The following is a 72,089-nucleotide window of genomic DNA, read 5'->3' as shown; positions in this document are numbered from 1 at the left end:
CTAAAAATTTATGGAGTCGCATGCCATTTATCTATAAAAACTTAGATTTTTATATTGCCCCCTGCTCGTGACTTATTTGATGACTAAGAACCATACCTAAGAATTACTGGTCTACAAGCTGTGCAATTTCTCTAGGTCCCCTCTGTTCTGTCCTTTGATGCAATGAGGACACCAGACAACCCCACAGTTGGATCACCTTAGCTGTGGGTCCTGTTGGCCATCTTCACTGAGTTGTGCTAATGGCATGCTCTTGGCTAGAGCTGTTTCACAAAACAACTAAATGGAATCCACCTCTGCATTTGCCACAAGTCACTGTGACTATTATCAATGTTTATTGGTACATGTAATGTGTATAAAATTTTTATATAATCATAATGATGATAGTTAATATTTGATTTTACCATGTGCCACTCACAATTCTAAGGGCTTTGCATGTTTGCCTTCATTTAATCTTTGCCTATCCTTAAGGAGGAAGGGACTATTATTAATGCACAGTGTCACACCATTCTCTTTAATCTCGGCATGAGAATTTATTTTGGACTTTACTGCCAGGAAAATTTCAACTCTTTTGGGAAACTGGTATACTTCCTCCTTCCTGATCATGAGTATTGAAATATTTATTGCTTGCCTTTTATCCCTGCATTCCAGGAAACGAGCAGTCGAATTTGGGTCTCACACACAGGCTGATGCTGTCTTATCATTAGTGTGCTAGTTTCCACTTATTTGTCTTTGTTCTGATTTTCCATTTCCATTTTATTTGCTTTGTTGCAAGTGTTCTTGCTACTCATTGCCTCATAACTCTTTGGAAAAAGGAAACATAGAAATAAATTTAACTAAACAAAGAAAAAATAGCTTGAGTGTATTCTGAGAGCATCATGTCTGAAGAATCAGTGACTGGAGTTTGAGAACAATAACCTCGCCACTTGGGATAAGTTTGAAACCATCTGGAAGCCAAATATATTTTCCTGGACCTTACAGGACATGGTGGCTTTTCATATATTTTTGAGGAGAATGGAGTTATTGGATCTTATCCATGGGGAGCCCTGAGAACTACAAAAACAAACAAACTTTTGACCAGAGCATCAGAAATCTTTAAAGAGACTGGAAACATCGTACAATGAAAGAAACATTCCAGAAGCAGGTATCTTTGTACATAAGCATCTGTTATGTGCCTGTCGCTGTAATGCAAATTCATTATTTAAAAGAAAATAATTTATTTATAAAATAATGACCATAAGCATGCATGTGTTTCTAGGACTCAAGGTAACTGTGGTACTCCTTTGCCCCTGACAAAAGACCACAGCTGTCCATAAGAGTCAGCATATGAGAAAAATCTTTAGAAGAAATCATGCATTCAGAATAAGCAAGGCATACCACAACCCTCTGCTTTTATCTGAAAGGGGTTCAGTATTGCCATTTTGCCTCAAGAGATGGGTCTAGCAATGCCAAGGTATTTCATCCTGGCAACTAAGATAACCATAGAAATATGTCCTTCTCGCCCTTTAAGACTCTTAAATTTCCTCAGGAGGGATGGTTTAAAGTTTAATAAGAAATGGCACTTACTATCCAAATTTCAGCAGAAAAAAACATTTGAAGCACAAACTGAGAGAGAAAGACATTGAAACCTGTCAACATTGAAAGATTTTAAAGAGAGAAACATGGTATGATCACATTTCCATTTTAGAAAGATCCTTTGGCAACAGCGGACAACTTTTTGGAGGAAGACAGATTAAAGGCAATGAAAGTAAATAGGAATGTTTTTCAGAAATCCAGACGATAGATGATAATGGTCTAAGTTAGGATACTAGTTCTGTGGTTGGAAAAAAAGAAAGTGGGGAGGATTTTATCGATATGTGTTGGTGATAGACTACAGATAGAGAAAGGGGGTAAGGGAAGAACCCAGGAGAATGCCTGGGTGTATCGGGCAGGGCTCCAAGAGGAAACAGACAGCACACTCAAGTCAGGATAACTTGAGGAGGTTAATATATGTATTGTTGCCCTAGCTGGTTTGGCTGAGTGGATAGAGCGTCAGCCCTCAGACTGGAGTCCCGGTTCGATTCTGGTCAAGGGCACATACCTCGGTTTCAGGCTTGATCCCCAGTGTGGGAGGCAACCAATCAATGTGTCTCTCTCACATCAGTGTTTCTCTCTGTTTGTCTCTCCCCGTCCCTTCCACTCTCTAAAAATCAATGGAAAAATATCCTTGGGTGAGGAGTAACAACAACAATATATATAAAGTGTAGGCAGGGTGCAGTTCCCCAGCAGTAGAGCTAATACCAACCCTAGACCAAAGGGCACAAAAGAAGGGGGCAGTCATTGGACCCAGAAGGAGAGGGATGTATGATAAGGCTGCCAAGACAGGAGCTGACCTCGATGCAACAGCATAGCCAGGCAGAGGCCAACCAGTAGGCTGGATGGAAAGTTCTGTGTATTTCAAATTTCTGTAGAAATTGCCAAGTTGCTGTTTCATTTGTTCCCAGAAGGCTGTTCTATATGCTTTTTCACCAACAATGTAAAAGAGTATCCATTTCTTATGAACAATGTATATTATGAATCTTTTTAAAAATATTTATTTAATTTTATGTGTTAACTTGGGTAAGTCGTCCTTATATATTTGATCAAATACCAGTGTAGATGTCACTATGAAGGTATTTTTAGATGAAATTGACATTTCAATCAGTAAAGTTTGAGTAAAGCAGATTACCCTCCAGGAGGTGGGCAGGCCTCGGCCAGTAAATTGGAGACCTTGCAAGAAAAGCATGGAGACTCCTGGGCAAAGGGAATTCTGCCTCGAGATTGCCTTTGACCTGTAGCTGCAACAGCACTTCTTCCCTGGGTCTCCCGCCTGCCAGCTGCCCTGTCAGCCCCCAGGCCATCACATAAGCCTTTAAAATAAATCTGTTACACACACACACTCTCTCTCTCTCTCTCTCTCTCTCTCTCTCTCTCTCTCTCTCGGTTCTGTTTCTCTGGAAACCTTCACTAATACACCTATTTAGTGAGAAATTATGTCTCAGCTTAGTTCCAGTTTGCAATTTCCTGATCATTAGTGAAGTTCAAAGGTGTTTCATAGGGTGTTTTTTTAAGTATTTTTATTTCTTTTTTGTTTTCAACCCTTGCCCATTTTTCTACTGAGCATTTTGACTTTTTCCTTGCAGAAGCTCTTTCTATATTTGTCTGTGGATTTGTATCTTTCTTTTGTAAGTTGTAAATATTTCTCCCAACCTGCCCTCCCTCTGTCACTGACAATGTGAACCTTGTGGCTTCTGAGCTTAGAAGTGTTCAGAGTCCCCAAGAAAAATGTCTGTTACCTGTCTACACACCCACACCCAAGCCTGGCCGGAGTTACCGTTCTTCTAGGCTGGTTTCTCCAGCATGTGACTATGTCTACCTTCTATCTTTTAGGAATTTTCCATTTTACAGTGCTTTTGTGGATGCATTCTTTTTCTTGTCTTTTTTCTGCTATTTCAACAAGATTTGGAGATGGTAGGGATGGAAATGTGGGTGCCTTGTTGACAATATTGAACAAAAAACTGAGAGAATCACTTAACAGTGAAAGCAGGATGAGAGTTTTCAAGGTCTCTAAGACTCAGCTGATTATACTTTTTACACGCATTCAAATATAACAATAGAACCCCAAACCATGCAATAATAGAACCCCAAGCCATATCATTAACTTTCCATCTAGCCTGGCCCTGCTGGTTTGCCTCTGTCTGACTGTGTTATTCCGCCCAAACACAACAGTAGCATGCTCTTTTAAAAGTGCATAGTAAGTGCGATATTGGACAAAGAAACCAGCAAGAATATGCTTTTGGAAATTGAAAAGTTTATCATAGAGAAGCGGTGAGCAATCTCTGGGGGAGTTAAAATAATACACAGTTAAGACCAATTTTTTCCTTGTTTGTATGAGGTTCTGTTATGGCTTTTGCATGAAACAGAAAGAGCTATATTTGATTGTTGATATTATATATAATTTACAAACAAGAACTAGACATACATGAACTCAGAGACACAACACTACTCTCTGAACATAGAACAATGGGAAAACTCTTCACAGATACAAAGGGACACACAGCAGGTTTCCAAACAGTGCCTGTCGTGGGGAAAACCGCATTTATGGGCGAGATTGGAAATAGGCCTGAGATTTGCCTCCTGAGTTAGAAAAACATAGCCGGTTCCACTCCCTTCATCTCCTAACAAAGCAATACATGGCAGAATTCTAGGATGACTGCTACGTGTGCCTGTCACCCAGCCCAATCCAGCTAGCTCCTCTCCATTTTCCTTTGGGAAAATCTCGAGGGAACTCTTAGGCATATTTCCCACTCTCCTCTGACCAAGGGGGGTAGGTACATGATGCAAGATGGCCAAAGGAATGGCCAGAGAATTTCCAGTGCAAAATGAAAAAGCACTGAAACAGGATAATATACACAGGTTAGTCACTTTCCTATATACCAGAATTGAACAGTGGAATTTGAACTTGAAAACACAGCAATGAATCAGGCAGCATCCCAGCTAGTGACTAAACAAATGGAGGATTTTATAGGAAGAAAGATAGGGCCAGTGAGCTATTAACAAAAGAAAAGAAAAGATTATTTTTTAAACCCAGGACAGCTTCTTTGGGGAGAAGTGTGGGGGACGAGGGGGAAGACAAGGGTATTTATCCTGCAGATTGCCTCTTCTTCCTGTGAGGGGTGGATTGGGCCCATGTGACAGATTAATCTTACAGGTGCTTGACCAGAAAATTCCAGACTGGTTGGTTAAGGTTACATTTCTGAGAAAGGTTGAAACTACAATTAGATCAGGTATTAGATCTAGGTTTGGTATCATGGGCTTTTAATATGAATGATGCCACTTGGGGCCTATGATTTTTTCTTTAATCGCATAAAAACTAACAAATATATATAAGATCTATGTGGAAATATATATGAGGAAAACTATAAAACTCTGATTATCAAAATATAAGAATGACTAAATAGATGGAGAGGTACTCCATGTTCATGGATAGGAAGACCCAATATTGTCAAGATGTCAGTTGTTCCCAACTTGATCTCTAGATTCTCAATGCAATCCCAATTAAAATTTCAGCAAATTATTTTGTGGATAACAACAACATAATTCTAAAATTTATATAGAGACAAAAAAAAACCACAAGAATAGCCATCATAATGCTGAAGGAGCACCAAATTGGAGACTGACACCCAATTTCAAGAATTAGTATAAAGCTATAGTAATCAAGACAGTATGGTATTGGCAAACAGATAAACAAATGAATCAATGGAACAGAATTGAGAGCCCAGATATAAACTGCCTTGAAGAAAACTAAAGTTTTAATAAAATGAAAACATAGGGTTCCTTGGTCAACAATTATTAAGAATATCAAAATGGCAAATGCAGAACATTCAACCAAGCAAGGGGCTCTTCAAAGCAGTTACATGCCTGTGAAGCCAGCCCCACTGCCCACTGGATTCCTGGGAGGAAAGTCACAGGGAGAGGAACAGAGCTGAGTCATGCCCTCGGCAGAGCTCCATGGGGACGCCCATTCATTCCCGCCACCAGAACACAAGGACTGCCAGGTTGCTGTCCGGTGCTTTCCAAGGCCTTGGTGTCCTGTTCTCCAGCTTCACCCACAATTCTGTGAGGTCTCACCGCCTTCCAATAAATTCCTCTTTGGCTTTGCTTTGCTTTGTTTTTCAAAGCACTAAGAGAACCTAACTTACCAAAAAGTTAACAAGTCATTCCCACTTATTGGGCTTTTTTTTAATTATCAGGTTCAATTCTAGGCCTGGGGGAGAATGCAGTGACAATCAGTGAGCTCCCTGTTTTCACAGAGCCTCCTTAGCATAATATAAACTACTAGTGACCTGGTGCATGGGTTCATGCACATTGAAAGGAAATTAATTAGAAGGTGGCCAGCGGGGTGGGACTGAACGAGAAGGGCCAGACACACCCTAGAGCCAATCTCCCTCAGTCCCTCCCCGGTGTCTGCTTGGGGTGACAGTACCCCAGCAATAACATAACCCACGGCCAAAGGTGCAATCACACGGCCCCGTGAGGAATCAGGCTCCCTCCTCTCTGGTTTCGGGGTGTGTCACCCAAGAACCACCACTGCCAAGTCACTGCAGTTCAGCAGCTCCTGCGTTGAGTGTCTTCCCCTGGTGGTCAATGCGCATCATAGCAGCTGGTCAGATGGTCAGACACTTAGCGTATTAGACTTTTATATATATAGATAAGTAAGCCCTGCCAGTGTGACTCAGTGGTTGAGCGTTGACCCATGCACCAAGAGGTTGCTGGTTCAGTTCCCATCAGAGCACATGCCCCAGTTGCAGGCTTTGGTTTTGTGATTTGGGGGAGGGTTTAAGGAAGCAGAGATTCATTCAATTCAGAGACAGTCAGAAAGTATAGGCAATTCTGTGGTTGTGTATCTCAACATATCTGATCTACAAGGAAGGCAGACTAGGGCAGGGACAAAGCTGGGAAGGAAGCAACAGTCATTCCTATGAGTGAGGATGAGGGAGTGTTTGGAATTACATGGGTGGCCCAATGGCCCTGCTCTTGTCTGAGTTTACATAAAATTAGGAAGTGGCCTTGTTCTGTCTCACATCATCCCATTCACAGAGTGGTCCAGTCTGATGTTGGTGTTCTGTGGATTGCTTATGTCCAACAGGTAAACATGACTCAGCCATGAGTGTCCCGCAACTTCCTAACAACACCAAAGCTAACTGGGTCAGGCCAGTGTCAGAAACTAATTTTCCTTTCTCAGATATGATGAGCATTTAAAAAATAATAATAAAATAAAAACCTCAAATTCTACAACTGCAGAGTCTCTGGTCTTTGAAGTATCAAAAGTCTGAGCTCAATAGAGATGAATTTACACAATGTGAAGGGAGCCGAGGGTGGGCTCCACTGTCTCTAAGGTAAATAAACACACACCCTGTGAGCACACTGTTGGTGCAGAAGCGGCATCCTGCCTGGGATACACACAATAAAAAACTTTTTTTTTTTGCTGATTTTAAATGGTGTCATTTTGTCATTGTTGCCTAAGACTGATCACCCCACAGAAAGGGAAGTTCTGCAGAACAAATATCCACTATCACTCTTCAGGGCCAAATCCCTGCACACGAGACATTCAGTTCAATAAAGATGCCTAGAATGGTCATCATTTGGATGACAATATTCTTCCACAGAGAGAATGCTGAGAAGTGTGGCTATTGTGCGGTAGCAGGTGTACAGCACGTGTTACATCAATAAGGTAAGATGAACAAAGAGAAAGGGGAAAGGCAGCAAGAAACAGTTTAAAGAGAGAAAAACAGTGAACGGAAAGAGAGCAAATAGGAAATGTCTCTTCCCAGTGGTGCCAGGTCTCTCCAGGCCAGTGGCAACTTGGTGCTGCCCTATCCTGGGTGCCAAGACCTCACTCCCTTCAATTCTCAACCCTCTGCTCAAAGCTGTCAGACCGTGGGCTCCCAAATGCCATAATTATTCCTGAGCAAGTCCCCCAGATTCAGATGGAATAAACACTACATTTTTAAAATGTATTTGCTGGTCTTAAAGTTAAATTTGTTGAATTTTTTAAACTGTTCTCTATTCTGAGATTATACCTATTGTTTTTATATTAATGTTTTAAGTAAAAGTTCAGTTTGGGATTCTGGAGTTTTGGGGAATTTACTTGAAAAGAATAAAAAGTTGACCACTGTGGATTATTTCTTGAATTATTTGGGGGAATGAGGAGGAGATCTATGAAATTCAAAAGGATAAAATCACTAACTTAAGGAACAGAATTCTATTTCTTAAAGTCTCAGAACATTTATAGATGGTAGTATCAGAAGAAATACACAAGAATGTAAAAGAACTGCAATAAAGTGATCAAATAGCTTATTTGTTTCCAATCCATATTTTTATTTTTAAAATAATTTTGTTTTAGTATAAAATTATATATATTCATTATAGAAACATGTAAAATAAAAAAACTAAAAAGAAAATGTTAAGCATTCATTATCCCAATAAATAATGTTATTATTATTTAGCAATAATCCCTACTTACATTTCATTATTGTTCTATTGTGTATTTTTCATTAACACTGAAGTTAATATGCACTTTTATATGTTTCTTAGGCATTTATAATTCCTTCTTTCCAAATTCCCTACCTTCATATTCTTTGTTCATTTTTCAATGGAAGACTTGGAATGTGTTAAATCACTCTTATAAGTACTGAAATGATTAAAAGTCACAATCCTCATTGGTTGTTTTCATTTTTACATGGTTTTGAAAAGTGGAATATTTTTAAATTTTATGTATGCAAATCTATGTTTTATCCTTTGTAATTCCTTCCATTGTTTTCTATTGGAAATCTCTTACCTATTCAGTGATTAAATACAGATCCGCCTGTTTTCTTCAAGTTTTTTGAGGCTTTATATATACTTTACAGTGAGATCCTAAGTATATTACTTTTGAAACTAACCAATCTTCTCAGCACAAATTATTAAATAATTCATCTCTTTCTTATTGGTTTGTAATACTTCATTTACTATACTTTAAGCTATTTTGTATTCTAGAATAAAGAAGTCTATTCATGTCTTAAATCAGTACCATGAAATTTTAATTGTTATGTCTTTATAGTCTTTTTATATATCCTATTTCTATCTGGTAAGGTAAGTCCTTCCCATATAACTTCTTTTCCAAATATTTATTTGCTCTATTTACTCGTTTGTTTTTTATACCTATATTTTTTCTCCTTGCAAAAGTAATACATACACATTTTTACTTCAAAAAATACAATATGAAAATAAAAAGAGTTTTAGGTAACTTTTATAATTATTGTATTAAATTCCTTTTAAATTTTCTGTTAATATTTTATGTTTATATTATATCCATAGATTAATTTGAGAAATTAACATCTTCAGAACCTTGAAAATGCTCCTCATTTGTTCTTTTCTGCTCTTCAGGAACACTTTTTGGTCTTCTTCATGCAAATCAAGTACATTTCTTATTAATTTTACTCCCAGAAATTGTATGTTTTTAGTAGTATTTAAGTATGATATTTTTCTCATTTTAATTGTAGTTGGTATTTTTTAAAAATAAAGCAACATGTTTTTTGTTTGTTTGTTGTTGTTGTTGTTAGTCCTCACCCAAGGATATTTTTCCATTGATTTTTAGAGAGAGTAGAAGGGAGGGAGAGAGACAGAGAGAAACATAGACATAAGAGAGACACATTGATTGGTTACCTCCCACACACTCCCCAACCAGGGCTGTGGATTGAGCATGCAACAAAGGAATGTACCCTTGTCTGGAATCGAACCCAGGACCCTTCAGTCCACAGGCTTATGCTCTACCCACTGAGCCAAACCAGCTAGGGCTGTAGCTGGTTTGCTGATATGTTATAAAACTATTAATGTTGTATCTGGCTATATAGTTTTTCAATTGGGCTTTCTCAAATTTTATAGAAAAATTATCAGACCATCTGAAAATGATTTATTTTTGTAAATAAACTTATGGCTTTTCTTTTTTATTTTCCTTTTGAGTTCTTGCCTTACTCTATGCCAACACTGTTGCCCAGTCCATGATCCACAGAATCCTAGTGTACTATGAATTTGGAAAATGCTAGATATTTTATCTTCCTCTCATAGGTTCACAAGTTACACTTGGGAGCATTAAAAGTTATATGGTAGCCCTAACCGGTTTGGCTCAGTGGATAGAGCGTCAGCCTGCGGACTCAAGGGTCCCAGGTTCGATTCCAGTCAAGGGCATGTACCTTGGTTGCAGGCACATCCCCGGTGGGGGGTGTGCAGGAGGCAGCTAGTCGATGTTTCTCTCTCATCAATGTTTTTGACTCTCTATCTCTCTCCCTTCCTCTCTGTAAAAAAATCAATAAAATATATTTAAAAATAAAAAAGTTATATGGTAAAGAAACATAGTTAAACTTATCTAACCTTGCATTACTATTGCACCTAGTACCCCAGGAAACACCCATTAATATACCACAGGACAATGGCAGTCCCAGTCTCAAATATCCTCTTCCCACAAGCATATGTTCTTTTAGCCTTTCCTAGCTATAAATTGTATAGTCACTACCACTTATAAAACCTGTGTTCGTGGATTAAAGTTAAAGTCACTCTGGACAACAACTTCCAAGCAATCTTGAAAATGGTTGTGATAAAAGAAAGCATTCCTCAATTGATTAATGCAATGTATTGTAATAGTTAACTTTGTTTATGTTTTCTTTTTTTTAAATAGACTTGACAGAGGTTTATGTAATTATTTTTTTGTTTAAAAAGAGTTTTCTCTTTCATTTATTAACTCTACTAGAGGCCCGATGCACAAAATCCGTGCAAGAGTAGGCCTTCGCAGCCCTGGCTGCCTCACGGTTGTTCTGGAAGGTCGTTCTGGAAGATCATTCCGCCATCCAGTCTAATTAGCATATTAGCTCTTTATTGCATAGGATAATTTTGTATGTTTTATTCATTAATTTCTGCTTTTATTTTTCCTGTCTTCCTCCTGCTTCCCTTGAATGTGCTTTGCTCTCATCTTTTCTAATTTGGGAAGTCAGGTTCTTAGTTCATCTATTTTTATATTTTCAACTACATATCAAAGTGTCTGAGATTTAGCCAAATGCTAACATACTCCTATTACTAGAGAGAAAGAAAAGGTGGGGGAGGGAGAGATTAACCCATTAAATTTCAGGCTCATGCTTCTCTCATAGAATACAATGCAGTAATTAAACTTAAATCGAAAGCTAATTCAGGTGAGAATTTTGAAAAATATTGAGGTATAGGGAACCCAAACACCGAGATTCCCTTCAACTCTGGGCAAATCAAAGTCAAAGACAGGCACAGAAGCTCAGCCAAAACGAATGTGCATCTCAGGGACTCTTTGGGAAATAACGTTTAAGATTGTAGAGGCTGTCTTCATTTGAGTTCCTCCAGAAGCCAACCTGAAGCAAGAATTCCCAAGAAAAACGTTTATTTAGGAAACAATGGCAGAAAACACCACTAGGGGAGTGGGGAAGTGAGCTGAAGAAGGCAGGAAGCCAATAAAAGGAGTGTTATCAACAACTTACCACTGTGGCCACTGGAGCTTGATTCTACCATGGAACTCTGGGAGCCAGTGCAGAGCAGGTGCCTGCGTGTTGGCCCACCCAGCAGAGAGGGAGCTGGGGTGTTTATATAGTCCATCAACTCCTAGCAGTTGTTTGAGGGCTGCTGAGCTGGAGGCCACTTGCGGCTTGCACAGGAAAAGCCCACAGGTAAGGAATGCAGATGCTGGCAATCAGACCAGAGCGTTGTGATAAGCATGAAGGCATGAGGGGCTAGCTAGGTGGGGGCGGAGAGTGCAGGGAGTGTCCTGACTACTGCTGTAAAGGCATTGGATTTCCTTCCCTTCTACCAGCTACAAATGTCTCACCCAGGCTTGATAACAGGGCCTGGAGTTACTTATAGGCTAATTTGCTTTCTAGGAGACATAAAACTTTAAGAGGATTTGTTTCCAGTTTCGATATAACCTATTAAAACCTGATCATCAGAGAAGCAGCCCAGGGATGCTATCCAGGAGCCGCAAAGCCACATGGGAGCTGGGGAAGAGGAAGGTTCTTTTTCAAAGTCAAGACACATCAGAGACCTCTGGGGTGGACAGGGCAGTAAAAAGGCAGAGGAGGCAAATGGCATCTTCATGACAATTTGATTGTCTTAATAATTACTTCACTCTTCCAGGGCCTCCTTGTGTGACAAGACCCTAAACCACAGTTGACAAAAAAACATTTATCTCTTCTAGTTCTAGTTCAACCCAGATGACCTTGAGTCCATTTCTTCACTTCTGAACAGGGAGGGAAATAACAACTGCTACACCCGGGAGGAGCTGTAACAACTGACTAAATGGAGGGAAAACCTCAGGATTCATAAGTGCTTACTAATAAAAGTAAGTCGTTCTCACAAGAATTGGTTCAGCTTAATTAGTGTGGCAATCTGTTCTCCAAAGCACAATGCAAATGCAATATAAATAAAAGGGATTTGACCCTATGTTTTATTGCCAATTTCCCAAGAGTGAAGATTAATAAAGTCTCGATTCAGGTCAGCTGTCTTACACTGATGGATTTACTCTCCGAAGTGATATTTCAAAAATTAAAATGTGTTCCCATCAATACCATGCCCTTTTAAAGATGCAGTTTTCTTACATGCGTTAGTCGAGTTTTATAAACTGCTTACTATGCCACAGTAGAATAGTCGCCAATAATATTTGCCTTTCTTTTGCTGCATGGAATTCTGGGTAGATACGATCAAAACGCTTTTCCTCTGCAGAAAAGATGTTACCTATGTAATCATCACCTGGCCTTTTGGGTGAATGGCTTCCTCAACTAAAGCCTTTGCAATTTGCAATTTTATGTTTTCTGTCTCATTTCTGGCGATAAACAATGATGTCCCCACATAACTCCTTTTCTGATTTCAACTTAAATTCGGAGGCCACAGGAAGATGGTGCAGGACTGTTTCTGTGCCACCTAGATCCACCCACATGCCTTGCCTTCTTTTTTTGTTTTTATTGATGAGAGAGGAAAATCAATGGGCCGCCTCCTCTACGCCCCCTACTGGGGATCGAGCCAGCAACCCAGGCATGTGCCGGCAACCTCCTGATACACAGGATGACACCCAACCAACTAAGCCTCACCCGCCAGGGTCACATGCCTTGCTTTCTGGCCCTCATGACAGCTTATGACTGTGGAGCCAGGTCACTACTGCCCCCATTGCCACAGACTGGGATGTTCCAGATGCAGGGTGCCCCTGCAAAGCAGCCACCTCCTTGGAGAGGCTGGGTGACACAAGCTAGAGTATGGTGGTGCTACACCACGTGGGGTGACTGACCAGTGGGAGACAGAGTCTGTCTCTCCCTCTGGATGAGAGGCAATGAGGTCATCTTCTCCCATCTGTCATCCTCTTGTCACCCAGATTGGCTCACCTGATCTGGCAGATTAGTCTGGTGACCCTTTCTTCCTTCACCTTTCTGTGTGTATCCTTTCTTTGGCCCCTGGCTCATAGCATTCCCCACACCCCAGACAGAACAGCAGTTAGGGGTGTGGGCTCTACAGTCTGAGTGTATACTCAAGCACCACCTCCTTGACCAGATATACTACTTCACCTCTCTGTGCCTCAATGCCGAGCCAGTGTTATGGGGCTGGTAGAGGATGAAATGAGTTAATGCACGCAAAGGGCTTGAAAGAGTTCCCGGCCCGTGAGTGCCAAATAAGTTTAGTTCACATTATTATTCATTTTCTAGTCATCTCCATGGGAGTTTTTATCATCCATTTAGATGAACCACCCCACACATTAGCCTTAGAGTTTGGCCATCCTAGCTACACACATAGATCCCCCAGCCCACTCTGATTGAGGCACTGTATTAATCTACTTGGGCTGCATGACAAAATATCACAGGCTAGAGGCTTAAATAATAGACATTTATTTTCTCACAGTTCTGTGTTGGGGTCCAACCCCAGCAGGTCCAGGGGTTCCCAAAGGTGTGGACGGAGTCAGCGAAGAAGGAATGACACGGAGACAGCGTTCAGTTGATCAGCAGCCTAGCCAGGTTCTCTAGCCAGGATCTCCAGCCAAGTTCTGTCTTTATTGTCCTGTTACATCTGTATTTACATATACCAGTTGATTTTAATCCTATCAATTCTATTCCAAAGGTTTGGGCGTTTGTTAATCTAGTTCTGTTGAGTTTAATTCTGTCTAGGTTAATCTCTGTGTTCCATTATAAGGGCTATTCCAAGGTCACTGCTCTACTGATAGGCTCCAAGGAAGTGACTGAAGGAGATTATCCTACCCAGTAAAGGTTATGTCCTCCCAGCCCCGCTGCTTGCCTTCCCTGGGACTGCCCTGTGTAGGTGAGTCTCCAGGGGTATAGGCTTTGGTGCTTTCCCTGGTGGGCAGACCCCTGGGGATGTGGGCCCAACAAGTCCCAAATTTATTGCCAACAGTCTTAGTCCAAGTACTTCATAAGTAGTACATGGTATTTCTGTAACACTAGGGGTTTCACTGATTCATTCCCTTCTTTAGTCCTGTTAATTCCTAACTCCAGGGAAAAATCCCTACCTGGGGAAACAACCTTTCTCGGGGAGGTGGTCCTGGTTAAAACACATAGCGCTAAGAGGGGGAAGCAAACATATGCCATATACGCCAGGTCCCTTGAAACATAGCAGCGACAGTGTCAAGCAGCAAGGGTGGACCGGCTTCCGGCAAATTCCCCCATTTTTATTTTTTAAATGATAGCGCGTGTAAATCAGCGGCCACCTCTCGGATTGGGTTGTTTAAGACTTGGAAGAAGACTGACAAGCAATGATAGCGAGCATAGCTATAAACATAGTGGATGGAGTGCACACGGAGCCTTGTTCCTGTAGAAGGTTGCTGGCCTCTTCAGTCAAGGGATTTCAGCTGTCCTCAAGTCGGTGGTTTTGTTGTCCTTATTGATCTGGCTAGTGGGCAGCATCATTGGCAATGGGCTTCCCGAAGCATCAGCACATTGAAGGGCTGAATCAAAGGGTCCATCAGGGCTGCGCTTGATGGTGGTGTCAGCGTCTGGGGAGGAGTCAGCTGTGCCCTCTAGGTCGGCTGATATGGATGATACTGGGGAGGAGGAGGGGGAGGCGGAGATGGAGGGAGGTGAGACATAAGGTCGGCCTAGACCAGTGATGACGAACCTTTTGAGCTCGGCGTGTCAGCATTTTGAAAAACCCTAACTTAACTCTGGTGCGGTGTCACATATAGAAATTTTTTGATATTTGCAATCATAGTAAAACAAAGACTTGTATTTTTGATATTTATTTTATATATTTAAATGTCATTTAACAAAGAAAAATCAACCAAAAGAATGGGTTCGTGTGTCACCTCTGACACGCGTGTCATAGGTTCGCCATCACTGGACTAGACGGTCTGGAATCCACACAGGTGAGACTGCATCCTTGGAGGACACACTTCCATCTCTTCCCATGGTATCCCCTCTGGTCTGCTCCCGGGATTGGGTCAGCAGCTGGGATCCAGAACTGGGAAGAGAGCTGTTTGGTGTCTCTTCCTCTTCTTATCCTCAGGAAGATCCAAGTCTTGTGGCAGCTCTGCCTCTGTCTCAGGGGGTTGCAGCTTACCCTGCAAGGTGTATAGCAGTTGAAGGAAGGTCTGGTGCCTCTGCAGCTTGTCCCGCTCCTGCCCTGCTTGCTGCTTCAAGGTTCCAAGTTCCTGATACAACTGCTCAAGCTTCTGCTGAGTTCCTGCCTGACGCTGCCTCATCTCTGCAGAAACTTCTGCTAAGTGCTGTAGATGCTTCTCCTGTTGCAGCTTCCACTGCTTCTGGGCTGTTCTGCATTTCTCCATGGCTACTTGCTTCTTGGCCTGGATCTGCTCAAGGGCCTCCTGGAGCTGTGCCTGCTTCCTTTGGGCCTCCTCCATCTTGGGCAGGGCCTGGATCAGGGCCCTTGAGATGGCCTCCACATGTTCTTGGTAGGTAGCCTTCAGCTCTTTCCATTGCTCCTTGGCTGCAGTTGCTTTCTGTCGGCTCCTGTCTTCAGAGGCCAAGGGGTCCAGGCCCTGGACAATGTCTTCCTGAGCCAAAAAGTTCTGCAGGAAGTCCACTACCTGAAGATGGCTGCAGAGCAGCTTGTCCTTTCGGAAATCCATCACAAACTCAGCCAGGATCTGTCCGGGCACCTCCGCCTCCTCCTGCAGGCCTATAGGCTCCAGGATGTTTGCCAGCTGGGCCAGGGACTCTACGGCTGCAGCCTTGGCCTCGGTCTCTGCCACCTCCATCCTTCCCAGTGCAGCCTTTCAGCCCTTGAGCACCAGATGCCGGGGTCCAGCCCCAGCAGTCCAGGGGTTCCCAAAGGTGTGGACGGAGTCGGCGAAGAAGGAATCACACAGAGACAGCGTTCAGTTGATCAGCAGCCTAGCCAGGTTCTCTCACCAGGTCCTCCAGCCAGGTTCTCCAGCCAGGTTCTGTGTGTATTTCTCCTGTTACATCTGTATTTATACCAGTTGATTTTAATCCTATCCATTCTATTCCAAAGGTTAGGGCGTTTCTTATCTCCATTCCAAGGTTACTCTATTGTTCTATTAAGCTACAAGGAAGTAACTGAAGGAGATTATCCTAAGTAAAGATTATGTAGCTTAAGCGTGATTGTTTGTAGTTAAAGTGATTAACTACCCACCTGGCACTTAGCTAAGGGGTTTTGTTCCCTCCCTAACTCCAGGAAAAAAATACCCACCTGGGGAAACAACCTTTCTTGGAGAGTTGACCTTGATTTAAACACATAGCATTAAGAAGGGGAGCAAACATATTAAGAACAGTATGCCATATATGCCAGGTCCCTTGAAACATATGCTGTGCAGATGTTTCTTCCCTGCAGCGACTGTGTCAAGCAGCAAGGATGGACCAGCTTCCGGCAGTTCTGGAGATTGGAGTCCATGATCAGGTGCTGGGAAATTCCATTTCTGCTGAGAGCTGGCTTATAGACAGCCACCTTCTCCCTGCCTCTTCAGATGGCCTTTCCTCTGTGTGCATGTGGAGAGAAGAGAGCTCTTTGGTGTCTCTTCTTCTTATAAGGACTCCAATCCTATTAGATTAAGACCCCATCCTTAGGACTTCCATAAAGACCCTATCTCCAAATACCATTATTGGGGGTTAGAGCTTGAACATATGGATTGGGGGAGGAGGACACAATTCCATTCATAACAGTCACACACTTTTAGGGTCACAACCTACAAGATGCCATCATCATGGAAACTTTAACACAGCCATAACTTCCTGTCCTTCAAGCTCTCAATGCCCTCACTCTCCCCACATCTACTATATGACTACTCTGATTTGTACCATTTCTCTTTATCATCACTTCCCTAGCTCCCTACTCATGCTCTTCTTTCCCCTACTTTTCTTGGACCTCACAACTGATACTCCATAAGCCCCTGGCCTAGGCATTTCAAGAGCACCACTTCTGGATCATCTCCAAGAAACGTGGATTTGAGAATCCACAGGTGGATTTCTTAGCTACATCTTATCTCCCTACGTATTGACATGATGCCCAATGAGATGTCACCCATTCTGGAGGGGGGTTCCTTACGATACTTAGAGCTGTACAGCAATCCAGGAGTCTATCGGGTCCTGCCAACAGTTTATCCCTCAATTCTCTGCCAGGACCACAGCAAAAGAAAACAAGCCACGGAGAGAACTAGCCCTCATCATCTAATGCAGCTTGTGACTAAAATGGGGCTCTTGATCTCTGACACCCCTTAACTGTCCTGCTGAGAAAAATTTATGAATCACGCTTAACATTCTCCGCCCTCCTCCCACCTTCTATTCATCCTCAATCAGCTTCTCTCGGCTTCAGCTTTCTCATATGTAAAAAGAGATACCTCTTAGGAGGCAAAAGAAAATTACATCAGATAATATATGTAAAGTAATATCTAGCCCAGTTGATGAAACATAATAACCCCTCATTGAATGCTAGTTATTACCCCATTTCTTGACCATTCCCATAATATTTGCATTTTATGTATTCATTTTATATTTTAAAGAACACAGTAACATTACATTGGGTGGAATATTTTTTAAATCGCCAATAATTTCACCACCTAACACAGCTATTTCCCATTTTATGTGTTCCCTTCCATTCTTTGATTACATGATTATGTATTTTTAGGGCATTGCAATCAAGAGTGTGCATAAAATTTCACGTCATTATGTTCCTATATTGCTATGATCTCCATAATTAAAATTTTCATGACTGCATAATATTTTATCAAGAGACTATAGTATGGTTTAATTAATTATCCTAGAATCGAACAATTAAGTTAGTTCCAATTTTCCCTATTACAATAAGAATGGAGTGCAATAAACATTTTTGTGTTTATTACTTTGTTTCCTTATTTGGGATTATTTCCTCCTGACTTATTTTTGCAAGTCGACTCTCTGTGTCAAAAAAAAAAAAAAAATGTAATTCTGCCCTAACCAGTTTGGCTCAATGGATAGTGCTTGGTCTGCGGACTGAAGGGTCCCAAGTTCGATTCAGGTCAAGGGCATGCACCTTGGTTGTGGGCACATCCCCAGTAGGGAGTGTGCAGGAGGCAGCTGATCGATGTTTCTCTCTCATCGATGTTTCTAACTCTCTATCCCTCTCCTCTCTGTAAAAAAATCAATAAAATATATTTTTTTAAATGTAATTCCTTTTGGAGTTCCTGCGCATTTTGCCACGTTGCCTTCAAAGCCTTTCCAGCCACCTCCACTGCCAGTGGGAGGGCTTTCCTGGGAGCAGTGCACGTTCACAAAAACGTTTGTTATTCTCCAGTTTTAAGTGCTTAGGAGACTTGAGAACAGGCGTGGCCAACACCCTTAGGCTACTTGAAGGCAGTTTCATTTTCATGTGGTAGTATTTTCCTTGAAATCCCTACTCTCCAGCGATAGCCACCTTCTCCCCTCTACTTCTAGAGCCTCCTTTTCTGGGCCGACCTTCAGTCCTCCTCATCCCCAGGTGCAGGCTCTCTTGTTGATCATGTAGCATAACGGTTTGGGACATGAGTTTGACTTTATGGCTGCTCTTTTACTCAAAATATAGGCTCAGTTCTGCTGGGTAATATCCAGAAGAAAGGAGATACCAGAAGGAGCAGGTGGACAAGGCCTCCTTACCCAACGACACTTTTGTGGGGTCCCAGAATCCAGGAGGAACAAGTCCTTAACTTTGCAAATCCCCAAATTTCCATTTTGCCTGATCTCTGCCCTAGGTGAAGGCCAGAGGAAAGGTGGATTCCCTCAAACCCAACCCAGGTAAAGTGGTGGCTTTTATTGATGATTGAAGCGTGCAGATAATGTACAGACTTGAGAAGTTGTGCTCCAAAAGGGATCTGAGAGGAGGAAAGCAGTTCATAACTGAGTCATTCGGTCTGAAGGGATGGAGGGAAAGTAGGAGTTAGCCATTTGGTAACTTGGGAAGATAGAGAGACCGGGGCACTAGAGATTGAGAAGTAGAAACTTGGGTAGGTATGGAAGGGAGGATAAAGGTGAGGTGGGTGAGTGTGGTGCTTGGTTAGTGCTGCCACTGGGGCTGCGGGCACAAGGACATGGTAGAGTTGGAATGTCAGTGGAAACAACATTCAGGCAGAAGATGGAAGGGGAGTTTGTAACAGCAGCAGCTTTCCTCTGGTGCCCAGAGGAAAAGTCTCCCACTGCAATTCAAAACAGGGGACCCTGTCTGAAACCAGGGCCTTTGGAAAATAAGGAGGTCAAAGGGTACTAGAAGGTCAAGTGGGACAGGATGTGAAACTAGGCAAGTGTGACCTCTTCCGGAGGGCATCACACCCCCAAGATAAAGTTAAGGACACATACCTATATGAGAGGAGGGGGTATGCCCATAATGTTTTAGTGAGCTATGGTTCCAGGGCAGTTCTGGATTGGTAATGAATGCAGCCATCCTTTGAATAGGCCAAGCAGAGATCAAAGTGGACAATGTCCTGAGTGTCAAAGGAAGAGTATCTATCACACGCAGTGACCTGAGGGGCAACACTTCTGTTGGGATCCAGGTTAACAAAGGTAACTGTAGGTATGAATCTTGCTGGTCAGCACTCTGAGCCACCCACCCCTGGCTGACACAGCCTTCCAGATGTCACTGGAAAGGGACAAGGCCTGGAGCAGGGCTGCCTCAGGCTGGCCAGTAGTGTGAGGGTACTTAACTGTGCAGAAAAGATTTCAACAGCATGAGTCCAGGTGATTTTTTAAAAGTATGTTTATTACCCTTAAACTTCTGGCTTCTGGCTGAGCGGCACTCCCCCTGTGGGAGCGCACTGACCGCCAGGGGGCAGCTCCTGTGTTGAGCGTCTGCCCCCTGGTGGTCAGTGCATGTCATAGTGACCAGTCATTCCACCGTCAGGTCGAAACTGGCTCTCCGACATCCCCCTAGGGGTCCTGAATTGCGAGAGGGAGCAGGCCAGGCTAAGGGACCCCACCAGTGCATGATCGGGGTCGGGGAGGGATACCGGGAGGTTGACCAGCAGGGGAGGGACTGGGGAAGGCTCCAGGGTATGTCCAACCCATCTCGCTCAGTCCTGATTGGCTGGACCCCAGCAGCAAGCTAACCTATTGGTTGGAGCATCTGCCCCCTGGTGGTCAGTTCACGTCATAGCTAGCGGTTGAACAGCCTAGGCATATCATTAGCATATTTTTTTGATTGGTTGAACGGCCGACCCGATGGCCAGATACTTAGCATATTAGGCTTTTGTTATATAGGAATATATTTGTAATTGATTTCAGGGAGGAAGGGAGAGATAGAAATATCAATTATGAGAGAGAACCATAGATCAGCTGTCTCCTGCATGCCCCACACTGGGGATTGAGCCCACAAACCAGGCATGTTGGCCTGACCAGGAATCGAACTGTGATCTTCTGGTTTATAGTTTGAAGTTCAACCACTGAGCCACACCGACCAGGCTGGATTTCTGTTATCTATCTCCCTAAATAGGGTGATTCAAGCTATTTACCCTCTGGTTGAGAAAGAGAAGTATAACCATTTTCTCTCAAGTGTCCTTGGTTAGGAAAGATAAGATTTTGCAATTTACTAGATGGCTGTAAACTGCTTGGCCATTTAATTATCTGTCTCTGTTTTCCTATTCCACTTGTCCTGGCTTCCTAGCCTGTCTGACAGGCATTCTGCGTCTTCCAAAGCCCCTTGGAGGCCCCACACCTCCTTGGTTGGCTCTGTGGTGCTTAGGTGTCCTGCAGAGTCCTCAGTTCTGTAGTTCTGGGAGGAAGGTTTGGGGTGAGGAATTTCCCAGAGACAAGTTGCCTTGCTCTCTCTTTCTAGGATAGAGCATCTGCCTGTGGTTCATTTTGCCTGAAGCTCACAGATGGCACACAGTTCTGGGGAACACTCCAGTGGGAGCTGGGCAGAGAAAGCTAATCAACTGGGGAGAAACGTTTGACATTTAAATAGGATAATTTGCTTTAAAGGACCCAAATTATCCATAATGGAATCATTCCCTTCCTTGTGGTGAAAGTCAAAACAACAGAGACTTTTCTCAGCTACTCCCAGTCCTCGGGGGTTTCTATCCGGAATGTGGAAGATTAGCGTGGCTGTTTGTAAGGTGCATCCTCTTTTTTTAGAGAATTCTGGGATGGTGGTGAGAGCATGCTTATCAACTGGAGTATTTATTTCTTCCATGTCCCAGACACTGTGCTAGTATTTGGGTTTGGCTGCAAGTAAAATAAAAATCCCTAATGGACAGTGCCTTAGATGATGAAGACCTTTAATTATCTCACAGACCCAGAAGTCTGAACTTAGGCGGTGCCAAAACTGGTGCAGCTGTTCAACCAAGCCAGCGGGAACACAGATCTTCCCACTTCCCTCCTCTGCTGCCTTCAGCGAGGCAGCTGTATCCCCCGTCATGGTTCCAGATTGGCTTCCACAGCTCCCAGTATCGCAACCTTTTCGATGCTATGGACTGAGTATTTGCAATGTGATAGTTCTGGGAGTTAGGGCCTTTGTGGAGTAATGAGGTCATGAGAATGAAGCCTCATGAGTGGGATTAGTGCCCTTATAGGAAGAGACAGGCGAGCGATCATCTCTCTTTCGTGTGAGGACACAACAAGCAGGCTACCATCTGCAAACCAGGAAGAGGGTGCTCACCAGAAACTGAATTGGCAAGCATCTTGACTTTGGACTTTCCAGCCTTCAGAACTGTAAGAAATACATTTTTGTTGTTTAAGCCACCCAGTTTATGGTGCATTTGTTATGGCAGCTCAAGCAGACTAAGATATATGACAAGATCCCAAGGAAGAAGGAAAAGATAGAACTGCTGTTTTCCCTAAGAGGGGAGATCTTTCCAGAAGACCAGAACTGGATCACATGGCCATCTATAGACCAATCACTGGCAAAGGAGAATAGGATTACCTCACTGGCTTAGACAGCTGTGGTTCATCCCTTGGGGGTGGGCACAGTACCCTGGGGACAGAATTGAAATTCAATCACTAGGGAAGAGGTAGAGGAGCCAGGGAGGAGGAAAGGCTATGCACACCATTTGCCACAGCCAAGCACATACGGCACTGTGATGAACGTGATAGGCATACCATGGAACTTACAGTTTAGTGACAGAGATAGGCAGGAAACAGCCACTAAATATATGGCCTGAAATTACTATGAATGAAAAGCTGGGTTTTATGAAATAAAATTTCATTGAGATTAGATGGTAAGGTAACCTCCATCTTCCAGTACATCTATCTTTCATTGTGTGACAGCAGGGTGGTTTGCCGAGCCACCTGTTTCAGAAAAGGTCTTCTGGTTTAAAGTCAGTGTGGTAGGCAGAATAATGCGTACACACACACACACACACACACACACACACACACACAAATATGTTCATGCTCTAGTCCCAGAACCTGTAAAATGTTATCTTACATTACAAAAGGGACTTTGTAATGTGAAGCTAAAGATCTTTAGATGGAGAGATTATCCTGAATTATCCAGATGGGCCCAATGTAAATACCAAGGTCCTTATAAAAGGAAGGCAGAGAAGATGTGATGACAGAAGCAAAGGTCAGAGTGATGTGGCTACAATCCAAGGAATGTGGGCAACCTCTAGAGTCTAGAAGCTGGAAAAGGCCAGGAATAGAGAGATTCTCCCCTAGACCCTCTAGAAGAAATACAGTTCTGCCGGCACCTTGGTTTTAACCCCATATCAGACTTATGACTTCCAGAATTGTAAGGTAAGTAGGTATTGTTTTAAGTCACTAACTTTGTGGTAATTTGTTAAAACAGCAATTGAAAACTAATACGTACACCCAAATTGTTCCAGTTTAAATTCTTCACATCTGTGTCCACCTATAAATACCTGCTGATGAGCCCAGCCAGCGTGGCTCAGTGGTTGAGCTTCAACCTATGAACCACACATATCTACAGGGCATATGCCCGAGTTGCAGGCTCAATCCCCAGTGTGGGGCGTGCAGGAGGCAGCCAATCAATGATTCTCTCTCATTATTGATGTTTCTAATCTCTCTTTGATCTCTCTCTCTCTCTCTCTGAATCTATAAAAATATATTTTTTAAAAAAAAATAATAAAATAAATAAATACCTATGGATGAAAGCCAGAGAAAGCATATCACCTGGGAACTTGGAGGAAAGAGGTCATGTCAATCATTTTGAACAACTTTAATCTAAGGACAGCTGACATAGAAGGTTATGTTTTTCTCTCTAAGCTGAATTTCTAAGTGCTCATGATCAGGCATACATAATAGAGGACATGATTTAAGATGACAACTTTCCTCTTAGAGGAACATAACCAGCTAAGATTATTTTTCCAGCAATCCTCCAAAGCCAATGCCAGTGCTGGGCATACTCTGTCTCCAGAGGAGGTTTCTGACCTGCAGCTCTCCTGTGAACCATGAGTACAAGTCAATCTTAACCCTTCCCTTGTGAGCTAACATGAAGATCAAGAGGAGATGCTGGGGTCTTGTGGAACTCAGGAAGGTAATCAAATAAGAAAAAATTAGCCAACCTGCATCATTTGAGTAGAGAACTATTATCATAACACAAGCCTAAAAGATAAAACAGCAAAAATGGAACCTTTAAATTAAAAAAAAAAAACTAACATGAAGAAGTACAAAATCCCAATGAGCAAACACTCCCATGAAGGGCCTAATATTTAAATTCCTAATATTTAAATTTAAAGGCAAAAGCCTTCATCTCCTCTCCATCCCTTCCTGCCCAGCCCGGCACCACTGCCTCGGCATGGGCTCTCGACATCTTTTACCTTGATGATGAATTAGCTTTATAACTCAACTTTCTGCCTCATCACTTTCCAGTCCACTTTCCATTGCCGTGTGTATTTTTAAAACATTGATCTTATCAAATCACTCCCCTGCTAAAAACAATCTGCTGACTCCCCACACCGGGCACCTGGTAGGAAGTGTAATACCTATATATGGCACCTATTCCCTCAGAGATTCCAAAAGTCAGTGCCCAGGCCAGGATCAAGCACAGAGAACGCTTAGTCTAACGGTTCTTCCCCAAGTTGTCAAGCTTTTTCAAATACAGATACCCAGGTCCAAACCTGGTGTCAAAGTATTAGCATCTCAAAGGTTAGAAATAGAAAATGCAGGTCCACCATGTATAGCTGCGTACAACTGATGCAGCCATTTGGCATGGCCCTGTAGAGATGTGTGGTTTTTTGAAAACTCCAAAGGCATTTCTCATACAAGGCCAGGGCTCATTCAGTCTCTGCCTTAGACTCTTGCTCTTTGGTTTAAGCCACAAAGTTAAGCCTCAAATTAAAAGATGGGAGTATAATGGAATCACTAAGTACATGGGCCCTGGACTGTCTTAGCACCTCCCCTTACTCACTGAGCAATCTTAAGTAAGTGTGTTGCCACCTCTGTGCATTGTTTTCTCATCCTCACATATGGTTAAGAGGATCAAATAAGATGATATCTGCATGGAATCTGGATTGAGGTCTGACATGAAGAAAGCATTCACTAGGTGCTAAATTCTGATATTATTAACCTAGATCTGTGAGCAAAGAGTGAAGAGATTTTATTCAATTATTTTTTAAGATAACTTTTATTGAGTAAAATAACTACTCTTCTATTTCTAGTTCACTATTTTTATCACAAATATGTGTTGAATTTTGTCTGATGCTTTTTCTGTATCTACAGAAATAGTCACTTATTTTTCTCTGTTATTCTGTTAATATAATTATTGCATTTATTATTTTGAATATTAAATCAAGCTTGCATCCCTAGAATTAAACCCTATGTGGTCATGATATATTATCCTTTTTTTACAGTGTTTGATTTGATTTGCAAATTGTCAAGAATTTTTGTGGCTATGTTCCGAGGGACATTAATCTGTAGGGCTTTTTTCCTTATAATATCTGTCTGGTCTACATAAACCTTCTCTGTTTTTAGGGGTCAGTAAAGGAACCCTTAAGGGAATAATCATCCACAACAACAACATTAAAATTTTATGAGTCAGCCATCAACTGTAGTATATACATTTTTTTAAAGTACACATGGAGCATTTACCAAAATTGAAAATATACTAGGCCACAAAACAAGTCCCAATCAATTTCAAATGTTTGATATTAGATAGAATATATCCTCTAACCACAATGGAATTGTTTTAGGATGAAAATAATTAATAAAGTGTTTTAATTAGAAATTTTTCAAAGTAAGCAACATATTTCTTTAGAGGGGAAAAAAATCCTGGATCAAAGAAGAAACCACAGTAGGAATTCTGAGTGACATGATAATTAGAATATGACATATCAAAATGTTGCCCTAGCTGGTTTGGCTCAGTGGATAAAGCATTAGCCTGCGGACTGAAGGGTCCCAGGTTCAATTCCAGTCAAGGGCACATGCCTGGGTTGTGGGCTCGATTCCCAGTGGGGGGTGTGCAGGAAGTGGCCAATCAATGATTCTCTCTCATCATTGATGTTTTTATCTTTCTCTCCCTCTCCTTTCCTCTCTGAAATCAATAAAAAATATATTTTAAAAAAAGAAAATGTTTATGATGTAGTTAAGTATATATATCAAAATATTTCAAGTTATTTGAAAAAAAATCACCAGTTTAAAATATAATCAAAGCACTTCCTTCCCGGTACATGGTAAGTACAGCAGGACCTCAAATAAAGTTGAATCGTTATAACATTGATGAGGGAAAATAATCAATTCCTGGCTGAGCCACTGTCTGTGTGGAGTTTGCATGTTCTTCCCATGTCTGCGTGGGTTTTCTCCAGGAACTCTGGTTTCCTCCCACATCCCAACACGTGAATTTGTCCCATTCTGAGTGAGCGTGGCTGTATGTGAGTGGCCCCGAGATGGAAAGATGTCCTGTCCAGAGTTGGTTCCCACCTTGTGCCCTGAGCTGCCAGAACAGGCTCCAGCCACCTGCCACATTGACCTGGAATCAATGGGTCGGAAGAGAATTCTCTTTTTTCTTTTTTTTTGGTTAATCCTCACCCTAGGGCCATGGTCGGCAAACTGCAGCTCAGCTCTCGAGCCACATGCGGCTCTTTGGCCCCTTGAGTGTGGCTCTTCCTAAGCCTTAGGAGTACCCTAATTAAGTTAATAACAATGTACCTACCTATATAGTTTAAGTTTAAAAAATTTGGCTCTCAAAAGAAATTTCAATCATTGTACTGTTGATATTTGGCTCTGTTGACTAATGAGTTTGCCAACCACTGCCCTAGGGTTTTTTGTGTGTTTTTTTTCATTGATTTTCAGAGAGAGTGGAAGGGAGAGAGGAGGGAGAAAGAGAAGCATCGATGTGAGAGTGGCATGCCGATTGGTTGCCTTCAGCACTTGCCCCTACTGGGATGAAACCTGCAGCCAGCTACCTGCGCTTGACAGGAAGTCAAACCCAAGACCCTTCGGTGTGCAGGCCCAATGCTCTATCCACTGATCCATGCTGGCCAGGGCTTATTGATCTTCCCTAAATTGATGTACAGTTTACTTTGATTTCAATGTTTAATATTAAAAAGTGTTTTGGGGTTTTTACTTAGAAGTTTAGTGTGTTTTTGTGACCAGAAATACACTGTAGGAGCTTAACTCTTGTTTGCATCAATTAGCCTAAGCCTTAGGCCCTAAGGTAAAATTGGTTTTGTTATACATTGTTTTGTTTAAATTCACAGTTTCCAATGATGTTAAGCGAGGACTTTATAAGTGTTGGCCATTATAATTATTACCTAGCTTAGAGGGAGAAAAAATTGTTACTATATGTGCTATTTGGTTTACTATAACTTACCAGATACTCTGCATTGGAATTTGGGTTTAGATCCCCCATAGATTAAGAAAATAACAAATTTTTAAATAAAATGAAGCAAAGAGCAATGATTAAGATGGACAGGTCTACAGCTAAGCTGCCTGGGTTCAACCCCAGGATCTATGTTTGACAAATTATCCAACTGCTTCAGTTATCTACTGCTGATGATCCCAACACTCAAGGCTTAAAACAGCACCACCTTATCGCACACAATTTTGTGGGTTGGGGATTCAGGCAGGGCTCAACAAGCCTCTGCTCCACGTGATGTCAGCAAAGTCCCCGGCATGTGTTTGTACCCAGCTGGTGACTGCACTGGGCTGACAGACCCAGGATGGTCTCACCCACAGGACCAGGCCTTCTTACAGCTGTCGGCTGGCACACTGCGGTTCTCCACATGGCCCCTCTCCATATTGTCCCTGGTACCATATGGCCTCTGTCTCCAGCAGGATAACCTGGACTTCTTTACATGGGAGTTGGTACTACAGGAGTGAAAGCATACACTGCAAGGCCTCTCAAGGCCTCCCTCAGAACTGCATCACTGTCATTGCATTCTATTGGCCAAAGCAAGTCACAGACCACAGCTATTCAAGGAGAAGGGAAATGAACTTCACCTCTTGATAGAAATGACAAAGTCATACTGCAAATTTGGAGGAATAGCCACCATCATCTTTGGAAGTAATATACCACAGGGACCTTGAACAATGTACTCAGACTTTCTCAGTTTTCCCATCTGTGGGGGGGAGGGGCGAAATACTAGTTCACCTGGGGGCTTATTAAAAAGGGATTCCTGAGATACCACCAAGAGTTTCTGATTGTGCAGGTCTAGGGTGGGGCCCCCAAATTTGCCTTTTAAATAAGTTCCCAAGTGACCCTGATGTTGCTGGTCTTTGACCACACTTTGAGTAGCACTGGGGTGGTATACACTAGACATTCAATGACTGTCTAGCTATTTTTATTTTACAAGGAAAAGGAAAACAAAAATGATTATGGGCAGTTTTGCTATTTAGTCCCTGAAGGCACAAGGAAATAATATTTATTGTCTTTCTCCCTCCTGATGGAGGTTGTTTATGTGTATAAAAAACTTTTGAAGCGGGACTGAATGGTGGTGAAGCGATTCCATGCTGTACTTGGCTGAGGACCGACCAGTGATGGGAAGGCCTCCCTGAGGACGGGTTTGGAACTACTCAGCGAAGCATGGATAGACACTAGACAAGGAGAGGGTGTGCCTTCCAGGTAAGGGGAAACGCATGAATAGATGTTCATCAGTCACAGTCACTGGACGTGCTGTTTAATTCAATGGGTTCTGTTTTTAAATCAGGCAATGTGGCAGAACTGTAAGAGAATAAAAGATTATTCATTCCTACCCAATCCCCAGGCCCCCATTTTTCTCATCTAGAATCAGGACGCCAAGCTTTGTCAGTTCCACTGTATCCTCGGCCAGCCTGGGCCTCTCCAAGTTGTCATGGTAACAGAACACCCTCATCTCTCTTGTGTTTTTCTCACAAACTATTCCCAAAAAATGAAATGCCATGACACCAGAATCTCTCTCATTTCTAGCTGAGTTTCTTTGAAAACTGCTTGTTCTCAATAGCAGATATACAGGTTCTTAGAGATGGGTTCTCCCTTTTGTGGGTAACCTTTGTCAGAAATCCATCCCTTTGTGTTTGATGGAAATGTATGACCTTGAACTTCAGCTCTGGGAGACCTTGACGTTCCCAGACTAAATCCTATTGCTTTTAATGTATTTCTATTTTCTCAATGAGAAAAAAGTATACAAAGTTTTAACACCAAATTTATTCCGTCCTTATGCCACGTCACCTTGCTCAATAAAAATCTCCAGACAAGAAAAATGAAAACATAATTTACCTTCATTTCTGATACTATAAGGATCAGTTGGGGCTTATTTTTGTTTTTGTTTTTTAGAGTCCATTCTCATGGTTTCATATCATCTATTTTGATTTAAGAGAATCTTTAAAGTTGTGTTATTTATACCACACATGTCAATGGTTCTTACACTTGAACCTACACTAGAATCACCTGGCAGACTTTCTGAACCACAGATTGCTGGCATTTCTGATTCAGCAGGTTTGGAATGGGGGCTGAGAATTTACATTTCTAACAAGTTCCTGTGTTGATGCTGCTGGTTTGAAGAACACACTTCGAGAACCATCGATGGTCGCTGAGGCCAGTTAGTAAGGCTCACTTCTTTCTCTCTGTATCTGGAAGCATCTTCCCCTAAGCAGCGTGTTCACCTGGAATCCTTAGCATGGGGTGCAGAGGTCAGATTCTGATGGATAACCTGGCAACATTGGCTGCAGGAGTTTGAGACAAAGTAGAAGAGACTGTTTCTTCAAACAGCACAGCTAGGGGCCTCAGCCAGAGGTAGCCACGGATGAATCAGAAGATTCTAAGACACTTGGGGTTTATTAAAAAATGGGTGATGCTACACTAGCAAGCATCCACTGTGGTCTCCAACCAAGATAAGGGTCTATTAGGAAAAACTCGTCTGGTGGCAGATAAAATTTCTTATTATTGTATAATGCTCTACTGGACAGCACTGGTCTAGACTATGTTTGAAATTATCTAGGCAACGGATGATAACTGGGGCCCTCTCATCACCTGGGCCCTGAAGGCAGTGGTGTGACCCTGAGCCAGGTCTTCACCTGGTAGAGCTAACTAACAGGCCTGCGTGCAGGACTCCCCAGGAAGTCCCTGAACTGGCCCAGAGGACAGCACTTGCCCATAGGAGAGTAAGTGGCTAAAAAGGAACCGACCTAGTAAACACAGGAGAGGCATCATCTTCCCCTTTTGCAGACAATGCAAAATTCAGAAGTTCTTTCAGAATCTCTGCACTGCTGACCCCACCCAACCCCACCCATGCCTTAGAGGACTTTTGGCCACAACAATTAGTCACATCCTGGACCCAATAGATAGATATTCCTCAGACATCCTGCAGGTTCCGTTCCAGACCATTGCAATAACATGAGTGTCACAATAAAGCAAGTCATAATTTTTTGCTGGCCGAGGGTCTTGCCTTCAATTTGTAAAAAGCACAGCACCTGTGGAGCATGATGAGGCCAAGCCAAATAAAACACATACAATCAGCAAAGCCAGAAGCTGCATCCGGGCTTTTCTCTGCTCCCCTGCAATCCCAGCACAGCCACGTCCCTTCCACAAATCCTCCACCTAGACTTAGATGATCCAGCAACCTCACCTACCTGGAATACAGCTGAAAGCCAAGCCTGAGAAAATATAAGCATAAAGGCCTCCAACCAACCAAAATAATGGTGTTAAAGTTAACGTCCGCTACTTATGGGATTAGTCTTCAATGTCTCATTCAGAATTTATCGATCTTATTTTATTCCCACAGCAACAAGGCTAACTGGTTTACCAGTCCAAAGCAAATGGGAAGCAAACACTTAGGAGAGGAGACTCAACCTCACAAGAAAACAGACATAAGATCAACTCACAAAGCACACGTTCAGGCCATTGGGTAGAACATTAACCCCTCCACTTGGTAACAGTAGCGGCTGGTAATTCATTACAAAATGATGAAGTTCTGCCAGTGTCCTCCGTTTAAGTCACAGATTGGTGGTGCCAGGAATTCAGAGGTCACAGATACTGGGGTGCCTGCTAAGCTCTCTCTGTTCTGCTTTATTTTTGGTCTTCTATGTTAACCTTGAAGAACGGAGAAAGAAGGTGCTTTCCTCTCGCAAGACACAGAGGAGACAGAGGCTCTGACTTTGCATCTTAAGCTGAATCCTGCAAAATAATGATCCGGTCACAGAAACAGAGGTCACCAGGGGCTGTGGGGAGAAGGCAGGGGGAGGTAATGTTTCATGGGCATAGAATTCTGTTTAAGACGAGAGAGAAAAAAGTGTTCTGGGAACGGATAGCCGTGATGGTTGCACACAGTATGAATTGAATGCCACTAAGTTGTACACTTAAAATAGTCAGCGTGGTAAATTTCATGTTATGTATCTTTTACCACAATAAAAATCAATTAATTAACTAATTAAGAAGAAAAGGGTGGCCCAGCCAAGGGGCTAAAGACAGAGGTGAGGGAGAAGGACATCTCCAGGAAGGACGTCTGGGAGGCATGGTCTCTCCCATGCAGTTTGGATTGTCCTTTTCTGCATTATAATTACTGTCTGTTCTGACCAAATCTTCAGTTGCAGCCTGCTTGCTCTGGGCTCTTCTTCAGGGAGAAAAAGGTGATCACACTTGGGCCATGGGGTAACGGATCACAGTGGTCACTCGGAGAAACAGTAACAAGAAACACAGACCAGCAGGGCAGCTCTGCACTGGGGCCAGAATATATGATATGGAGGACACGTGACATGTGCCGGAGCCCCTCAGGATCAGCCAGGGAGGGAATGGTCTCTAATGCTGGACCACTGCTACCAGCCTAACCTCTCCCCTGACTCAGCATCTTCTCAAATCCAAGCGTGGGCCCCACTGCCTACACTATGGCACTGGCAGCCCCTTGGGCCCAGCGTTGCCCAGGCCTCCTGCAGCTGAGACATCCTGGTCATCTTCCCTCCCACAGTCCATCCACCTCCCTCATCCCCACCCCGCCTAGAATCTTCGCCTCCTCACTCACAAGCCCCGGGAAGGACCACAGTGTCCAGGGTGGCTGTCAACTCTTCCTCAAGCACAGAGCCACCCTCCCTGGCCCAGAGCACCATCCAGTATGGTCTTCTCAGCTCTGTTGGTCACCAGGGGCTAAAGCACACTCAGGAGCATCTCACTCCCCAGGGGCCTTAGCCCTCCCTCCCCCAGTCCTGAGTACCATCATCATCAAACGCAGCCCTTGGATTTCTGCTCTATGGAACAGGGTGAGCGGCCTGTCCCTGGCACGGCCCCTGGTGAGCCCTCTTGGCACAGCTGAAGTCTGTAACACCAGCCACGGGTGCTACTTAACCACTTTTCTTCCTATTTAAGACCCAGTGGATACAGCCAGGCACAAGGTGCCTCAAATCAGCCAGGGCCCCCACAGACTAAGCCGAGAGGGCGCATGCAATTTTGGATCATTTGCGGGTAGTTTACTAAACAGACTGTTTACAAAGGTGTAGGCAAGGAGCATGGACCTCTAAAGGAACAGTGCAGTGTCCCAAAGTCAGAAACAGCATTCACTCAGCCCTAGGCCTGAAGGGTGAGGAAAGGTGTGGTTAAGGGAACCGGAGATGAGGAGGCCACATTGAGAGGGCCCAGAGCTGAGACTTTTTTTTAAAATCCTCGCCTGAGGATATTTTTTTCCATTGATTTTTAGAGAGAGTGGAAGGGAGGGAGGAGAGGGAGAGAGAGAAACATCAATGTGAGAGAGACACATCAATTTGTTGTGTCCGGAGTGCTCCCTGACCAGGATCAGAGATCAAACCTGTAACCAAGGTACGTGCCCTTGACTGGGAATCAAATCCATGACCTTTCAGGTATATAGGCTGGTGGTCTGACCACTGAGAAAACCGGCCATGGCGAGCTGAGACCTTTGGTCCACAGACAAAGCGATCCCAGTTGATCCCACTGGGAGAGAGAAATGAGTACACTGCCTTCACTCTCCCATCCATCTGCTGTGGAGCACCTTATTGCTGAAACCAACCAGCAGCTGGAGGGCAGGAAGCCCACTGATGTCAGGCACGCAGGTCAGCTTCCCAGGGCACAGGGCAGCGTGAAGGGTGGACATGGATGGTACCCAGCGTAGTGCCCCTATGGTAGCTGAGCATTGCTCACCTGCATGGTACTAGCTAATGTGTACAGAGTGGGACAGGGAGAGAAGACTAAGGTAACCCATCTGTGCCTTACAGAGTTTCAAACCCAGACATCGAGACACAAACCCAAAGAAGGGAAAGAAAGAAAGAAAGAAAGAAAGAAAGAAAGAAAGAAAGAAAGAAAGAAAGAAAGAAAGAAAGAAAGAAAGAAAAGGAAAGAAAGAAAGAAAAAAAGAAAGAGAGAGAGAGAGAGAGAGAGAGAGAGAGAGAGAGAGAGAGAGAAAGGAAGGAAGGAAGGAAGAAAGAAAAGAAAGATTAAAGAACTGAACAAGCCAAATTTTCCTGCCCACATTCTCATGCCCTCGGCATGAGATACAGCCCACTCGCTCATCCCTGCTGACTTCCCACGCAAACACATAGCTAACAACACAAATTTTTTAAATCAATCTGTAAAGGCATAAATAGGAAAACTTGTAGAAAAATAAATATAAATGACTTACAAACATATGAAAAGGTGCTCAATCTCATTTATTATTTATGAATTGCCAAGGCGCTATTTTTTTAACCTCTTATACTGGCAGAAATTAAAACATCTGATAAAATATACAATATTTGCATGGTTGTGAGGAAAATGCTGATAGCAATATAAATTGTGCAATTTTTTGGAGATGCAATTTAAGATTTATATACTGGTTAATTTAGTTATCTTACTTCCAGGAACATATTCTTATATATACCCTCCCTCATGCAACCAAAATACAGTAAGGATAGTCATTGCAACATTGTATGTAAAAGCAAGGATTAGAAAAATCCTAATTGTTTACCTATAGAGGAATGGCTGAATAAATACATACAATGGAATACTACATAACAGACTTAAAATAGGTACATCTGGCCCAAACTGGTTTGGCTCAGTGGATAGAGCGTCAGCCTACAGACTCAAGGGTCCCAGGTTCGCTTCTGGCCAAGGGCATATACCTTGGTTGCAGGCACATCCCAGTAGGGAGTGTGCAGGAGGCAGCTGATCGATGTTTCTAACTCTCTATCCCTCTCCCTTCCTCTCTGTAAAAAATCAATAAAAATATATATTTTTAAAAATATATAGGTACATTTGTGTGCTGGTAAGGAGACCTAAGATATATTATTAGGTAAAAAAGCAAGGTACAGAACAGGCAGGTATAATGTAGCCTTATTTGTGGAGGTATGGTAAGTGTGGAGGGGCAAGGGGTGGGGGGGAGGGAAGGGGAGCTTTGAGTACATGTTTTTGGATTAAGCCATACTCAGTTGCAATAGGATGCATGAAAAAGTAAGTTCATTTCCCCCCACAATTTCTGTTTAAACTCATCCTGTGAATGTTTTTTTTTTAATTTTTTAATTGATTTCAGAGAGGAAGGGAGAGGGAGAGAGAGATAGAAACATCAATGATGAGAGAGAATCACTGATCGGCTACCTCCTGCATGCCCCCTACTGAGGCTCAAGCATGCAACCCAGGCATGTGCCCTTGACCAGAATTGAACCCAGGACCCTTCAGTCTGCAGGCCGACGCTCTATCCACTGAGCCAAACCAGCTAGGGCTCATCCTGTGAATTTGTTCTTTCCAAGCTCTAGTATAACATTGCTGGGAGGTCCTATAGCTTTTCAGCCACTCCTGGATCATTGAAAAGCTCTCCCCCCACCACCAACACCATTATGTTCAATTTAATGAAAAACTCATTTTGGTAATTTAACAATCCATCCAGTGTAATAGCTAAAACTCCAGTCTAGTCCAGTGTAAAACTTCTCCCTTCCCTGTTGGTCTAGGCCTGCTGTCTGGAGGTTGGTGCTGTTGGAGGTGGGGGTGGGTGTCACATTGGCTGCTTCTCTCTCCCTCCATCACTTGCTGGCTTCGGATTAGGATCCATCCACCCCACGTTGGGGTGCAGGGGAAGAGGGTCTGCAGAGAGAGGGTGGTCTTTGCAGAAGGTAATGGAGCCTGTTTCTCTGAGCGTAACAGATGCGGGGTTTCCAGATGCTGGTTTTATAAAAAGCTGTTAAGGGTTTTGATTTTCTTTTTTTCCTCCCATTAGGTGTTTCTCCCACTGTGGACTGATGGCTACAGACTCCTTGCTGCCAGAGCTGTCTCTTGTCCAAGTGTGGAAAACCTCCCCCAGCCCACAGATTCACTCTGCTGAAATCTCATGGTCCCACCAGGAAATCTTCTTGGGTGGGACTCAAGAGAACTCCGGGCTGCTCCCCAAACCTGACAGAATCCATATCTGGTCCCCCAGAAACATGCACCTTTGCCCAAAAGCTACTGAAAATGCAGCTCAATACAAGCTAGCCACCTCTCCTCACTCGGCCCCCAGGTAGACAGTCCCCAAACAGCCTTTTCACCTTCTCCAAGTAGAAATAGATTTGTCTTTGTTTCTGCAACAGGGTCCAGCTCTCTGGGAGGTGACCTTGAGGCCCTGCTCACTGGGACAAGCACCCTGACAGCACACTCCAAAGAAATCTCCCAGCCTCTCTGCACCTCCCACTGCACCAGAGGGAGGGTTGCTAATGCAGCCAGTCCTCTCTTACAATCTCTTACTTAGCACAACCTACAAAGGTGCTTGAATCAGTGGAAATAGAAGGCATCTACAGTGTTGCAAGCCTTTGGGCCTCACCCAAGAGGGAGAAAAAATAGCACTTTAACATCTTATTCATATACATATTCCCATGTGTAAGGGAAAAATTATCCTAGAAATAATCCACAATAATAAACTCTGGGGGTAAACTGGGGGACAAGGAAGAAAGGGAAATTTACTTTTCATTGTATGCCCTTTTATATTTTTAAGCATGTTTATAATTCATGTATTACTTTTTAAACTAATCAAAAATCTAGTTAATACATTCTAAGATATGAGGACTAATATAATATTGTATGTCAACTGTAATCCTATATAATAAAGAGCTAATATGCAAAAGGTTGTCATGCCCTCATGCCCTCGCATCGAAGCTGGGGGACCTGAGGCCACGCCCCCTGCCTTGCACCAGGCCGGGAGACCTGAGGCTGCACCCCCCGCCCAGTGGGGTTTGACAGGGGACCTGAGGCTGCACCCCCCCGCTCGGTGGGGCTTGACGGGGGTCCTGAGGCTGTGCCCCCTGCCCTGCAGGGCTTGACGGGGATAGGGCCGGCCAGGTCTTTGTCTCACATGATTTTGAGGTGCAGGTGGGCGGGGACTTGACTCTGGGTCCCACGGCATGCCCCAAACTCTGATGGGAGGAAGATTTTCATATACATTTTACTAATTTTCTTCCATCTCTGACACTTCTATTATAGAGAAAGGGCAAATAGTAATATTAAAATATTTCCTCTAATTAATTCCCTTTTAATGTGCACGAATTTCATGCACTGGGCCACTAGTCTATATATATAAAAGCCTAAGCAACCATTATGACCAGTCACTATGAAACACACTGACCACCAGGGGGCAGACGCTCAATGCAGGAGCTGCCCCCTGGTGGTCAGTGTGTTCCCACAGCCAACTTCCCGTGGTTCTTTCCCCCGGCCGGCCAACCTCCTGCAGTCCCTCCCCCAGGCCAACTGGCTGGCAGGCAAGCCCTGATGACCCTGATTGCCGGCCAGGCTGAGGGACCCCACCCGTGCACGAATTCATGCACCGGGCCTCTAGTTGAAAAATAAAAAAAATATATTTTAAAAATAAGAGGGAGATTTGTATACCTCAAGATCAAAAAGGCTTCATTGATATAACAGAAAGTGAAACACCAGTTACAAAGTATATTAGAAGGCATGATCTCATTTACAACAGAAACCAAAGAGATAAAATACAAGGCATGGGCAAAATCTGTCAGAAGTAAACTTTAAAATTCTACTGAGGAGCATAAAAAAAATTGAATAAACGGAAAAACATACTCTGTTCTTGAACAACTCAACAATTTAAAGTTATCAATTCTCTCTAAATTAAACTATAAATTTATATGATCTCAATAAAAATGCCAACAAGTTTTGGGAGGTGCAAGGGGAGAGACTAAGCAAACTATAAAGTTCATATGGAAAAAAAAACCCACAAAAATGAACAATGGGCCAGGAAAACTCTTTTAGACCCCACCAGATAGTAAAACATTTGGTAGTATTCTGGACATTAAAACCATTTGGGAGACTTTTGAGCAAACACAACCATTAAAACACCACAAAATGACAGTGAAATAATAAACAAAAGTGTCAACCAAAAGTCCAAAGAGAATGGGAGGAACAGAAGAAGCTGTAAACTGGGTGCCTTTATCAAGTAAAGGAAGATAAGAATGAGAAGGGGGTTGCCCCTACAGACTCCAGGAAAGCCTCAGACCATGGAGGAACAATGTTCTGAGGAAGGTAGGGTGAAGCTGGAGACTGAAAGCATGCAGCTTGGTTGAAAGTCTTTTTACAGGGAGATCGGAATCCTCAGTGCCTTCCCCAGCCTGCTAAGCTCAACAGTGGTCCCTACTCTTCCACTGGATACAACTGATTATTCTCTGGGGAAACAGCAATTGGAAATTAAAATGACTTTTAACCTAGCCTATACCCAGCCAAACTATCAAGTCAACATGAGGCTCGAATTAAGACATTTTCAGACATGCAACGACTCAGAAAACATACTGTCCTGAGGAAGTGCCTCTCAAACTCTCCTCAGCACAGGAACCGCCTGTGGATCTTAGTAAACTGCAGATTCTGATTCAGGGGGCCTGAGAGTCCACATTCCTAATAAATCCTGGTGATACCAGTGCAGCTGGTCCCTGGACCATACTTTGAGCAGCAAGATAGCATACACAGTAGCAGTTTTCAACGTATGGCCAAGGGACCTCTGGGGGGCCCTGAGATTTTGGGGGGATCAGTAAGGTCTTTGCTTTTCCAACTGCATAACTTTGCTGAGACTAAACTTTCTTCATACATTTCAACTAAAACAATACATCGTGACAGGTGTGAGCATCCAGCTGTCTTCTATTAAACCAGACATTAAAGAAATTTGCAAAAATGTAAAACAATACCTCTTTTCTCAGTAATGTTCTGTTTTAATATATATATATATGGAATAACACTTGTGTCAACATATAATGTGTTTTATTATTGCTATTTTGACTTGAATTAATGAACATTTTAAAGAGCCCTTAAATTTCTAACATGGTAAGAATCAATAGGTAGAACCACTTTGTATATCAACAAACGTTTTTGGGGCTCCTCGATCAAAGGCTCCTGAGACCAACATGTTTTTAAAAAGCTGCACTAGAGAATATGCTCAGGAGAAGACAAAGGGTTTTAGACTCCAAGGCTGGAAAGATGAGAGTGAAGCCCAGGAGAGCAGCTATACTAGTCTTCTCTGCTGATGTAGAAAACTACTACATACTTAGTGGCTTAAAAACACACAAATTTATTATCTCACAGTTTTTGCAGAAGTCCAGGCTCAGCATGGCTTAGCTGGTTCTCTGCTTAAAGTCTCACAAGGCCAAAAATCAAGATGTCACCGGCTGTAGTCTTTTCTGGAGGCCCTGGGGATGGCTCCACTTCCAAGCTCGCTGAGGTTGTTGGCAGAAAGCAGTTCCATGTGGTTGTATGACTGAGGTCCCTCATTCCTTGGGTCAGTCTCAGCTTTGAGCAGTCACCCCCATTGCTTGCTTCATGGCTGCCTTCCTTTATCTGCAAAGCCCCTAACAGTAAGTCAAGTTCTTTTCACAGTCCACATCACTCTGACCTCCCTTTCTGTCTTGTCTTTCCTTCCACATCTCTCTGACCAACTTCTCTGCCTTCCCCTTCTATTTCTAAGGGCTTATATGGCTATACTGGGCCCACAAGGATAATCTCCCTATTTTGAAATCAGCTGATTAGTGACCTAAATAACATCTGCAAAGTCCCCCATAGTAGCACCCTGACTGGTGTTTGACTTACCAACCAGTGGATGGGAATCTTAGGGAACATCTTTCCTATTTTGCCTACCACAACAGCAAAGGGGAATTTTCAGATGACAGCTGGTGGTTTGCCTAGGCCCCAAGCTGTCCAGGTTAGAATAGGCAGACTGAGGAATATGAAAGAAATAGAAGGAGCTGATACATTGGAGCATATAAAAAATCTTATTGAGAGGAATAATACATAGATGTTGGAGTGCTTGGATAAGTTTAGCAAGAAGCTCAGAGATAGCTAAGCAAATGAAAAAGCAATGTGCTCATTATTCCAGAACGAAATAAGAAATTGAAAAAGAAAGGAGACTCAATTATCATGAACTTCTTGGTTTGGCAGTGCACAATCTTTGCTCATAATGTAAACAATATTGATTTAACAGCAAAAATTTGTGACTATGGCCTGGCTGGTATGGCTCTGTGGTTGAGCATTGACCTATGAATGAGGAGGTCAAGGCACATGCCTGGGTGGCAGTCTCGATCCCCAGTTGGGGGCGTGCAGGAGGCAGCCGATCAATGATTCTCTCCCACTTCCTTCCTCTCTGTCATCAATATATATATATATATATTTTTTTTTAAAAAAAGGTTGGAATTCTAACAGCAAACTGGTAACTAGTTATGGAGATGGGGGGCTTAAGGTGGAGCTTAAGGGTGGCGCTGGACTAAAGGAACTTCCACTTTTTAACCTATCTTATGTGTTGTTTAAATTTTTATACAAATCATAGATTCATATACTACTATTTTAAACTATAAATATTTTGATGCAATTTTTTTCCAAAAGATCTTTTATTTGTCTTACACCAGAGGCTGAGTGGGGGCCAGTGTGAAGCAGGCAGGCCCCGTCTCCACCCTCATAGAGGTGGAAGTCTGACGGGAGACAGGGAACCCAGCACTGACTCACAGTTCGGACAGCCCTGTGCTAGAAGAGATGGGTCATGCAGGAGCCCAGGGCAAGGGCACCTTTCCTCACCTGGAGGATGGCCAGGAAAATGAGTGGAACTCAGGAGGCAAACTGGGGAGAGGAGGATGGGGGGGGGGAAGTACAGCAGGCAGAGGGAACAGCATCTGCCAAGCCCCAGCGACCATGGCTCCCTCAGGAAATTCAGAGTAGCTAGAGCTCTGGGAGAGGAGGGAGGGGAAACAGGAATAGAGAGGGGGCAGGGTACCATCACAAAGACCTGTGAAGTCTTATTAAGCAGGTTGGACTTGACCCTGAGGGCCAATGGGTAGTCACAGAGGACTGTGAGCAAAAAGGGCTGATCGGACTTGACCTTTAGCAAGCTCAGTATTCAGCATTTTCTCCGCCAGATTACATCAGCTGTGAAGCAAGGTATTCTTATTCCCATGTCACAGCTGCAAGAGTTTCTTTTATTTTTGAGAACACTGGGCAGTGTTTTCCCAGCATCAACGGAAGGAGGACCATGCATCCATCTGTCCCAGCTCATGACTCCTGGCTTTCACTGTCACCTTTAGTAGACACTTTTCCCTGGGGCCGACTATGTCATCATTCCTAAGCCACTATTAAACATAATAATAATAACAAAAAAGAAATTTTTAAAAAAAGAAAGAAAAACAAAAAACAAAATAAATAACATGAGAATCAAACCCTGGGAAAAATCCAGCCCTTGCCAGAAACTTCGTATAGAGGAATTCCCTTGTGAAGTCCTGCTCAGGCAGGTCTGTTCCCTACTCCAGGCCCTGCAGGGCCCCCGGGGCTACATTCGTGAACATCATCAGAGCCTCAAATCATCCATGTTAGCACAGATATAGATTTGCTGGCAACTGCTGGCATATTCCTTCTCCTCTTCCCATCCCTCAATGTCATCCCAGCTTAGGGTTTCCTCTTGGCTTGTGCCCAAGTGGCGGCTTTTAGGCCACTGTCTCTCTCTCAGGCTCTGAGCTTGAGGGTTTTCGGTGACAATGAGCTCTCTTGGGAATTTTCTCTCCCGAATTTTTTATGTCTGACATTATTCTCTGTTAGGACACACATTCTGACATACAGACCTTTGCACTTTTACAACGTGCTTAGTGAAATCACTGATTTCTGTCACTTGCAATTTAGGAATGACGAATGGGAGAAAAACCAATGTAGCTTCTTGCTTTTAGCAGGCACCATATAGTAACAGTGGCAAGAGGAGGAATCCAGAAATTATCCCCAAGATTTTCATCTAGCATTTATTTACCCGGGGGAGTATTTCACTATTTTGAAGCACTGAGAGCTCGAAGCTTCTTTTAGCGGGTAAGGCAAATAAGAAATGTTTTTAAATACAGTTTCATAGTTGTGTACTGTGAAATGATGTATTTCTTTAAAATGCACTGAGAATCTCTAGTGAATTATCTTTACCAGTGTCACTTAAAAAGACAGAGGTGATCTTTGCTTCGTGACCTAGAGTGACCCCCTGCAATGAGGACAGGTGCTCTCACAGGTGCTCTGCGGCACCCTGGTCAGTCTCCATCTTCTCTAATAAGGTAAGACGTGCTCATTATCAGCCTTCAAGAAAACACCGTGAATTGATGGGCATAGATAGCTTTTTAAAATCATGTCTTTCTCACCCTAACCGGTTTGGTTCAGTGGATAGAGCTGCGGACTGAAGGGTCCCGGTTCGATTCCGGTCAAGGGCATGTACCTTGGTTGCAGGCACATCCCCAGAAGGGGGTGTGCAGGAGGCAGCTGATCGATGTTTCTAACTCTCTATCCCTCTCCCTTCCTCTCTGTAAAAAATCAATAAAACATATATATTTTTTTAAAAATCATGTCTTTCTCTGTTTGCTGTACTAGACTCTAGTAGGGAATGGGGAGCAAAAGGGACATATTGTCTGTCTTGGGTAAAAGCCCTCCAGCGTCTCCAAAAGGTCTTTCTTAATAATCTCAGTCAGTATGTCTCAGGCTAAGAAACCTGGGATTGTAAGCAGGTCAAAATGAACCTTTTTCTCAAAAGCAAACTCTCATTAACCAACTTCAAGGTCTGATATGCAGACACGTCTCCACCTCCACTTATGGCATTCCCTTACATGTGTTTGAAAGAGCCGATTTCTTAGAGCTTTTGTTACCACAGGCGAGCCACATTCAGAATAGGAAGGGTTGCAAGGCTCAGTGAGCATTGCTGCAGGCTGACAATGGAACTGACAAAAGCAATAGGAACCAGACCCACTGTGACTGAACAACTCAACACTATGTGCCCAGCATGATATTGAGAACTTTACTAGCATTACTGTGACCTTCACAATGACTTTATGGAGTAGTGACCATTATCACCAAGGCTTAGCAATGTTAGTGTGCACAATCCCAGAGTTAAGAATTGCAAAGATGAGATGTTGTGGCTGAGACTTCTAGATGTCCATCAAAATGTACCTACCATTTGACTATAATAAGGGGGTACATGATCCCCTAGCCAGAAACAGTATTTCCTCACTGACCTTGCAACTAGAACTGGCAAGTAGGCTAAGTAGGAATCAATGGGATTTGAACTGAAGTAATGTGTGCAACTTGAGTCCTCTCCAACTTCAAAGGCAAGACCCTGGTCCTACTCACACTTTCTTTCTCCTTCCTGTGAACTGGAACTGAACTTGGAGATCATTCAGCTTGTGTCTAAGTTGTTCTGTCAAATACAGTAACCACTAGGCATCTGTGGCTATTTAAATTTAAGTATAATTTAAAAGTTAGTGCCTCAGTCACAATAGCCACATTTCAACTTCTCAATAGCCACACGTGGCCGGCAGCTACCACATTGTAGAGCACGGATGTAGAACATTTCCATCATCATAGGAAGTTCTATTGGACAGTACATACAGGGATGACAAGCATTAAGATGGAAGGAGCCTGGATCCCAGAATGACCCCGTGGAGCACAGCAACCCTGCTAGTCTAGTCCAGTGGTCGGCAAACTGTGGCTTGAGAACAACATGCGACTCTTTGGCCCCTTGAGTGTGGCTCTTCCACAAAATACCGACTTCTGTGCATGGGCAATGAAGTTTCAATCGCACTGTATGTGCACACCTGCACGTGGTATTTTGTGGAAGAGCCACACTCAAGGGGCCAAAGAGTCGCATGTGGCTCACGAGCCGCAGTTTGCCAACCACTGGTCTAGTCCATGAATTGTTACATGGAGGAGAAATAAATTTCTACTTTATTTAAGCCAGTATGTTTTGTGGTATATTTGTTATAGCAAATTAGCCTTTACCCTAATACAGAAAACCAGGAATATCATTGCCAGGCAATTCAGCACAATAGCCAGTGAGTGGTGGTGCTGTCTTTCTCATTCCCCTAATGGTTTCCACGGCCTAGAGATTGGACTTTTGTGTTTTGAGTATTGTACACCTGGCCCATGATGTCCTACACCTTTGGCCTGTGCAGATTACCTTCTCCTGACTTCACATCTCCTTCCTCCCTCATCTGAAACATTGCAATATTTATGGAATTTTATAAATATGGGTATAATGCAGCTAGCAGATGCTCCCAAATATAAACAAAATGCCTCCGTCCCCCCAACCCCCATATCATTTCCTATTATAAATTTTCTTGTATTTTATGGCTATTCACTATTTTCCAAGAACATATCCCTTGCTTGGCAAGAAAGTAATCTATAATATGGTGTGGAGACCGGCTACAGTGTTTGGACACAGTGTTTGGACAGGTTCAAGCCTTGGACTAGTGAGAGGGCACAGTCCTCTCATGGCCACGTGCAAGTTCCAGCTTGGAAGGCAAAGCCCTCCCAGCACAATTATAGCCAGAGGCTATAGGTGTAAGCTTGAACCTATGGTTGGAACACGTGGCCCCACGTGCCTGAGTGATGTGGGCTTGATAGAGTTCAGGTGCATGTAATTGAGTAGATTCGAAACTCACGAGAACTTTGTAACCACGCCCTTACTTTGCCTCGTGGAATGTGGCTATAAAATAAAGACTCGGCTTACAGGCTGTGGCACTCTCTCCATCAGAGAGGGCAGCGTCCCACCCAGACCCAGCTTTCTTCTCATCTATCTTTTCTAAATCCTTCACCGCCCCCACTCAGGATCACACTTGGCTGTGCTGTCACAGCACAATATGGAATAACTCTCACAGGGGCTGAAATACTTCCAGTGCATATGGCCACCACATCCTCATCTCCCTTTAATGATGTAACGTGGACCGACAACCCAGAGCTGGAAATGACCCCATTCATTCACAAAGAGAAATCACTGTCACAGTGAATGGAAATAGTCCAACTCCCCAGCTACATGGGAAGCCAGGTGAGCATCAAACCACTGCCTAGGAAAGGTGGGCTGAGAACAAAGGGAGTTAGGATTCCAGTCTTTGAAGGCACTGACATGTCTGGCCAATGGGACTGAAGTAGTCAGAGGCACTGGCTAAGGCTCAGGCTACCTACCTAGTGGGCAATGGTGTTTCTGGGACTCCTTCCTCACTTTCAGGATTGACCAGTGCCCCATGCTGACTGACATTCTTCTAGAATCTAGATAGATTTTATCAAATCTAATTGTACTTGACTTTAAGGTTCCACTTTCAGGGGACAATCTTCCTACCTCTTATTTCCAAATTCTTGGGGCGAGCCCACCACAGCTTATATACTGGAGTATATTATTAAGAGCAAAGGGCTTTAAGCATGGTATTCTGAGCAGAGCCTCATACTGGTTTCCTTTGCACTGCATGAAATCTTCCAAGCAGGGACAACACACTGAGGTTCAGACACCCTGTGTGAAAAAGAAAACACTGTGTATTGCGCTCAATACAATGGTTGGAGAGTGTCTGGGAGTTTATTTCTTAGAAAACTCAAGAGGAAAAAGTTTATTTCTTAGAAAACTCAAGAGGAAATTCCTGAAATTGTCACAGCCTTCCCTGATTTGTCAGGAGAGCACTTCTACCAAGTGGTGCTCTAAGGATGACTAATTCTCCAAGGGCTTGGGGAGCCAGCCTCTCCCTGCAGGACTGAGCGCAGTTAAGACTTATTTATAGGACACTAAATAGCTCAGTGGCTGTAGGGTCTGGGCACTGTCTTTGCAACTTTGTTGTAAATGTAGTATTATTCTAAAATAACATTTATTTACAAAACGCTACAGGACTGAGTATCTGCATTTTTCTAGGGAGATCTATGAACTTTGTATCATTGATCCATGATCCAAAAATATGTAAGGCCCACTGTCCAAGGCTTCCTGCGTTTTCCTTAACCACTACTTCCTACATAGTCTGCCTCCTTCCTGCTGTCACCCACACCTTCACCTCAAAAAACAAAACGAAATTTAGCCAGGGACTAGGGGAGGAGAGAGTGGGAAATTACTGTTTAATGGGTACAGAGTTTCAGTTTAGGAAGATGGAAAATGTTCTGGAGATGGATAATGGTGTACAAAACTGTGAATATGCTTATGCCACAAAACTGTACACTTAAAAATGGCTTAAATGGTAAATTTTGTTATGTATATTTCACAATTAAAAAATAAAAATAAAGGAACTGCTACTGATATATGGGATCACATAGATAAACCTTGAAAATATTATCTACATGAAAGAAGCCAGGCACAAAATATCACATTATGATTTCACTCAGATAAAAATGTTCCAAAATGGTGGTGACAGTTGTACATATCTGTAAATACACTAAAAACTATTGAAATACATACTTTAAATGGTATGTGAGTTATATCTTAACAACGCTGTTAAAAATTTGAATTCATTTTAAATCTAGCATCACATTTATTTGAACTTATGAAGACCTTAGGTGGTATCTAGCAAATTCTGGAACCAGATTCTGGTGACATGCTAGAAAAGGAAGAACAAATAAATGAAAAGACTGAGATTTAGAATGGCTGGCAGGGACGATCAAGAAGGTCTGTGACTGGGCATGGCAGCGCTCCCGTCACGGTGGGAGAACAAAGGCAAGAATATGAAACACACTAGCTTCAAGCTGATCAGAGACCTTTATTCTGGTCCCTGTCATTCATTAAGCAACCAACACAAATCATTTTCTTTGTCTCTGCCTCAAGCAGCAGCAGTTGCATCCAGACAGAGATGGAAGACACAGCCATGGAAGACCTTGTAGAGAAAAACGAGCAGGTTATTCTGGCTTAGGTAAAGTTAGAACAGGAAACTACAGAGTGCGACTTTCCAAGGACTCTGTTCTTCAAAGCTGAGGCCTGCAGAGGGCTCGCTGAAGGATGCAGGTGAAGGCGCACAAAGTGTCCAGCTCAGTGATCAATCCAAAGTACCTAAAAAGACAAAGAGCAATGTATCAAGCAAGGTGCCTCAAGAGCTGGGTGCGTATAACAAACCGGGCAAGGTTAAAGTGGGAGCTGCTTTGGTGCTGGCAGTTCTCTAAAACCAAACACTTGTTTAGAAGAATAGCATCCAAAAGACCCTCGGGGAAAAACAGTACAGAGGGTGGGCAGTTGGGAGTTAAGCATACTTGTCTGAAGAGTTAGATTAGAGTTGGGAAAGGCCTAAGAAGTTATTGTGTTAGTTAGCGAGCACTTATGGAGACCATATAAGGGGAGACACAAAATACATGAGATAAAACAAACAGTTTATAATTTTTTGAGAAAGTTCTAGTTCAAGATGGGATACTGAGCCCACAGGTTTCTATGTTCTATGCCAGTGATGGCGAACCTATGACACGCGTGTCAGAGGTGACATGCGAATTCATTTTTTTGGTTGATTTGTCCTTGTTAAGTGGCATTTAAATATATAAAATAAATATCAAAAATATAAGTCTTTGTTTTACTATGGTTGCAAAGATCAAAAAATTTCTATATGTGACACGGCACCAGAGTTAAGATAGGGGTTTTCAAAATGCTGACACGCCTAGCTCAAAAGGTTTGCCATCACTGTTCTATGCTCTCCTACCTAAGATTCCATTTAAAAGGGGGAAAAAAAAAAGCTTAAAAAAGACATAAATCACCTGGCCAGCATGGCTCAGTGGTTGAGCATCGACCTATGAACCAGGAGGTCATGGTTTGATTCCTGGTCAGGGCACATGCCTGGGTTTTGAGCTTAATAGGGAGCGTGCAAGAGGCAGCCAATCCATGATTCTCTGTCATCACTGATGTTTCTATCTCTCTCTCCCTCTCCCTTCCTCTCCGAAATCAAGCAAAATATATTTATAAAAAAAGACATAAATCTACAACAAAGAATTGGGGGGGGGGAATCTATCAACAGTTAAGAGATTTCAACAAAAAGTTGAGTATCAGAAATCTGACTTAAGTATATTTATCAAAAATGTAGAGGGAAAAAACAAGACTGTAAACCTAACTTGGCAGGAAAGTATCAGAGCTTTTAAAGGACCAAAGGAATTATCTGGAAAACTGGCCAGCTCCCCACAGTAAAGCTCTCTGCATTCTGGCCTTTGGGGGATACCACCATAACATCTAAAGAAAATTGCCAGGCAAAACACACACACACACACACAGTTTCCAACAGCCTTCTTATTCCCTCATTTTAAGATAGAATGAAAACTACCAGGCATGTGAAGAAATCCTACACAGTGAGAGACCAAAATTTACTTTTTTTTAAAAAAGTGAGAATGCAAATTCCTGCTAAGACCAACTGATAAAGCTGATTAAAATATTTTTTTTTAAATTCAGGCTTTGAAAAAGCTCCAAGAAAAGGAAAATCCAATATGCTGAAAGGCAAGAACACAAAGTAAACCCAGCCTTCAAAGCTGCTTTCACCCTTGAAGGCATTTTCCAATCCAAAAAACAGAGCTGAAAAACTGCTATGATTTTGGCAGGCTCAGTGAACCAAGATTCAAATCCCAGACTCAAGAGGGATGGTCTGATAACCTGACCACCCCCCCACCCCCGCCACACACACACACACCACCACCACCACCACCACCACCACCACCACCACACACACACACACACACACACACACACACACACACATTGTTTAACACTGGAGTCCCAAATGGTTAAACTCTCAAATAAGGCAAAACCAGAATTAAAGCAGCCCCCTCACAGGCCTGCAGTCACGGTTCATATCACCACAGTGATCTGAGCAGCCTCAAATCTTGAATTTGGATTAAGGAGATTCTGCACTGATAAATGCCCCTAGGTGCCTTGCAGAAGCACATGAAAATCTTTGGAGAAAGATTTCATTATATAGGCCTCAAATTATCCAACAAATAATACTTCAAATCCAATGAACCATGTACTGATATAACTAGGTATATAGAGAAAAATGACCATGAAACAGTACCAACAGAAACAGTAGACAAAAAAGAAAAAAGAAATGCTTCAAAAGGCTTGGGTATTAGATGGACACAGACTATAAAACAATTGTGCTTATGTTTAAAGAAATAAAATGCAAGCTTCAAAATACCTACAGAAAATACAAACAACAAAAAGTGACAAAATACATTTAAAAAATAACCAAATAGAATGTGCAGAACTGAAACATATAAAAATAAAAACTAGAATAAAAAAAAAATGTTAAAGGAGATAAGGTCACTGAAGGAAAAGCAAACTGCAAGGTCAATAAACATTACACAGGATACATCATGGAGTGGCAAAATTATGGTTGAGTTTTAATATCTGTTTAATGGGAATTCCAAAGCAAAAGGAGATAGAGAAAACAAACCAGAGACAATATTTCAACAGTTATTAGCTAAGAATTCTCTAGGACAGATTCACAGATTTAACAACTCTTAGCATACCCCATTAGAAATCTACACCTAGATACATCAAAGTGAAACTACAGAAATATCAAAGATAAAGAGAAGATCTCAAAAGCATACAGGAAAAAGAATAGAATAACAAGTAATTCTTCAATGGAAACCAAAAGAAGTAGAATGATAGCTTCAATGTGCTAAAAGAAAAAAGAAAAAGGCAGCTACCAGAAGACCCAAACTAAAGGAAATTCTAAAGGATTTACTTCAGAAAGAAAAAAAAATGATCACATGGAAGATCAGAAATAGAGAACGGAAAGAAGAGCAAAGATAGTAGTAAGTATATCAATAAATTTATATATCATTGACTGTATCATTGCAATACAATGATAATGCCTTATGTGAACCAACAAAGACAAAACAAAAATCCATAACAATAACATGTGTGGCAGAGACGGACTTATAAATGGAGTTAATGGATTCTAAGATCCCATATTGCTGAGACGGAGGGGAAAGGTACTAATCACTGAAGGCTTTCCCTTTGACATCAAGATGCTTGGTCCATGTGGCTCAGTTAGTTGAATGTTGTCCCATGCACCAAAAGGTCACCAGTTCAATTCCCAGTCAGGGCACATGTCCGGTTTGTGGGCTCAATCCCCAGTAAGGGGTGTGTAAGAGGCAGCCGATTGATGTTTCTCACATCAATGTTTCTCTCCCTCTCCCTTCCACTCTCTTTAAAATCAATAAAAGCATATTTTGAAAAAAAATGCTGTCACTATTACTCAACACTAATGGAGATACTAGCCAGTGCAATATGGCAAAAAAAAATTTTAAAGACATTTATTTTTTAAAATTTCTCAAAATTATCATTATTGGAAGATATTACTGTGTGATTAAGGAAGCCAAAAGAATGAACAGATAAATCATTAGAATTAGTAAGAGTTGAGCAAGAGACTAGGAGCAAAATTAACATATGTAATCATTTATATTTCTATATACTAGCAATGTTTTTTAAATGACATTTTTAGGAAGATACCACTAACAATAGCATTAAAAATATAAAGTACTTAGGGAAAAACATCTAACAGTATATGTCAAGATTTTTTCAGGTAAAATAAAAAAAACTTAATTTTAAAAAATTAAAGATCTAAATAAGTGAAAAAATATACCAGGTTCATGGACTGGAAGATTTACTATTGTAAAGATATCATTTCTCACCCAATGTAATCTATAAATTCAATGCCATCCATACCAATATCCCTTTTTGTAAAATTTGACAAGCAGATTCTAAAATGTACATCAGAATCAAAGAACAAGGTGGGAAGATTTGCTCTCTTGGATAAAGCTCCTATAATTGAGACATGGAAATAGACACACAGATCAATAAGAGAGAATAAAAAGCCCAGAAACAGCCCTGATTTATAACAAAGATAGAACTATAGAGAAAATGATATGGACAAGTAGATAGCCAAACAAGAAGGGAGAAAAACAAAAAGAAAAAAACTGGATACCTACCTCAAACCAATAGATAAAAAGGCTATTCTATTTTTATGAAAGACTAGAGGCCCGGTGCATGAGATTTGTGCACTGGAGGCACGGACGGGGAGTGGCAGGGGGGCTGGGGGGGATGGAGCCCTCCCTCAGTCCAGCCTGTGCCCTCTCACAGTCCGGGACCCCTTGGGGGATGTCTGCCTGCTGAGGATTGGGCCTAAGCTGGCAGTCAGACATCCCTCTCACAGTCCAGGGCTCTCGCAGTCAGGGACCTCTCACTCCTTACCGCCACTGCCACTGTGCTCACCAGCCATGAGCCAGGCTTCTGGCTGAGCAGCGCTGCCCCCTGTGGGAGTGCACTGACCACCAGGGGGCAGCTCCTGTGTTGAGCTCCTGTCTTTTAATAAAAAAGAAAAAAATATCCAAAAGAAAAATAGAACAACATCCCCACAAAAAAATGAACATGCATATGGAAAGATGCTTAACGTCACTAGTAATGAGGGCAAATTAAAACCACAATGCAATTTCATTACATTCTTACCAGACTGACAAAAATTAAAAACTCTGATAATACCCGGTGCTGGCAAGAATCAAGAGCAATGAGAGTTATCATATACTACTGGCACTAATGTGAATGAGGTAATACAGAAAGTTCAGCAATACCTACAAAAGGGAGATACACATATCCTATGTTCCAGGAATTTTATACATACACATACACATATACATACACATACCCAGAGAAACACATAAGAATATTCATAACAAACTGTTCATAATAGCACACACCAAAAAAAGATTATCCAAATATCAACATTAAAATGGTTCCATTGTGGTATTGTCACAATGTATTGTATGCATGCCATACAACAAAGAAAATGAAAAAACTAGATATATGTGTAACCACAAAGATGAATCTCATAAATGAATTAACCTAAAGAAAACAGCTATGAAACGGATGCTGACAAATGAATACATACAGTTTATTTCTATTTGTACAAAGTTCAAAAAAATACAAAATTCAATCCTCATATTTACAGATGCATGCTTATGTGGTAAAATTATAAAGAAAATCAAGGAAGTAATTACCAAAAAGTCAGGAAACAGTTATGTCAGGACAGGGCACAGGAAGGAATATGATGAGGAAGAAATATATATGGAGCTTCTGGGGGCTGACAATAGTCTCTCTTTGCCTAGTTGGTGGTTACAATGTTGTTTATTTTATTATTTATTGTCTTTACATTTGTTCACATTGTATTTCATAAGGAAAAACTTATAAGAATATACATATTTACACTTATTTGCATAAAGTATCCAGAAGATTACAGAGCCTGGTAACAGTTACCTGCAGGGAAGGGACCTATATCAAGTATTAAGAACAGAAAGAATATACATGAAGACTATTCACAGTACTATTTTCAACTTCTACACTTAACCTACATATAAAGCATGCAAGATTTAATTCTGATAATATGTCATCAGCCTCAACAATGTCAAAGAATAAGTGTAGATGACCCAAAGCAAGAGCTAGAAGTGGGCTAAAAGCAGGAAAGGAAAAGACAGGTGCAGTAACAATCATACTTTACAAAGTGTAAAGACAAGAAATATGTTGAAAGTTGGGTACAACAAAAAAATAGACATTTTGGTGTGTTATATAAACTGTAAAGGTATCAAAGGAACTAAAAATAATGATACAACTACCAAAAAAAAAGAAAGGAAGGCCCTAGCTGGTTTGGCTCAGTGGATAGAGTGTCAGCTTGCGGACTTAAGGGTCCCGAGTTCAATTCCCAGTGGAGGGTATGCAGGAGATAGCCGATCAATGATTCTCTCTCATCATTGATGTTTCCATCTCTCTCTCCCTCTCCCTTCCTCTCTGAAATCAATAAAAATATATTTTTTAAAAAAAGGAGGAAGGGATTTATGGGGTAGTATAGGTTAGCCAAATCTTCATTTATCATAGTAGGAATTAATAACATCTGCACTTGATAAATCATGGAGGAAGCATATCATTTAGAAATATGAGTAACCACCTGAAAGCTAAAAACAGAAGCAAAAGGGTGAGGGGCAACAGCTGCATTTCACTACAGCTATTAGGTAACTGATTTTTTTGTTGTTAATCCTCACCTGAGGATATTTTTCCATTGATTTTTAGAAAAAGTGGAAGAGAGGAGAGAGGGAGAGACAGAGAGAAACATTGATGTGAGAGAGACACATTGATTGATTGTCTCCTGCACGCACCCCGACCAGGGCTGGGGAACCTGCAACCGAAGTACATGCCTTTGACCAGAATTGAACCCAGGACACTTCAGTCCGAGGGTCGACGCTCTATCCACTGACCAAAACCAGCTAGGGCACTATCTGATTTTTAAGCATGGATATATATTGCCTTGATTAAAAAAAGAAAAAGGTAATTTTCTACTTAGAACATACACTTCTAAGGACATAAGAACATTTATTTTAACAGGTACAAAAATAATATAATATTGACTAAATCCATAGAGGCTAAAATGGTCAAAATTTTGATATATTAATGTAATATAACAGAGGATTCAATTACTGAGATTATTCTATTGGAACGTGAAAATGAACACATCTACTACTCAATAAATGGCATTACTAAAAATCCAAGCTAAGGTGCCTCATTAGCGCAGTTGGTAGCACATCTTTCTCATAAAAGTCCAAGCTAAGCACTATGCCATGGAAGAGGGTGGGATGAAAAACTGCATTAAGATCTCTCCACTTCCGTTCCTGGCACACTCCAATTAATTTATTATCCACAGGGTACTAGTGTTATATCTTTAAAATACAAATCTGAAGAGCTGGTAATTAAAAATGAGCAGGAAAAGCAGGGGCCCCAGTATTTTTGATTGGAAGACTAATAGGAAGTCAGTCACAAGAAGTTGCCTGCCTTAAGGCAGGTAGCTAACAAGTTAGTTTTAAGAATAATGAGTACATGAACAGAGAGCTTAAGAAAATGCTATAAAGAAGATACTTGAGCCGTAGCCGGTTTGGCTCAGTGGATAGAGCGTCGGCCTGCGGACTGAAGGGTCCCAGGTTCGATTCTGGTCAAGGGCATGTACCTGGGTTTCGGGCACATCCCCAGTAGGGGGCGTGCAGGAGGCAGCTGATCGATGTTTCTCTCTCATTGATGATTCTAACTCTCTATCCCTCTCCTTTCCTCTCTGTAAAAAATCAATAAAATATATTTAAAAAAAATAAAAAAAGAAGATACTTGAAGCTGGTCATGGGAATTTAAAGACATTTAAAAGGCCTAGATTGATATAAAAATGCAAAAGAAAGGTGTAAATAAAATGAAATAAATACATCAAGAAAAGATTTTGGATGGTAATAAGGCTTGAAGGAGGTAATGAGAATACCTTGGTATAGTGAAGTCAGAAATAGTTCTGAAAGAAGGTAGCTGAAATGAGATATGTCAAATATTTGCTATTTCAATTTACAAGATTTAGTTAGTAAACATGAGTTCACCTAAAATTCCTAAGAACAAACAGATACAGGTGAGTATAGAATCTCTCAAGGCAGCAAAATAATCACTTAAGAAAAAAAGGAACAAGAAGTTGTTGAAGAAAAAAAGGAACAAGAAGTACTCTTTAAATGTTGGCAATTGTTTCTGGTTTCTAGCATTAAGAGGGGAAAGATTTATACCTAGGGCAAGATCAAATTACCTAGGGGAATTAAACTTCAGAATCGACCTAACTCCACTTCTATCTAAATTTCTCTCCTATTTCTTTATGATTAGCAATCCTCGGGTAGAAGTTCTAATTCCCCAAGGGAACTGAAATTTCTAAATCCCACCAGATTTATCAAATTACTAGTTGTTCCTATCTATAGGAAGTAGGGAGAAAGAATTATCTCTACACAACTAAAGAAGAACCATGCATCCATTTTATATAAGGTTTTGAACTCAGATCATTAGCATGGAAAAGACAGCTAGAAATAATTACCCACTGGTAGAGAACTTACCTTCCAGAAAAGCAAATTCATCCACAGCTTCTATTGCATTGTCTGAAACACAAGATAAAGGGACACCTGACTACCTCTGGTCATTTGGACATCAGCCCCCACAAAGAACATAACCCACACACTGATGGAGGCAAGAGGCTTTATACAAACCAGGGTGTTTATAAAATGTGTCCCTTTGCTAACTTGAAATCCATTGCTACTCCACCACCAAATCTTACCTATCAGCTCTCTCTCTACAAGAGTAAGAAAGGCCTGGGCAAATACTGTTCAGGGAAGGGAACCTCTTTGCTCTGAGTGTCATCAGAGAAGAGTTTAGCAATATATCGGGGAAAGTGAAAATACGATTATGTGAAAGCGTGCACATGTATGATGGTTACCACCTAGAAAGAAAACTCAGAAATCAAATCCCCAGTGTCTAGGGGAAAAAGCAGTATCAAGCCTGGCACAACCTGGCAGAAAGCATAAAGAGGTCTAGTCAGCTGTGGCAACAGCTGGACTCCTTTCCTTCTCTGTCCCGACATCACACCAGCCACCCAACGCACAGAGACTCTAAACGTAGGGCTTTCTGGCACGATGGCAGCCCAACAGAAATCACAGACAGAGACCCTTTGGCACCTCTCATTTTACAGTGAGGCCTTCTGTAACCACTAAGAGGGAAAGCCCCGCCCCGCCTCCTTTGCAGCAGATGCCCCTGGGACACTCTACCCAAATCTCTCCGCTGGAGGGTTTTCCGCTTTCCTTGTTGAGCGCAGCAGTAGGCATCTTTTGCAATAGTCTCCACAAACAGTTCCTGTGAAGCAAACGGGAGAGGTGTACAGTAAGCCCTCACTTAATCTTCTGAGGCTTTAGGCGAAACGCCACATAACCAAACCAATTTTACCTTAGACGACGTGATATAAACAACAACTAAGCTCCTATGGCACCTCGTCCACATTACATGGGAAGGATGTTGAACAGATACGGGGTTATCTGAGGACCTGCTGTATTGGTGGGCACTGGCACAATTTCTGAGAGCTTCTATTGGTGAGTAGGGGGAGGGTGGGAGGGGGCTCGGATGCTTGGGGAGGTCCTCAGGGAAGCTGAAGGTGGCCCTGGACTTCATGAAGGTGTACCCCCACTTTCCCCTTCCCCTTTAGCCCATGACACGTCTCTCCTCCCTCCTTTGTCAATCCACCCCACTCATTCACTAGAGACTCCTACAAGGTCTATGGTAGACACTAGAGATGCAAATTAAAGTCAGGAGGAGGCAGGTGTAACAAACTAATACTACCGTACGCGACCCTTTTACCGTCCCCCCTTCCTACACTCACACCTCACAATGCGGCCCCAGCACCTCCCACTTCCGGCTCTTCGGTACACCCTGCTCCGACCCTCCTCCTCCTCCACCTCCTCCATCCCAATGCCCGCCCACGCCGCCGCTAAGCCCCGCCCCTCGCTGTCACTAAGCCACGCCCCCTAGCCACGCCCCCAATCGCGTCCCAGAGCCCCTCGCGCTCCCGCCGCACCGGGCCTCGTGCCAGAATGAAGATGGCTTCCTGTCCCGCGAGCGTCACATCAGGGTCCGCCTTAACCAAGGCCTTCACTCGCGCCAGAGGCAGCCTCGAGAGACGGGCCCCGGGCGCACTCGTCGGAGCTTGCGGCTGCGGGGGCCGCTGCCTCCCCACTGGACCCCTCCTCTTCGCGGGGCGTCCCGCTTTCCCGCAGCGGCCGCCGCCATCCGGCCCGTAGCGTGCTGCGCGCGGCCCCCGCCTGTGCGCGCGCAGGCAGCGCCAGCCCCTTTCCCGCGCGCGCTGGAGGCCACGCCCTCTGTGGGCGTGGCCCATCCCCTTGTGCAGCCCCGCCCCTCGCGCAGCCCAGCGCTCCTGGGAATCCGGGCGACTCGGAAGTCGGCGGGGTGTGTGGTGGCTTCATGTAGGTCCTGCTGCTTCTCGCTGCCACTGGACTGTAGTGGCCTCCTTCTCGGTTCCGGGTGGTCCTCCGGTGCCGTCCGGCCTAGTTGAGCCCAGGCACCGCCCCGTGGTTGGTGACTATTGTGGCTGGAGGTGCTGGTGCTGGGACCCGCGCTCAGATCAGGAGAAACCCAGCCCCGGCCCGCTAGTCTTGGTCAACGCAGACTGATAACCAAGGCTGCAAAGGGCACGTGCCCCCGAGGGAGGCCCGGATGTGTCCCCAGAGGGCCCAGCGCGCCGGGGAGAGAAGAGGGAGCGAATTGGACCAACTTCAGAGAGAATCAGATGCTCTGGAGGTAGGGGTAGGACTTTGACAGGCAGAAATGGAAGGAATTCAGTCCGGACAGAAACCACAAGAAAAAAGTATACAGGCTGGAAAACGTGAGGTGGCGATCACAAGGCATCCACATGTACTCGGTCATGAGTTGCATCACAGCATAGCTTCTCAAACTTTGTTCACAGGATCCCTTTTTACTCTTAAAAAATGTATTGAGGACCCCAAAGAGCAATAGGTTATATTGGTATTGATTGTATTAGAAATTAAAACAGTTAAAATATTCATTTGAAATAACTTATACATTACATGTTAACATAAATAATATTTTTATGATAAGTAACTTCTTTTTAAAAAATAAAAGTTTCTTTAAGGTTTCATAGACAACTAGATTCTTCTGCTGCTTCTGTATGTTAACATCACTTTCCATGTAGATCTGGAAAACACTCCATCTTCTTGAGGGAATGAGGATGAAAACGGCAAATAACCTCTTCATATGATTAACGAAACTGAACCTTACCTGTTGTCTTTCTAGAGATGCCAGCAAGCTTCCTCCCAAGCACCAGCAAGAGCCAGGCCAAACCCTATCAGACTAGTCTCCGCAGCTAGAGCTTGTGCAGACCGACTATCCTTGCCCAGCAGATGAACTTTCAATGGAAAAGGGTCTGATTCTCCACCCTCCCATCATGCTAACTAGCCATTTTCTGCACATGCAATATGAAGAGACATGAAGCCTGGCTGCCCTGCCTGGGAGAACCAAAGACTTTCTGAAAGACTCTACCCCATCGTCTCCTGAAACCAACCCTTTCCTCTCCACCATAAATATCACTAATAGTTTGCTGGTGGGGAGACTGATTTGAGCTTTGCCTCTGGTTTCCTTGTATAGTTGCCTCAAAATGAATCCTCTCTGCAAAAGACCACTGCCTTTTCAGTTGTGCAACACGCAACGAACCCACTTACCTGGATTGGTTACATGAAGAAAATAGTTTTGTCCCTGGCGAGGTGGCTCAGTTGGTTGGAGTGGCGTCCTGTACCCCAAAAGGTTGTGGGTTTGATTCTTGGTCAGGGCACATACTTAGGTTGCAGGTTCAAGAGGCAACCAATGTTTCTCTTTGACATGGATGTTTCTCTCTCTCTCTCCCTCTCTCTAAAATCCTCCGGTAAGTATTAAAAAAAAGGAAATAGCTTTTACTTTATGGACCACTAAAAATGGTCCTCAGAACACACGCCCAGTGGTCCCCACACCACACTTTGAAATGTGCTGGCATAGAAGAAGAGTTGATATTTGCAATTACAGGTTTCTCCTAAGGCAATTCTGTTTTAATAGCTCTCATTTTTTAAGCACTTACTATGTGCATGGTTCAAAGTGTTTTACATTTATATGTGGCATATTGACTTACATTATTTTAATAACACCCTTTTTGAAGTAGGTAATATTTTAATCTTGTTTTATAGTTGAGAAAATTGAGACAGATGGTTAATTCACTGAGCAATAGAGTGAAGAAATAAAGTGGAGTCACTATAGTCAAGTTGTTAAATTTCTAAAATCAAATAGGTTCAGGTGTGAGGAAACAATTATAGTCTTATTTTAACTAACCTGGGAACTTAAGCTTTTGAACTTTGCATTCCTGTATCAATGCCGGATATACATCAAACCTCCAGGTAACCTGATTACCCCCTGAAGGACTAAGGAAAGAATATTCATGTATCCAGGCTTCCTAATATCCATCATCCAAACTGTCTGACATCCGTTACCCAGACCACCAGTCATCTTCTAGAATATTGCCATCTTGGACCATCCAGCAGCTAAGAATGCAGGATGGATTCTTCTCAAGAATGTACTCTTACTCTTAGCTTTACTTTTTGCTTCAGAACACTCTGGATAATGCCTAATTGTGTTTACAGTTTGCAAACCCTACGGCCCTTGAATAAATCTTTATCATTTGTTTCTAGCCAAAGCCTCCTGATTTTATTATGCTTGGTTGACATCACCCACAGGGTAATGTGGTGCAGCCAAGATGAGGTTGAATTAGATAATATCTGATATCACTCTCCATTCCAAATGATGTAAACACTACTGGTGGGTTGGCAGAGAGGCTCCACTGCAGCAGAGCAAGAGGTTTGGCCAAGATTACAATCTTCAGATTGCCTTCTTTAGGAGCTCAGTCCTGAGTCCACCTTTAGATTTCATTTGTGGATGCTCCTGTACCTAGAAAGCTGCACACAATGTGTAAACACATGGTCAGGTTCTGTCTCACCTTGCAGTAGAACACTTCATGGAGGGTATTTCAAAGTAGGTAAGTACTAATGGCAGTGTTAGGCGAAGTGCTGAGGTCCCAGAAAACCTCAGTGTATAATTTGTGGACTCCAAAGTAATAACCTGGAGGACTGGCTGTGAAAGAGATGGATTTATTAGGACTTACCTGTGCCCTGGTGGCAGCCAACCAGTGAAATTTACCACCGTACCAGCTGCCACTGGTGAAGTTGTCCCGCTAAGTCCCATCGGGCCTGTGGACAGGCCACACCAGGGGTGGCTGGCCAATGCTATTGTTTTGCTGCCACCCACACAAGGTTTTATAGAGTTCAGAAAACAGAGAAAAACAGGGCATGCAGGGAGAGGTAGACAGATGCAAACACTAGTTGATTACAATCCAGGCTCACATCTAGCAGTTTCTCTTTGGCATTTCTTCGACCAAGTTGCTGGTCAGGTTCCCAAGTCTCACAGTCTACTTACAGATGGCCTTCACTTTATTTCCCAGAGGGTGGGACGGGGAGTTGGAGCAAGGGAAGGGGCCCATGTGCCCATTTACCATACAGGAGGCATAAATTCTGAGCTAACACAGTACAGGTTGACCACTGTGTGGGCAGGATTCATTAAGACCGCCTGAAGGTTCTAAGTCAAATTGGTTTTTAAAGGGCTCTCTCTTTAACCTCCCCTTCTTCCCAGTTTTCTCTTATTTATTTATATTTTCCCTACCTTTCTTCCATTCCCCTCTCTTCCCCTCCCCCTTTTCCCCACAATGTTTATTTTCTCCTCATGACATGAATATTTTATCACTTGGCCTAGCCCCATACTCCTTTCCCTAGTTCTACTAAGACTAACAGAAAGAGGTTATATAGGCCACACAGGACTTTCTGACTATGAGCATTGAAAGGCACTAAATCGTGTTAAAGGCAAAGAACAGAGGAAATAGAAAGACGAAGGTCAAAAAAAGCCACACACAAAACAAGTTTGCATATCAATCTATATTGGCTGAAAGGCTAAAATTATCTTTAAAAGGCTTCAAGAAGAAAATGCAAAAAAGAAATGTCATGTGAACATTTTATGTAATAAATGAATGGTTCAAGACAACTTATCATCTACCCTCCTGGGGTAAGAGTTCTAGCCAGGAGATGTGTACTCAAAGGAAACCAATAACCCTTCATTTCTAAATTACTTTTTAATTAATTATATGTGTTGTTAAAATATAAAAGTCAACTGAGTAAGTTTTAAAGATCTGATTGGTGGTATTTAACAATTTGTGAATTGGGCAGCATCCAACCTAGTAGATAGAAAGGAGCTCTGAGGAGCTGTACAAAATGAAAGACTTTCATAGGCAGAAGAAAGCAGGCAAAGAAAAAGCAGGTTGGTTATTGCATGATTCCTTTCCTTTCGGGGATGGCAGGAGTCTACCAGGCAGATTACCTAACTAGTGCTGATCAGGCGATTCCTGATTGACTAATTTGAAATTCCATTTCTGTCAGAGCTGAAACTGCCTCAGTTTGGTGATGTGGGACTTAGCGTAAGTGACTCCTTTTGGGGCCTGTTGTCCTATTTTTAAAGTGTTAAATAACAAAATTCAACTGAGTACATTTTAAAAATCTTATCGGCTCTATTTGGTGATTCATGAATCAGGCAGCATCCAATCTAGCAGATAGAAAGCAGCTCTGAAGAGCTGAACAAGGCATGAGATTTTTATAGAGCAAAGTGAACAGAAACAAGAAAGAGCAACGTGAACAGAAACAAAGTTAGACTGGGCATTTGCTGATTGGTTAAAACAGGGTTACTTATATGGAGCAAAGGGAGGTCTTGGAACCAGGTTAGGTAACTTGTGCTGAGCAGCAAGCATTGATTGATTGATCTAGGGCCTAGATTCTAGGCCTTCCTTTTCTGGAAGAGCCGAGCATAGAAACTTAGTTAAGTTTTGATTTACTGACATAGGGCTTCCCATGAACAACTTCATCTTGGACCTAATCTGGTTACTTTAACATATGTATACATATTTGTGTATGTATATGTGTACATATAAGTATAATCCATATACATAGACATATACATTTTTGTAGGGTAAAACATTAAATAAGTCAAAGGGATAACAGAGGACATGCTAAAGCAAAAAATAAATAATTCATAGGACTGTTTAAAGTGGAAAAATAGCCCTGGTCGTGTGGCTCACTTGGTTGGAGCATTGTCCTGTATACTAAAAGATTGCGGGTTCAATCCCCAATAAGGGCACATATGGGAGGCAACTGATCGGTGTTTCTCTCTCTCTCTCTCTCTCTCTCTCTCTCTCTCTCTCTCTCTCTCTTTCTTTCTCTCTCTCTCTCAGTCAAATCAATAAAAACATGTCCTTGGGTAAGGATTAAAAAGGGGGGGAAATAAAGTATCATGGCTTGGCCATAGAAACCTTGGGATGCAGGGATTGCTCAATCACTTAAAAGTCAAATCATCAGGAAGAGAAAGTATATTCAGAAAAAGGTAAGGGAGAAATAAAAGGAAAAGTTTTTTTAAGTCCTAAAATGATGGGATTAAGTCTATTCTTCATTCAATGTTTAAAGAAATTGTATAGCCCGGCCGACATGGCTCAGTGGTTGAGCGTTTTACAAATATATATTCTCTTACCTCTAGGTTGTCTTTTTATTTTATAGATTGTTTCGTTTGCTAAGCAAAAACATTTTAGTTTGACATAGTACCATTTGTTTATTTTTGCTTTTGTTGCCTATGCTTTTGGTGTCAATTCAAAACACACACACACACACAGAAAAAAAAAAAAAGAAAAAAAACTCATTTCCAAAACCAGCATCATGAGCTTGACATCCCCTATGCTTTCATCTAAGAGTTTTTTAGTTACAGATTTTATGTCTAAGTCTTTAATCTGCCTTGAGTTGATTTTTGTGAGTGATATAAGATTTGGGTCCAATTTCATTCTATTGTATGTGGATAACCAGTTTTCTCTAATCCTACCTCCTTATGGTATTTCATTGGTAGAGAGCATACTCTCCTTTTTTAAAAAATCCCTTTGAAGATACCCCCACAGAAATGGGGAAATGGATTATTTAAGATGGTCAAAGTTCTAACCAAAAATGGCTCCACTTTTCCCTCATCATTATTACCACCTCTATAAAAATAGTCTATGGACAGTGTCAAAATTCAGTGCAGACAATCAGCCCAAACTCCAAATTTCAGGTGTGAGGGGAGAGTCTCAGTAACCTAATAGCTCATGGGGGAAAAACAGCAGGTGGATCTAATTAATATCTGAATGCCAGAAGCCCAAGACATTGACCACAGACCTGGTCAGTGAGTGGAGCTGGAGCAACTAGGACTGGCTCCTGACACAGAAGAACTAGATGTTGCCTAAGGGGCCTTGATGTTTAAGACTAGGAAGTTTCCTTTTAGAAATACTTAGCTTACTTGAGAGTCTACCTTGATACTTGTCTCAGAGAGATAGACACATCAATGATGAGAGAGAATCATTGATGGGCTGCCTCCTAGACTCCCCACACTAGGGATTGAGCCTGCAACCCTGGCATGTGCTCTGACCAGGAATAGAACAATGACCTCCTGGTTCATAGGTGGACGTTCAACCACTGAGCCACGGCAGCTGTGCTAAATTCACCTCTTATCTTGACCCTGCCCCGTATTCTAGAGCAACTTCCCAACAGCCACTTCTAATGTTTCAGCCAGGGCTCCTTTACATACCTAACCACCACTTCACCTGTGTCTTCTGAGTAAACCTTTGCCCTACCTGACTTCCTTCCCAACTTATCTCCCTGGTTGACCTCCCGCACTATCCTACTTTTTTAAGAGAGTCAGACTCTGATAAGAGAAATTAAACAAATATAATTAAGGATAAACACTCAAATCAAATACTAATGATTATAAATGGAATGAGTTTCTCTTATCTCTTGGCTTCTAGCCAAGTGACTCTCAATTCTCTTTCTTTTTTTTGGAAATCCTAGAGGACTACAAGGTCCTAGGTTGTTCCTTGATTGTTTTGTGGATAGCCACTTAGGTCTTCCCCAAAATACTAAGTTCCTTGAGGCAGAGTTCAAGTCCTACTTCTTTTGTACTCCCCACAGCACCTAACAAATGGCTTCAAAGTAATTGCTTAATAAATGCTTATTGATTGGTTGGTTTTTGACTAATTAATTTAGAACTCAATTATTCTTTAAGTCAACTCCCCTCTCCCATTTGAAGTCAAAAAGCAGAAACCTAAGAGGGTTAAGGAATTACTCAACTTTTCAACAGACAATTATCTCCTAGGTTCTGAAGTTTTAATTTTTAGTACATTTTTATTCAATTTTTATAATTTATATTTACAAATCTCATATTACATTGTTTTTTCTATTTTTTACCACAAAAATTTCAAACATACAGTAAAGGTAAGAGTAGTACAATAAACACTCTTACGCCCGCATAGATGTTTACGTGCTTCATAGGCACCTCAAACTCAACCTGGTAACTTTTCCTCTATTGAGACTGGGACTACATCCACATGGTCTCCTAACCAGACACTTGAGAGTCTTCTGGATGCTCTTTTCTCTCCCTCCCAGTGGATTTAGAACCTTCCCCCAACCCTGAGCTGTGCTAAACTTGCCACAGTTTGCTTTCACAACACTGGAGATAGTGAACTCATATCCCTTCCTCGGTCAAGCTGATGGTACAAACCAAAGGATGGAAAACTATGGTCTATGGGCCAAATTGAAACTGCCATATTTTCTTTTTTGTAAATAAAATTTTATTAAAACACAACTACACCCATCTGTTTATGTATTTTCCATGACTGCTTTCATGTTACAAAGGCAGGACTGAGTACTTGTGACAGTGACCACATGGGCCAAAAAGCTTAAAATAGTTACTATCTGCCCTTTACTGAAAAAGTTTGTCAGCTCCTGATATAAATGATGAAGCGGCCATGGGGGTGCAAATTCAGATGACTGGATCTTCCAATTTTCCAAAACGTCTCATTTTGAAATGGCCCTATGGAGCCCTTCAGCCACCTCTTTGTGATCTCTGCAAGAAACCACACACTCCTAAAAAGCAAGGACTCCATCGTTCACCTCTGTATCTCTGAGCCCTAGTATGGTGCCTGGCACATAACAGGAAATCACTGCTTATGGAATAAATATGAGGAGGACTGGATTATCCCAGTTTCTCTCAGTTCTGACATTCTATGGTCTTCACGTCATCTGCGAGCTTTTGAAGAATACTTTAAAAGCTTCCATGTCTACCTATTTTAACAAAACATAGATGGTCCTACATCTATGAGAAAAGTATGAATTTCCTGGGGAGCAGATTCCTTTCTTGAGCCTTCAAAAACATTGGTGAAAACGCTTCCTTCAAACAAACCTTCTCAGAGTAGTTCCACAGTCTTCAGCAACTCCTATCTCAGCATCTCCCGGGACCTCTGTAGGGTCAAGTTGATGCATTGAGGGGACACTGGCTGTTCACTGCAGCCAAGCCAGATGGCATGGGATATGCAAGAGAGGAAAAAATGATCCTGACATTGCAGATTTTACCATCTGCCCAAGATAGGAGCACATGGAGAACAACTTAAGGTAGTGGATTCTTCAGGGCAAACTATGAAGACTGTAAAGATCCAGAGAAGGGTGAGGTGGTAGTTGAATAAGGTGGTCAGAGAGTTTCAGGTTGGAGAACCAGAATCTGGACAATTGGTAAGATTTGGGTAGAAAAATGTTCAGAGCAGGAGTATCACCAAAGGGGCGTGCGGGTGGAGAGGACCTCTGGTGTGAATCGGCTTAAAACCATCAAGCAGCAAACTAATCTTTTGCTGGAAAAAAACAGCCAGATGTTCAACCAAGACAATTTGGGTGAATCTATATACTTAAAGGTGACTTTAACAGGGTGTCACCATCATGGAAAGAAATGTACTCTATCTCATTATTGCCATTTGCACTAACTTTATGCAATCGTGTGCCTTGGGAAGAATTAATCAGTGGACCAGTTTTAAAAATCAATAAGTGGTAATTAAGATAGAGTTTATCTAAAAATAGAGAAAGTTAGTAATTTGGCATAGCACTAAGATGAGACAAATGATTTCTGACAAGTGTCCTCAAATGTTTTTAAATAAAGATAGAGACCTTTTTGGCCATTGAGGGATTTGGTGAGGCCTTCCTCAAGTATGTCTAAATTAAGAAAATAGGCCCGGCCAGAGTGGCTCAGTGGTTGAGCATCGACCTATGAACCAGGAGGTCATGGTTCAATTACCGGTAGGGCACATGTCCAGGTTGCGGGCTCAATCCCCAGTAGGGGGTGTGCAGGAGACAGCCAACCAATGATTCTCTCTCATCATTGATGTTTCTATCTCTCTCTCCCTCTCCTTTCCTCTCTGAAATCAATAAAAATAAGGGGGGGGGGGGGAATAGTTTATCCTCTGAGAATTAAGCTCTACAACCACACAAAGCTAGTCAAAGCAGGGTTAGTCGGCCATGAAAGCATAGGAAAAGGAGCATCATGATGGTGAGCATCAGCCAAGAACATTTAAGAAGTGTCTGCTGGAGATGACTGTGAGTATTCTATTGGCATGGCCATTTCTATAGTAAAAATGGTGGTGTCAAGATTTCCCAGCTTAAGCCATTAAACATTTGAATCCTCTAACTCACTTCCCTCATTTGGATTCCATGCACACTAAGCAATCTGCTGATAATTTGCCTTCCTTGGAGGTCTGTCTTCAGTGAAAAAGTGCAAGCCATGTGGAGACAAGCATTCCAGACACAGAAGCAGTTCCAGTCCTCCTGTGAATCAATAAATAGACATTCTGGTTTCATGCATCAGCTCTCTAAGCTTAATTAATTAGACTTACAGCTAAGAGATGGATCTACACTTAGTAGACTGAACCAGTCTCTAAACCTGCACGGTGGAGACCAGACCCTTGGCAGAGACAGTGCCACCCTGTGAGGTCTCTTGGGAGACAGCCAAATACTCATCTTCTGAAAATCCCCACAGTGCCTTTGGCAATGAAATTCCTCTAAGCTTTGGATCTGTCTCCTGACTCTGAGAGTATTGATTTATAGGGGAAAAAAAACAGATGTAAATTAACAAATCTCTGATCCTGATTAGAGAGGACACCAGAGTGAAGTCAGAGCAAATATGACCCTTTTCACTAGCCAGCTAAAGCAACTCCTAATATAATTGGTGCTTGAACATGTTATTTCATCCTGGTCCACTTTCAATTAACTTTGGTTAATGAAAGGCTATTTGTGTCTCTGGGTTGTGAGTATTAAGTGTCTCTTTATAGCTAACCATTTTCTCCACTATAACATGAGAATAATAATACCTACCATCTTATTCACTTATTAGTTATTTGTTCATTCAACAAATATTGACTGAGTGTCTGCCTGCCATGTGAGAGGCACCATGCCAGGCACTGGTGATACTGGGGAAATGGAGATGCACGGCTTCTAAGAGGGAACACATAATTTAAATTAATTATATTAACCTGCTTGAGCTGCTATAACAAAATACAGTGGGGCCTTGACTTACGAGTGTCCCGACTAACGAGTTTTTTGAGATACCAGCTGTCTCTCGGCCAATTTTTTGCATTGAGTTGATAGAGTAATTTGAGTTAACGAGCTCCTTAACGAGCTCGGTCTCAGAACGAATTAAACTCGTAAGTCAAGGCCCCACTGTACTATAAAATGGGTGGCTTAAACAACAGAAATGTATTTCTCACAGTTCTAGAGGCTGAGAGTTCCGAGATTCAGTTCCTGGTGAGAGCTCTCTTCCTGGCTTGTAGATGGCCACCTTCTCGCTGTGTGCTCATATGACCTCTTCTTAGTGCACATGCAGAGAGAGAGAGTGAGATCTTTAGTGTCTTGTCTTAAAAGGTCACTTGTCTTGTGGGTTCAGGGCTCCACTCTTATAAACTCATTTAACCTTAAAGTAACCTTAATTACTTCCCTAAATGCCCCCATCTCCAAATGCAGTCAGATTGATTGGGGGTGATGACTTCAGCATATGAATTTGGAGGGGACACAAACATCAGTAATGACAAGTGGTTAATTAATCAATTACAGTGTGGTCAGGGCTGCAAAGAGCTTAAAAAAAAGAAAACCCTTTTGGGAAGAGTAAATGTGCCCACCTACCTGGTTTTTTGCTCGCTCCATTTTTTCACGTAGTTCATTGTCATTATCGGAAGGGGAACAGCAGCACTGCTACTGTTCACAGTATCAGGACTCTTTGAAAAGTCCAGGTCAGTGTGGCTCAGTGGATTGAGCATTGTTCTGTGCACTAAAAGGTCACTAGTTCAATTTCCAGTCAGGGCACATGCCCTGGTTGTGGGCTCAATCCCCTTTGAGGGGCGTGCAGGGGGCAGCCGGCCGATGTTTCTCTCTCATCAATGTTTCTATCTTTCCCTCTCCCTTCTTCTCTCTCTAAAATAAGTAAAAAACATATTTTAAAAAGTCTCTTTGAAACATGTTTGTACTAGAACAATATGACTTGGGGTTTGGGTCTTTTGTTTCTCTGATTTTCATGTATGCCCCTATGGTTCTCTAATAACATTTCTTTTTCTTTCTCTTTTTTAAAATATGGTTTTATTTAGTTCAGAAAGGAAGGGAGAGGGAGAGAGAGGTAGAAATATCAATGATGAGTGAGAACCCAGGACCCTTCAGTCCACAGGCCGACACTCCATCCTCTGAGCCAACCTAGTTAGGGTTCTAGTAGCATTTCTTTAATGTTGTTTGCATCATTATTCATGATGCTGCACCATCCATCATAGCATCTGTGAAGACCAGCTTCCAATCACTCTCTCAAAGATTGTCTTTGTGCTCCATTGATGATGACTAGAAATGCCCATCTTGCCCAGAATATTCAGGAAACTGTGAGTGATAATCCATTTTCTGATTATATTTTCTGTTTGGAATTTTATAGCATTAACATAGAAAAACACATCTTCAAATCATGTATTCTCTTGAGTTCTATAGGCCATAATCAGGCATTTCTAGAATGCAACTGCTTCCACAAACCACCACCAACAGGGAGGAAAGGTGGAAACATGGACAGAGCAAGAAAATCAGTCCTATTCACACAAGGAGTGTCCATTCCTGGTTGGGCATTTGGAGACAAGAGAGGACATTGGTAGGAAGAGCCTTCAGCATTGCAAGGCAATGGCCATAAAGCCCCCTGGAGGACTTCCTGATGTGTGGTGGGGAGGGAGCCTAAGTGGGGGGGACAACCCTAGCTGCCAATGGCAAGGGGGTATACAAGGTAGAGGATGCCTGACACCATTCCAAATCTTTGAAAATATAAATCAGAGATGACTCTGTGATTGGAACATACATGGGTGAGAGCTGAGCCATGGGGTCGCACACGCAGCTCCGACCCAAGTGTTGGCAGTGGCTCACCAGTAGTCCAGTGCCCTGAATTCAACTGTGTCTGATATGAGAATCACCCTAAATCAGTGTGTCAGCACCATTCTGGTGACCCAATCTTGAACAATCCCACACCAGCCCACAGGAGCAATCCAAGGATACAGGTCCACACAGGTCCTGTCTAAAGACAAAGGCTGCCATTTGTCTCCAACCCGCAGGGGCCTAGCATGACTAAGCCAGCCCTACTGGGAGAGGAGATCAAATAACCCCATTTACATGGTTGCCTGAACTTCTCTCCAGGGATCCTCATTTTTGTTCTGGGCCTTGAAATCACCATAGGTAATTTCAAAAATACAAAATTCCACGTTGCCAAGAACTCATTTTTATAGTCTTTGGAGAAGCCCAATGATTCATCAAGGAAGCTTGTTTTCCCACAGATACAGCAGAGTCATGGGATTTACCAGCTTAGAGGTAAAACCATAGAAATTTAGGTTTGGAGGAGTTTAAAGCCACTCAGATCAATTCTTTCTTTCTGAATTCCCTCTTTCCAAGCCTCCTTTTTTGGTTTCTATGACATCCAATGCCCAGTGTTCTTCTTATCTTTCTGGTCACTTCTTCTCAGTCTACATTGCAGGCTACTCTTTCCAGGCCTCAATCTAAACTCTCCCCAGGCCCATGGCATTAAGTGCCATCCGTATGTTGATGATTCCCAAATTTGTTTGTTTGTTTGTTTATCCTCACCCAAGGACCATTTCTCCATTGATTTTTAAAAAATATATTTTTATTGATTTCAGAGAGGAAGGGAGAGGGACATAGAAGCATCAATAATGAGAGAATCATTGATCGGCTGCCTCCTGCTCGCCCCCTACTGGGGACCGAGCCCACAACCCAGGCATGTGCCCTTGACCGGAATCAAACCCAGGACCCTTCAGTCTGCAGGCCAATGCTCTGTCCACTGAGCCAAACCGGCTAGGTCTTTCCATTGATTTTTAAAGAGAGTGGAAGGGAAGGGGAGGGACAGAGAGAGAAACATCGATGTGAGAGAGACACATCGATTGGTTGCTTCCCGCATGCACCCTACTAGGAGTTGAACCCGAGACCCTTCAGTCCATGGGCTAACTCTCTACCCACTGAGCCAAATCAGCTAGGGCATGATTCCCAAATTTATATTTCCATTCCACATGCTTCCCTGAGTTTCAAGCTCCTATATTCAACTCTCTATCCCTTGCCTCTCGTCTATCTCACAAACATCTCAAACTTTATATGTTTAAAATGGACTCTGGACTGTACCTTCACTCATATCAATGAGTTCCTCCCATAGTCTTCCAACCACAGGCTCCACTGTTCACACAGATGCCTGAAACCTGAGAGTCCTTCTTCTTACCTACCTTCCTTTCATCACTGTCACATCCAGTCTGTTAATAAATTCTTCCCACTATTTCTCAAGAGCATCGACATCTCTTCATCTCCAATGCCATCATCCTTGTCCCATGTCCCAGCCATCATCATCATCTCTCCACCAGACCACTCCAGTAGTGTCCTAACCAATTTCCCTATGCCTATGTCACCCCAATCCATTCTCTACAGAGCAACGGGAGGGTCCTTTCAAGATGTGAACATAAATCTGAAACCTTCAATGGCTCCCACTGCACCTGAATAACATCTAATCTCCTGTGACTGCTTAATATGACTCCAATACCTCTAACCTCATCTCCCCTCTTGGTCATTGTGCTCCAGCCTTGCTAGCCTTTCATTGCCTTGAACACACCCTCAGGGCCTTTCCATGCTAGGACCTCTTCCTGGGACGCTCTTCCACAGATTTCTTCTTTAGGTCACAGCTTGTGGTGTTAAACACATCCACAGATTCTTTTACTTCACCCTTTCAAAAGATGGACTGTTGTTCCTCCCCTCCCCTAGATTATGGACTGGCCTCAGCAACTTGCTTCTAACGACTAAAATGCTGCAGAAGTGACTCTGTGTAACTTCTTAGGCTAGGTCAGAAAAGGTGATGCAACTTTCCAACCTGGCTCTCTTTTTCTCTCTCACTCTCTCTCTCTGTCTCTCCCTCTCTCTGTTCAGCCTGGGGAACCCGAGCACCATGCTGTGAAACAAGCCAAAGCAGGCACATGAAGAGACCGCAGCAGAGGTCTCAGTTGATAGCCCAGTTGCAGTCCCTTGCCAACAGCCAGTATCAACCACTAGACATGTAAATAAATGAGGAAGTCTTCAGATGAGCCCCTCCCCCAGGCCCCGGTTGATGCTAGAGCAGAGACATGTCATTCCCACCAAGCCCTGCCGAAATTGCAGATTTGTGAGCAAACTAATTGCTGTCATCGTCTTAAGCCACTAGGTGTAGGGTGCTTTGTTACATAGCAACAGATGCCTGGAATATAGCTGCTATGTCTCCTTTTCAGAACTGCCCTCCCTGATCATCCTAAGTGTCCACTGGCTCCATTTAATTATTATTATTATTACCCTCAATGCACAGCTTAGTGCCTGGCACACAGGAGATGCTCAATGAATATATGCGGAATGACTGAATAAGAGAATAAATCTTCTTGTCACTTTTGAAGTCACCAGTCATTGACGAGTGGAGGTTTGTGTGTTTATCTGCAGAGTGGTGATGTCAAACAGCCATTTAGACAGGGTAGGCGCATGCTCTCCCGGTACTGCTGCACGGGGAGGGTGGGCAGACTTGATGACCACCAACCAGGCAGGGTCCTAGATGACCAGAAGTCACTGGGGCCTGGGAAGGTAGGTGGGGGCGCCCCAAAGACACTAGTCCTGGTGTGAATGCAGCAGGCAGCCTTCCTTACCTGTGGTTTAGGAATTGTCTTTCTCAGAGGTGGGCGTACACCTGATTTGGGAAAGAGAAGACAGGGGGACGGAGGCAGGAGAGAATCATTCTTGCAAGAGATGCTGCACCTCGGCAGAGTTGATAATGACAAGCATGTCAGGCAATTGAGTTTCGGGCTGGTTCCTGGGGGCCCTGTTCATGGCTCTCTGCTCTGACATGTGGTTTCCTTGGTGACAGGATGGCTGCCTGGCGGACAGCGGCTTTGGGGCCACCTGACAAGCTCTGACATTAACTGGCTCTGACATCTCTGATTGGGATAAAAAGATTTAGGGTCCCTTCTGGCTTTCTCAAATTAAACCCTCCCTCCTGGAGTGAGTTTGTTTATAAAGGTTGTGTTACATTAGGAGACTTTTCCTGTGATGAAGGAGCTCTTTTACCATAGAGATTGACGTGTTAGGGCTGCTGACAATATTTCTGAGGTCAGGCTCCTCGAAGCAGCACTGGCAGGTAAGACTACACTCTCATCTGCTTCCCAGGCAATGTCTCTGAGGGGCGTGAACGAGGAAAACAGAAACCACACCAGTTATTTTAACATCGAGAATTTAATTTAGGCCATAGGTCAGGGGTGGGCAACCTTTTTGTGAGTGCGTGCCAAAACCAGCAATATCTCTGATTCAAAATTCTTCTGCGTGCCAACCCTAATTTTTTGAGAACATGTTACGCCTACTTGATATCTCTTAAGGTGTACGTATGTGAAGAACCTTGAAGAAATAATAAAATTCATTCGAGCGACAAAAACACAGTATATGATGATGAAAAATACATTTATTTTTTAATGTATACATGTACACTGATAGTCTGACAGAAAACTTTATGACTCTGTTTAATATTATCAGTGGGACTTTTGCTGCTACATCACTGATGACAGAGATTTTACATCAGGTTTATATTTCGTGACCTTCAGAGATATGCACGAGCTACTACTTTCATCCATCAGGCTACTCCTATTACGAGACTTAACAAAACTCATCACTGAGAACAAAGATTCACAATTGTAAATGGAAGATTATAAGAGAGGGTTTCGCGTGCCAGCAAAAGTTACTGGCATGCCATGTTTGGCACGCGTGCCAGGGGTTGCCCACCCCTGCCATAGGTGAAGCAGATATTGGAGGTTGAAAGGGTGAATGTGGAATATCGAGGTAAACACAGAGGCAGGAAGCAGCTCCACATCTGGGTGGGAGAACAAAGAAAGGAGATGGGGCGCTAATCACTTGGAAGCGTGGAAGAGGAGCCGTGCAGAGCTGGCACCCTGACCTCCACAAAGGGGCAACTGCCTGTGTCTCTGAGGCTGGTGCCAGGAGCGCAGAAAAAACTGGAAACGGGAACACACTGCTGTTGGAAGGAACTGTCACTGCGAGGTGAAGAGTCGTTGCTGGGGTGATGCTCACAGGGGCAAGAGCAAGTCCCTGCTCCCTCCTCCAACCTTGCGATCCACCTTGTTGGCAGAGCCTAGCCTGGAGCCAGCTGCACAGAGAATCGTGTTTGCAGAGCCCCAGCCCCAACATCACAGAGTAAAGAAGAGTGGGTCTGAGGTGAGAGACATCACCTTCAAAACCAGCACAGGGAGTCCGAACAAGGCCATCGCAGTAGATGACAAGACAGGACACCAGGCTGCTCTCCTGGACACCTACTTGGTACAGCCCTGTCCCCACACTTCGGTCCCCCTTGACGCATGGAGGCTCTGAAATGGATACTTTCTCTCCTTCACCTGCTCACCCTCAATGCAAAGCAAGGGACATGGGACAGAGTAGCTGCTTCATAAATGAGGTCTGGCTGGCTGGGCAGTCACTGGCCAGACAGCTACATGGCAACTCAGCTCAACAGTCAGCGGGAAGCAGGGTTTCCGAGCAAGGAGCCTGCACACTTTGGCACCAGACAGCCGGGCTCTAACTCTGCCTCCACTTGCTGGATCGGCACTCTTGGCCAAGTCACCTAATCTCTCTACCAGAGTTTCCTGATTATGAAATGTGATTCT

At 42.8% G+C, this 72,089-nt stretch overlaps 1 protein-coding gene and 1 pseudogene across 1 annotated transcript; both read right to left on the bottom strand.

Moving 5' to 3' along the window:
* Positions 1 to 10,856: 10,856 nt before the first annotated feature.
* Positions 10,857 to 15,778, bottom strand: LOC102425817 (annotated as a pseudogene).
* A 29,489-nt stretch (positions 15,779 to 45,267) lies between these two features.
* Positions 45,268 to 55,174, bottom strand: POLE4 (DNA polymerase epsilon 4, accessory subunit). The gene is given in 6 exon segments (XM_006102926.2): positions 45,268 to 45,574; positions 53,443 to 53,484; positions 54,148 to 54,232; positions 54,948 to 55,088; positions 55,090 to 55,138; positions 55,140 to 55,174. Coding segments are annotated over 6 exon segments (351 nt in total). The 5' UTR covers positions 55,160 to 55,174; the 3' UTR covers positions 45,268 to 45,560.
* Between the last annotated feature and the right edge of the window lie 16,915 nt (positions 55,175 to 72,089).

This window comes from Myotis lucifugus, unplaced genomic scaffold (assembly GCF_000147115.1).
Source record: "Myotis lucifugus unplaced genomic scaffold, Myoluc2.0 scaffold_444, whole genome shotgun sequence".
NCBI classification, from domain to species: Eukaryota; Metazoa; Chordata; class Mammalia; order Chiroptera; family Vespertilionidae; genus Myotis; species Myotis lucifugus.
The sequence above is the reverse complement of the archived record's forward strand: the minus strand, read 5'-3'. Positions and strand labels throughout refer to the sequence as shown.